We start from the raw sequence: 72,089 nt of genomic DNA on the forward strand, positions 1-72,089 counted from the left end.
ACCCATTCTATTGGTTTCTATGGTAACCTATTGTGTAAGCTCAAAAAGGGTGTTTAATGTTGTATCCTATAATTGTCATTTTATGTGTTTGTGCTTGACTATTACCCTATCGGTCTTGGTTCTCCAAGTTTAGTGGGTGGTCTCATAGAGGCCTAGGTTGGGAGGTGAGCTCTCCACATTTTTTAGTGTTTCTTTTTTTCTATAGGTTTCTAAATGGATTTGTGTTGAAGAAAAGCTTGGAAGATTTCATTTTCTATTAGAGATTTCAAGATGATTTATTATGGATATTTGTAAAAGTGTTGTATTGTAAATGATCATATGTATATCTTCATTTATATAATTTTAATTTTTTGTAAAGATCCAATTGTGATTGTAATATTTGAAGAGACATTTCAATGTTGTGAATACATTTAACTTTAAATATTTCATTGAATATGATTAAATGTAATTGAAATATGTAACAATAATTTGTTAATGATTTGATATGATTTTTAAAAATGATTAAAAAATTTTAAATTGAATAGCTTTTGTGTGTGTGTGTGTGAGAATCTTGTTCAAATTTTGGGAATGACATTTTTGTACCAAAGCCAGATTTTTTAAGACGTTAGGGTAAAAGAATAAAATAAAATAAAGGGTTTAGTAGAATGTAGGAATATATCAATTTTCTTAATTCAATATTTTTATTTCCATGTAAAAAAGATTTTTTTTAAAAAACAAAAACAAAAAAGAAATATTTTACATCTTTTCATTTTGAAATATTTGATTTTTGTATTTATGTTAGGAATAGATTAAAGATAGAAAAATAAACTTTCCTCACGTAGTTGCAAAACTCAAAAATCAGAGAATTAAAAAAGTTAGTATTTAGTTAGAAAGATGAACCATTTAAAAAGGACAATTGTTTTTTTTTTTTTTAAATCATGTTGATAAAAAAAAATTAATTCCCACACAAGAAATCTACCCACTATAGAGATCTTTATTAACTTCCTTTAAATTAAAATTCTATCTTAAATAATGTATAACTAGCTCAATTTGAAATATATATATATATATATATATATATATATATAGTTGAGGAATAATTGCAATTACATAACACAATTTTTCTATTTTCAATGTTGCATACACTTTATTCTGGCTAGTAATTGCATTGTTGTGTAAGAAGTTTTCAGTTTCTAAAATATTTAACGAACTACACACATTCTCCATCCTATATTCTTTTTTCCATTATTTTTTAGCAGACTACAATGTGTCTTCAAACTTATTGTACTTGTCGTAGGCTAGTACTATTGCATTCACTTTAATAGATTAGAGGATTAGTTTATGATGTATCATCCAATCAGTTTGAATTATTTCTTTGACTAATCAAATGTTTATAAAGTTTATATATTAATTTATCAATATAATTTCTTATTAAAACTATTTTTCTGCATGATGATTGGCTCATTTCATTTGGTCTTATAGGACCCTTTTTTTGGATGCCTCCTCCATATTGATTTATTTCGATAGTTATTATGTTTTATTAGTATTTAATATTTTATATTGTTGATGAAGTTATTTATATTTTTAGTTATAATTACTTTTATCTATTACTATTGAAATTTAATTGTTTATGTGATATTTTTTAATATATTTTACAATACTAAAATTATGATACATAATGAATAAATTAATATTATACATCTACTTTTTGATATTTTAAGTTTACCATATTAATTAATTATTATAAAAATTAATAACTATTTCTATTATAATAATTTTACGGCAAGTGCATGCCACTATGTGGCAGTTGTTTACTTTTGTTCATATGATATCCATCCCCACCAAATATTTTCCTTAGCATCCATGTGTTATCACCACCTTCATGTCTAGGCTTAAAAAAAGAAGATAAAGAGTCATCTTCTTTGTCTCACGTAAGCTTTAATTTTCCCTTACTAAATAATATTTTATTTTTCTCCTAATTAGGAAGATTCTAGATAAGAGGAATATATACCATTTATGAGATATGCATGATTTATAAGATTATAGTTTTGATTTTACCTTAGTATAATTAGCTATGATAATAAAACTCAAAATAAGTAATATTTAAATTAAGAATTATATTTATTTTATTAGATAAGTAAATAAAAATGGATTTAGAGTTTGACTATATTTAGACTATTTATATACTTTATTAACATTTTTCAAGGGATAATTAATATGATTAAAATAATACAATTATGTAGATTAATCATGTGAATTTAGTTAATTTCACTCTTTATATATGTATTATATGATGCTAAATATATTTGATCATGTCTCTTGGTCTATAGAATTTAGTAACTTAATTATTTTAAATTTTATGTTGGCCATAGGATGCCATGTACTTTATTTTTCTATCATAAATTTCTAGTTTTGTTGCAAAAATAATTTAAAATGTAAATGAGTTTAATATGAATATAAGTTGATCCCTATCTATGTATTTTATAATTTGCTTGAGTTGGAGTCTTGTGTTATATGTGAGATTATATAGATGATAAAGATGTTTATAAATTTCATTTTTAGTTGATAGTACATTAAACCCTCCCATTGATGATTATTCTTGTAAGGAGGTATGTGCTACATTGTCTTAATGTGAGATGATATTATGAATTGTAGAGGTTAAGTGCATTTTCTTAATATTGCATGGATGTTTAGTTTAGAGTGTATTTTACCTAACTATAGGGTGATATATGTAAATGTGTAGATCTTAGAGATTAATAAATAGTTAGGATTTTTGGGTTGGTTCCCAATATGTTATTCTAGTGAAATAAGGATGGAGGGGTGTGTGTTATAAACTTACATTGTGCATCATTGTCAATATTTTGTTGCATATTAGTTTATATTTATACATGAGTTGTATTAGGAAAATATATGTTATAGTAAGATCGTAAAAGACACTCGTCCTATAGCTAACCTTCTATTAGGAGACTACTATGGTATTACTAGTTAAACTAAACCTTAGCCTTGGAGGATGTGAACGAAGGTAGTTGTACTATTGGTATGTGGACTGAATGGTCATGAATCATTTTTTTAACCTTATAGGACTCCTCATTTATCTGGCCTTTTCTATGTAGATCAATCACATTATCATTCATATGGTCAGTATAATTGTAGTTAGGAGACTACTAAATTCTCCTTCCCCTTAGTGACCCAAGTATGGCCACATTGTGATTGGGATGTAAATAATGTAATCAGTGTGATTAAGTGTTTTTTTTCTTTTGTGTTGTAATTTTTATATTTTGTTTCTCATTATTTTGTGTCAACAATGTAAAATGTAATGTTGGGCTACTTAGCCAACTTTTCTTAATCATGGTCCTATCTTGCCTCTAGGACATGCCTTATTTTCATGATTAAAAGTTTTCTAGTATGGCCACTCTTGATTTTCTTTTCTTTTTCTATACTTCATAATTATTTATTTTATCTTCATTTTTATTTTTCATTATAAGGAACTTTCTTGCAAATTATGTTGGCAAAGTAACTTGTGAATGGCCAAACCATAAAAGGATTACCGATGAATTAGGTAGGAAGTAAATCATTAGGGTGTAAAGTTTAGTGGATCTATATATTATCACTCTCTACTATATTTTAGTAGGAATAGCTAGCTTCTTTTGACTATTGCAAGTTAGGGTCAGATCACCGCATAAGATTAGTGAAGGATTACAAGTTAACCTAGTGCATTATAGATAAAGGACTTTTGTTAAGTGATAATAGGTTTAGCATGATAGGTATACTTTTTTTTCAGATAATTCCCAAGAGGAAGTCATAGACAAAGAGGGGGAGGATATAGGACCCCTCTTCATCATTTTTTTTAAAAAAATAGAATGCTTTGGTAATTTTCTATATAAGCTAGTATGTGATGCTTTATGGTTAAGGAAACTTTGTATACATTGGGTCTATATATATACTATAATTGATGAAACTAGAACATCGGAATGAAAAAAGAACCTACTACACATGTGTTAATATTTATCAATTCAAGTGATAAATTGATTCTTATTATTTATTATTTATTTTTATTTAAATTTTAAAAATAATAATTTGGGTGCTAATTTTAATGTTAAAAATTGAATTAAGGTTAATTTGAGTTTAGTATGCAAATTTTTATATGAATCTTTAGCCAAAAAACATAATATTAATTGAAAACATAATGATTATTTAGACTACTACTCGAAAGAAACCTTGCCACCCTATATTCTTCTTTTCTGATTAAAAACATGACAAAGTATGACTACTCTCTCTATTATGCACCCAAAGATGATGAAATATTAGCCCAAACTCTGCCCTAAATTAGGAGAGCAAGAGTGAGATGGATTCTAGCCAAGAAGGCAATCTATAGAACCAAACTCATTAAGACATGAAGTATCAAGCAAACTGATCCACATATTCATGAGAGAATAATGTTCAATGAGATCATAGCACCCTTATCCTTTTGATGAACTCAATGAGGAGGTTCATGCCTAGGATGCTCTATGATTATTTATAGTCATGTACTTGGTTGGTTATTTTATTGAGGAGTATGAAATTATGTTTGAAAACTAAGGTTAGATGGGTTATATATTTGAAAATCATGAAATGTTGCAAATGGTCATATCATGTCCAGTTTGATTATGCTAGTATTATATATGTGTAATGGTTTAGAAATGGAAAAATGTTATTTGAAATTTGGTTTAGAAATGCTTTATGTTTTGATCTAGTTATGAATATATAATTGATTTAGGATTTATATATGCATATGATTTATTTATCTTGGACTACTGATATGCAATTGAGTGTGCAAGAAATAACCATGGTAAAATGGAGAACCAAGACTATACCTTTATATTAATTGAGAATGCAAAGGCTAGATCTAATGAAGAGATCCTAACCTCGTTGTTAAGTATTTTACTTTGTGAATGTAATGTGAATGAGTATTTTAGTTTTTATTCATTTTGTGAAAATTGATTTTCCACTAGTAATCTTAAATGTATATTTTATAGTGTCACTTGACACTTGTGTTGTTATGTGTTTAAATGGCAAGTTAGATTGAGATATTGGCAATAGACACCTGACCTTAATTTTAACCAATTAGAAATGTTTAAGTTATATCATGGTGCATAATATTGTCATTTGAAGGCCTTAATTAGATTAAATTTAGACTTCAAGTTTAGGGTGACTTTAGAGAGCTTTATTGGAGTCCTAGGGTGTTCTTTTAGTGAAATTAAGTTACCTACATGTTAGTACTATATGTTAGGGCTTTAATTTTGACTTTACTTTAGTTTGAATCACTTTTCTAACCCTTTTAAAATTCCATTCTTAAAGTATTGCGAAAATGGAAAAAATCTTACCCAACTTCTCACCTTATCTTTAGTGAGTTGGAGTTCCAATCAAATAGGGAAACTTAGGTGGAGTTAAAGTTATTTTTATCTTTCATGATGGAGAAAAAGGAGGATTTTATTTTAATATAAAAGGGGGGATTTGAAAATAGAGTTGGCATTCACCCACTCTATAGTTTTAGAGATTTTTCTATTTTAGATATTGTATTAAGGAAGGATAGAGGGATCATCTCAAATCATTCATTTTCTATAGCTCAGAGAAAGGTTGGATCTTTTGCCATGTTATATAAATTATGCATTGTATTGTTTTCCTATATGTAAATCTGTATAAATTTTATTAGAGATGCATATGTGTATTGTTTATTGTCCATATTGTATTTTTGGGTGTGTATAAATTTCTATTGTCCTTTTTTACTTTGATTTTGAGAGTATGTTATTTATGGTTGTGGAAGGAAATCACTCACCCTTGGGAGGGAAGTAGTGGACTTTGGGTGAAGGGATTAGTTGGGTCTTTCCCCTAAGTGCAAAGTCTCTTCCCTACAAGGAAGAGGGATAAGCATGTAGTATGGGCTACATGTGCCAATATTTTATTATGTACTTTGGAGGTGATAAGGGGAGAATCTTTGTGAGAGTTGGTATTTATTTTGTATGTCTTGTGAAGGCAAATTTGAGTTTTTGTATCTAGCTTCTCCTTAGGTTTATAAACACACCTTCACCCATTCTATTGGTTGCTATGGGAACCTATTGTGTAAGCTCAAAAAGGTGTTAAATAATGTATCCTCTAATTTTTATTTTATGTGTTTGTGCTTGACTATTACTCAGTTGGTTTTGGTTCTCCAAGCTCAATGGTTGGTCTCATAGAGGCCTAGTTTGGGAGGTGAGTTCTCCATAGTTTTTAGTGTTTCTTTTTTCTATACGTAATTAAATGGATTTTTTTTGAAGAAAAGCTTGGAAGATTTCATTTTCTATTGCAGATTTCAAGATGATTTATTGTGGATATTTATAAAAGTTTTGTATTGTAAAAGATTGCATGTAGATCTTCATTTATGATATTTTGATTTGTTGTAAAGATCCAATTGTGATTGTAATATTTGAAGAGACATTTCAATGTTGTGAATACATTTAACTTTAATTATTTCCTTGAATATGATTAAAACTAATAAAAAATTGTAGCAAAAATCTATTAATGATTTGATATGATTTTTTAAAATGTTTCAAAAAATTAAAATTGAATAGTATGTGCATCTGTGTCTTGTTCAAATTTTGGGCATGACATTTCTATCTTTCAATCATTTCAAATCATATTGTGCATTAAATGTGTATCTACCAAAAATTCAAAATGCTATCTTTGTTTACCAGTAACCTTGTTTTCATAACTTACTGTGACCATATCAAGACTTGTGCACTCAACAATATGTTTCTCTCTTTGTCTTCTACCTTCTATTGACTACACAATCTCTAACTCACTCTCTAACATTAGTTCTAACCAACTGATACTCTGACTCTACTAGAACTACTCAATTCAAGTAGGATGAGCCATAAACAATCTGTGACTTCAACCTTCCATCAGATGCATCAAAGTATTGTTCTTCCAATACTATATGTAAACTCTTTGGATTACAGGATTTCACAAATGCTTCCTTGAACTCATCAACATGTTCCTTAACTACTTCTTTCTGACAATTATCACTTCCATTCTTATTCCTTCTATTATCTTTTTTTTTGTTCCTTCTATGATTAGAATTATTATTAAGGTTCCTATTGTCCATTCTATAGAATTTTTTTATGTGTCCAAAGTTATTGCATAACTAACATACAGGTGACTCTACTAGAACTGCTCAATTCAAGTAGGATGACCCACAAACAATCTGTGACTTCAACTTTCCATTAAATGCATCAAAGTATTGTTCTTCCAATACTATATGTGAACTCTTTGGATTACAAGATTTCACAAATGCTTCCCTGAACTCATGAAAATTTTCCTTAACTACTTCTTTCTGACAATTAGCACTTCCATTCTCATTCCTTATGTTATCTTTGTTGTTGTTCCTTCTATGGTTAGGATTCCTATTAAGGTTCCTTCTGTCCATTCTATAGGTTTTTTTGTGTGTCCAAAGTTATTGCATAACTAACATATAGGTGCATTCCTCCTCTGATTGGTTCCATTCTAACTCTTAGGTGTTCTATAATTCCTTGCAATATGTCTAGGGTTGTTATACTTATCACACACAAACTAGTTATTTTCTCCATTAGATGTCTCTCGATTAATGGATCTATCGTCTGATATTCCTATTTCATTACTTGCAAGGTTAGTACTCCTAAACATTCTACTATTTGCATTATTACCATCAAACTTAGGTTTATTGCATTCTACTACCTTATGTCCACAACCATGACAATTATAACAATAGAAATTAGTAATGGGTTTAAAAAACTTACTTGTACAATCCCTCTTCATATTTCCAACTTCATTACAAATGAAACATCTACCTTTGAATTCATGTCTTACTTCCTTGGCTGGTTCATCTTGCTTAGGTTTATCAACTTGCTTTATTTTCTTAGGTTCATCAAGTTGAACTATGAAATCAATTAACTCAAGTTCCTTTTATACTTTAGTAGTTATGCTTGATTCTGCCTTACTTAGGGGATTTAATAATTAGATCTGGATCTCTCTTGACTTCAACTTTCTTGGCTGATTTCTCTCCAATAAGATATCCAAGTCATGTCTTGTCATAAGAAGGTCTGTGATGAAATATCTATTGATCTATCTTCTCACTACTGGAATAAAGTTTCTCTAACTATTTTTTAGCTTGTGTCAATTCTTCTTTCACAATAATTTTGTATTTGTCTAATTTAACATGTTCAATCTTGATATTATCTAATTCACATGTAACTTGACTTACCTAGGATCTAAGATCTACATTCTCATTTTTCAATCCTAGTTCACTAATGCCACCATTTTTCTTAAGACTTAACTTAAGCTCAACTATTTTTATTTCATGTTTCAAGATCTCATTTTCCTTCTAAAGATCTCCTACTTTGTTACTAGTTTATATAATTGATTCCTTGCCAAATTTCAGATCATTAATCTCATCTTTTAGTTTTCCAATGTACACTTTTGCATCTTTGTATCTATATTTCAAGGTGTCTCTTTCTTATGTAAGAAGGTCAGTCTACTCAAGAGATTCTTCAAGATTATTCATCAAATTTTCCATATTCACAGTGATCTTACTTAAGCTTTTAAGCCTCTTCAAACTAACTATGCTCCAATACCAATTGTTAGAAATAGATAATACTAAGAGCGGAGGTGAATCAGTATTCTACAAAAAAAATCCCACAACTGTATATTGTTAATTACTTTATAACTCACATATGAAAGTAAACCAAAAATGTTGAATAGTAAATATAATCATACACATAGATAACTCATCACATCATTATTGGTTAACTAGGGAAACTTTGGCCAAGGGAAAACCTCAGTGGGGATGATACCCACTAGATGATTCACTAAACAATAGGATCATGTTAAGGATATTGACCCTGTTAGGAGTCTATGAAATACATATAGTGTCCTAAGTCCTTTTTAGGAGACTAGGCATTGTTATAAGCCTCAACCCTATTAGGAGTTGGTAGAACAAATATAATATATGCAAGAAGAGCTCACTTCCCTAACATGCAATAATACAATTTAGTTCTTCACAAGATAGGTATACATACAATACTTGATTTATTGTTGTAACTTGCACTTTCTCTGATCAAAAATCAGATTTTGCATCACATAAGGCTTGTATAATAGTTTGCATCACAATTACAATATCTCACAACTTCCCACAACTTCACACTAATTGCACAATATAAGATCTTTACGTATACCTTGCACATTCACAAAAATCTACACAGTTGGCCTTCATGTGTTCACATACTTGACATGATATAAAATAACTTATGGATTAATATCCACATAGTCATCTCATCATAACTTAGTAATTATTTCATGACCAAAATAATTCCACAAGCCATACATCTTTGTTTGTTGATATGCTCTATTTTGCTCTGTTCAATACCTGCACTGGTATTTTAATCATAACTTGTGTCATGCTATCTATACACATCTATGCACTTAACCACATCATCATGATAGTGTCAAAAAGTTTTCCTTAACTATGCATAAGATAACTCTCAATTATTCACGTATACTCTTAAGATAAGTTCTCTATATTGCTACAAACTATCTAACACTTGGTCAATTTTCTAACACTAAATGCATAAATGAAATACTAAATACATGTTACCATAAATTATAACCATAAAGACTTCTATCTGACCATATTTCAAATAGTGTAGATAATCAAGGTGAACATGAACCTACTATAGAATATCCAATAGAATGCATATAGGTTGGTTACAGTGGTTGACCAAGATTTGGGGTTGATGGATGAGGTGGCTACATGGACCAACAACTTAGAAACATTAAAGACCATCAAGGGTCAAAGATACTAGATGTTTTTAGATGTATACATGATAGAAGAACTTGATAGAATAGATGATTGGATAGAGAAGATCGCAGTTAGTGACAGGGTTGTGATCAAATTAAATGAAGATAGTTAGGATATCAAAAAGAGGACTCTACATCAATTTTTTGAGGCATACAAGTATTACAACACTATCAACTTAGAGATTTTAGGAGATGACTCTAGGTCACAATTGTGTTTAGTTGAAATAGTTGTAAAATAGTCTTGAGAATTATTTGAAGTAGTGTCCTCTGAAGATGACATCAGGTGCATCTTGAAGACTAAGTAAGCACTGAAAGAGTTAGACTCCAAGATGGAAGATTTTACAAAAATTAGGAAAAATGTCACTAAATACCACTAGAAAGTAAGGACTAAATATGAGGATCTATATTTACCTGATACTTGGGATATTATTGTCATTATGCAAAGGTTCAAAGTGGCACACACAAACATCATTTTGGTAGAAGGGATAGAAAACTAGAAGGGCCAGACATCATTTTATAAGGTCCATAAGTGTACTAACATTTTTGAACCAATTGCAGTGGCACTAACAGTTAACTACTAGTTCCATTTTTTGAGTGTTTCATCTACCAAAAATGCATTTTGGTGTTGCTTTAGCTAATAGAGACCTATAGTGAAGCTCAAGCTTACATCTAAAGAAGTAGTAGAGATTCCCAGATCATCCAAAGTCTTTTCTCTTCTTATCTTCTTCTTCTTTGGGATTTTTTAAGTCATGTAATGCACCATGCATTGTGTATTTAATAAAATAAAGAGTGCAAGCCTACTTAGCACCTAGTTAGGAGTCTATTTGTACATAATTTGCTTAAAATTAGTTATTTTAGCATACTTTTTAGAAGATAAAAACCTAGATCTGAAAATTTTATTTAGGATGGCATTTTCCTATAAATAGAGAGATGTAATATGTATTCATGGCTGACATTTTGATGCAATAAGGTATTCTATTGGTGTTTTCATTCTGTATGTAGTGTTTCTTGCTCAAATGTGCATTTCCTTTATGAATTTTATATTTACAAATAGTGATGGAGCCATTAGTTTTATTGTATGTTAAGGCTCATGTGATCAATTCATTTTGATGTTTTTCATTTATTAGAACATTCATCTATTGTGATGAATTAGAGAAAGGATCATCTTTGAGTTCTTGCATAATGATTTATCTCACATGTGTGCATTTTCTATGGCTAGATGATTTGATGAAACATGAAACATCATATGATTTTCATTATTTCCTTTAACAAATAAATTCGTGCAATTAAGGAAGCATTTCTCTTAGTTTCATTGGTTTCCTTATTGATCCCTTTTGAAAATTCAATTCACATATGCATTGTTTCTATGACTTATATCCATTAGGAATTTCATGTTCAACAACATTCTTTTAAATTCTTGTTACCATAACTCTGTTATTCTCTTTTGAAAATGTGGTTAGAATAGAAACTCATATAATTGTATTATTATAACTTTCATTCATCATAAAAATGAGAATATACAAAAAAAAATTGGTTTGTGGTCAAATTTCTTTAGAGTTTTGCAGGATTTACAAATACTAGCAAAGGCCTCCTTGTGAACATTCATATTTATCTTCAATTGAGATACCTAGTATATTGAAAAAAAACCATTTGGAACCCTGGAGTTATTCAATTTGATTATCTTTTAATCAAGAGAGAAATTCATAAGAATTTCTATCACTTTTTCCTTGTAATATGACTTCTCAACATATCCCAAGAATCTCTTATATTTGCTTCACATATCTTATCTTCCCTATGAAGATCTCTTCCTTTAGTTGGGATAGTAGAAGTCTGATGAATAATTGTTTTTCTCTAATCATGGACACTTATCTTATAATCTCCTCCAAAGATGATATCATCCACAAAGATCTCTGCCATTAGCAAACTTGTTTCTATTTCTTGCTTCATGCAGAGATTGTAGTTATTGTTGGTTCTTATAAACCCAATATTTATCAAGTATGATTATAGTCTCTTGTACCATTCTCTTGGTGCCTACTTCAATCTATAGATTAATTTTCTTAGTCTACATAATTTCTTCCTTCTTCATTCTCAAACCCCTCAAGTTGCCCAATATACAGTTCCTCTTCCAACACTCTATTCAATAATTTAGAATTGATGTCCATCTAATACACTTTAAAGTTCCTGTAGGTTACAAATGATAGGATTATTTTGACTCCAAGTCTTGCCACTAGTGCAAATTTTCTCCATAGTCTATACCTTCCTCTTGTGCATAGCCTTTGTAAACAAGTTTGGCTTTGTATCTTACTACCTCTTCATCCTTATGTTGCCCCACTTTTTACCATAGTCCAAGTTTGCAAAGTGGATGATTTAACTTGTATTGTGTATAAATCGATCGAGTCAGTTGTTTCTTCTTTTCTCCAAGTGTTAAGTTTCTCCATCAGGTTTCATCTTTTGTCTTTTCCCGCATTATATAGCCGAGTGGGTATTCCTTATCGTCATGAGTCATATGGGTAGTCTAGATCCTTACTCAATGGATATTCTTGGGTAATTCTACATCAAATGAATTTTCTTGCAAGTCATTTTGTTCTAAACTTATAGAAAGTTGGACTCGCAGAAAATCCAGTTCCATCTTCTCCTTGGCGATTTTTGCACCCCGAAGCTGAAAGTCTGCAAAGATTCCTAAATGCGATTCTTGAGCTTAAATGAAGAGAAGAAAATTATGTTATGGATAAATCACTCAATTTTTGCCATGTTTTCGCTATGAAAACCTTTCACAACTCACTAAGATTATTAAAAAGGGGAATAGCGGAAAACTCAGAAATGGTTTCTCCTCTACGGGTTTCGAACCAAGAAGTAAGTTTTCCGAAAAGGTGTATCTAAAAGAATAAAGTGAACCAGTGAGTCCCACCTCTCACTTTTGAAGTTAGTTTTATATTTTTAGAAGGCTTAAATTAAAGTGAATGGGACAGAGAAGTAAAACAATGGGCATTGGCAAAAAATCAAGTTTTTTCTCCTCCGTAGCAGGTTTTCTCACCTAAAAGGTGAAACTCTGCAAGGATGCATAAATGCTATTTGTAGGCTAAAACAAGGAAAGGTAAGCCATATTATGGATGAATCATTCAAATATTATCATTTTTTCATAGTGGAAATTACTTAGAACTCATCAGGATGATCAGGATAAGCATTGGCGAAAAATGCAAAAATAGCTTCTCTTTTGGTGGGACTCGAACCAAGAAGTAAGTTTTCCGTAAAGGCCTAAATAGAAGGGTAAAGTTACTAGTGGGCCCCATTTTTCACTTGTGAAGCCTCTTTTATGTTTTTCAAGGGCTTGTAGTAAAGTACTTAGAATAGAAAAGGTAAAGTGAAAGCTTAAGTGGAAAAATGGAAATTGCCTTCTCCCTTGCGAGCTTTCTACCCTCAAAACCAATATTTCGCATCTGATGAAAAATCACTACTGCAAGCATGGTAAGTGTTTGAATTGAGCACAAGATTTGTTGGGACAAAAATAGAAGCAAATTAGTTAAATTTGCAAGGATGTTTTGAGCAGAATCTAGTCAAGCAAATTTTTCCCCAAGGACTATTCCATTCTTATTTTTCCATAGCTTGGTGGAAAATAGGCATGTAAGCTGTAATAAAGGAAAATAACTATTGGACCAATGAAAATAGTGAAAATACAAGAAAGAATCCATTGCAACCTCCACATTTACTAATCTAATGGATTTATCATTTAAGTCATTTGTGTGGTGTAGATTTTAAAGATTAACGGGTGGATTGGAGTTTCTATATAGAGATGAACATAATGAATTTTTAAACTACTGCTTACTCATTTGAACTGTTATGCTATTAAATTGATTATTGAAATCCCCACAGTTACAAACTTCTTCTCTCTATCTTATTTTGAGTTTTAAGATATCTAATTATCTCTATCTCTATCTAAATGGCAACAAGGTTTGCTGGATTTGGTGGATTGGGTGAAATCAAGTCCACATGGCAAAATATCATAGACACTTCACTTCATTTCTTTGATATGCAAGATTTCCAAAGAAGGTTGAGGGTAGAACCAATTCATCCCATAACTAATAAACTCTAAAGAAGTGGGTTGGTAGAAGCAGCAAGATTTCCTATAGCAATGCAAGCCCCAAAGTTGATTATTGAATGTATTAGTCACTATAACCCAGATACAAACCAAATCTTGCTACCTGATCAAATAGTGTTAATCTCAATTAATAGGCAAGCCCTAGTCAATTGCCTACAAATTCTAGAAAGCGAGGAGTTCTCTGAATTAACAATCAGTGTAGCTATGTCTGAATTCTCCCTTAACAAGATGGTGTGGCGGAAGGAGATCATGGGTTCCTAGTTCCAAAAGCCCAGAGGGGAAAAGAGTAAGGTCCCTAAAACTCTATTTTAAATAGATATTAAGCCACAAATTGTGGATATTTTGGTCCTCTTGCATCGACTAAAAGGTGAGGTAGATGCATTCAATTTTATAGAACAATACTTCTTTATGGTGCAAATTATCTGCTTGGACACACAGTATGTTAATTGGGCATATGAAGTTAGTGAACATCTTTCTAGGGCTCTCAGTGTAGCTAAGTTTTATAATTCATTTTATATGTCATATTTTTTTATATATATGTTGGCTTCCCTACAACTATGGCCAGGACTCCCCAAAATAGAGAATTTTCCCAAAAATGTAAAAAGTTATGAGCTTTATCCATGCTTGAAGTTACAGAATAGTTATGCAGAGTATATCCAAGTTAATGATGCATTTACTATGAGAATCTATAGGGGACTTCAAGGGTGTCCATAGTAGAGGTTTAGCCCAAAAGTGATGGCGATCATCAGCCAATTTGGCTGTTATTTTATTCAATTCTCATCCTTTTCTTATTTGCGTCTTGCAGCATTTGACGGATTTCCCCTAAAGCTGCCCAGATATCTGGATGATATGATCATGCTCATCAAGGTCATCAGGCAAGCAATTCAAGTAAATGTGTTGAGCACCAGTTTGAAGAAAAAGGGATATGAATTTCCCATAAAAGTTGGAGCATATAGTTGTGAGTCTCGATCAGATGTGAAGAACATGCTCAAAACATTCAAGAGCAAATACAGACTAACAGAGTATGAAGTGATAAGGCCCATGTTTGATCCAAATGGGTATGCTAGAGATGTGCTTCAAATTGGAAGCGTCATCAAACATGTAACTACTATAGTAGATTATTGGGCTGATTGCAAAGATGAGCTAGAGAGCTGAGACCGTACCTTTGCTAGACTCACAATAGAACAAATAAAGACATATGGCATTAACTTAGAGGTAGAAGGCATAGAGGATGATGGGAAAAAAAATTATAGTAATACATACTTGACCAAATTGAGAAATACTCCAATCAGTTCTGAGCCATATGTCAATTTGGAAGAAAACCTTGATGCTATGATGGCTCAGATTATCAAAAGAATTGGGAAATGGGTCAAGTGGACAACAAAAAAGGGGAAGAGTAGGAGCAAGACTACTCAAGCTTCACTGGCCACTGCTACTCCCACTTCTTCTCAAAGTGCCACACCTAGTGCTACAACTTTAGCTGCTCCAAGACCTACTCAATCTGCAGGAGGAGGTGATCAACCCCCGAAGAAGAATATTTCGATAGCTCCAACTTATGAAGGAGGTTCCCTACCAGTGATTAGAGCCCAGGTTGTTACTGAAGAAAAAGGGAAAGAAGATTCGAAGGATGGAACAACCATTCCAGCTTCACCTCCTCATGTGGCTGCTACTCCATCTCCTCATCATAGTCCTGCTCCATCTACAAGCGCTCTCCTTTTGAAGCCGACTGGTTCCCCCATTCTGATAGTAGAGATTAGGGATGAATAGAGCAGTAATAGTGAATCCACTAAATCTAATGAAGCCACAAGGAAAACTCAAGAGCAAGAGAAAGTCTCAAGTTCTTCTAGGCTTCTATTTCAAGATCCTAAGAATCCATTTTTTGCTACTTCAGTGCCAGTGACTTCGGTGAGGAAGAAGATGTTTAGCATAGAATCACTTGGGGCTGCTTCTAAAGTAATCAGCACAGAATCCTAGCTACAAGATACTCTAGAAATGAAAAGAACGAGGAAAGAGGAGAGTATCCCTGCAAAGGATACTATGTCTCAAGTAGTTCACCTTGGATCTATAATAGTGAAAGCTAAGAAGCGTAAGACTTTATCAATACTTGGGCAAGATCTAGAAACAGGACACTTAATAATGGAGGTAGCAAAGACAAATAAAGCAGGAAGGATTGAGGACATGACACCTGAAGATTTCACTCTACATTTGATTGATCTCAGATAAGCCAGGCATGATACAAAGGTGGACTTATGGAGATCAAGTAACGAGGTGATAGAAGAACAATTGGAGAACCTCAAATTGTCAAAAATTAGAATGAAAGTTGAGATTGAAGAACTCAAAAGATTTATCAGGCAACTAGTTGTTCCATTGGCAACCATTACTAGTGTGCCTGCTACCGAGAACCCTACTACAGAAGAAGTGCAATCCTTCATCTCATAGCTTCAAAAGGATCGGCATTTTGGCCAGATCAGAAAATAATGGATTAAGAAACTCAATGTAGATGGAGCTATTTTTATTGATCAAATTGGGAATGTTATCCTTCAGTTAGAAATTGAGAAGGATAATATTACTTCTAATCACAATACTTCGGCCGCAGAAAAGGCAAGGTGTGATGAATGTATTTCTCTCCTGAATATGGTCATCCAAATGAAGGAAAAAGAGGCAATTGAAGTGAATATTCTAAAGAAGGAGACTGAGCCTCTATTTGAATGGCTTCAAAACATGCAATTCAAGTAGGAGATGATTCAAGAGGCTGAAGAAGGACTCATAGAAACAAAGGAAAAGATGAAGAAGATCCAAGATAGAGCGTTTGAACTCATGCAAGGATTACACACTAACCCAAAAAATACTGGGCAAGGAAAAGCTCTCATTAGGATAGTAGTAATGAAAAATAACTTCTCCACATACTTGAGTAATCTATCTGGAATGACTTCAAGCGATCAAAACATAGTGGTAGAGTTGCAGATGCTAGGTGGATACGTACATGTGGCGGCTGGAGAATTGACAAGTCATCTAAATGCAGTAAAGAAGTTGGCTCGGGAACATTCAAAGTGGCTCTTAAGATTCACTAATGTACATGTGCCTAGTCACGAAGAAATGATACCAAATATAGTCACTGCAAAAACATATAGGGAAAAAATTGAAAAGGGGAAGAAGTCTAAGTAATACATTTGACTCTCCCTTTTTGTTCTCTGATGTAAATTTTGCAAATTTTTTAAAATAGCAAACTGGCATCTTGCCATTTGTCATCCTCAGAAGATGAACCAATTAAAATTCCTATTGTAATGATCATCTCTCAACTCTATATGTATGAAGTTGAATGATTAATGAAAGGTCAAAAAAAAATTGGTGTGAAGTACTATTTGTTGCAGAGACAATAGAATGGTATTTTGTTTCAATCATTTTTCCATTCCAATAGGTATTGTGATTAGTTAGTATTTCCTTTCTGTATTACAGAGAACTAAGGAAGAACTGAGTTTCATTTCCCCTATTTTCCAGAATACAAATGAATGTAATAAGTATTGTTATTCATTTGACGAAAGGATTTTGTTAGTTTTTCCCAATTTATTAGTCATAGTTTAGATTTGAATTTCAACTTATTTTGGTCTTATGTGAATAGATTTATGGATTCATAGGAGGTGTGGATACGTGAATCTATGTCAGTATTTAGAAGTATTTTCTTGCCTAAATTAAGTTCTAGTTAGGCTTAATTTGGTTTGCCTCTTCTGCTCTCGGGTTAAGAGCATACTCCACATTAGTTTTAGGAATAAAACATAATTCCTTAAACATCATTCATATAGGGAGTTTTACCTACCAATTCAGAGAGAAGCTAGTAATCAAAGAATGGCTTTTCAACTATTGTAAATAGATATTGTTCATCATTCAGATGTTAAGAGTCATATCTTCACAAGAAACAAGAGAGGACAAATCTATATCCCAACACTTTTTTCATCTTGTTTCAAAATATCCATTTTGTATCAATGGCATTCTTGTCTTTGGTCGAGCAACCAAGGTCCACATACTATTCTTCACTATTTGATCAATTACCTCATCCATAGCCCTTCTCAATTCTTCATCTTTCAGATCTTCCCTTGTATTTTTTGGCTCCATGTGTGAGATTAGAGATACTATCTCTCTTTCCTTTCTCCTTTTAATCACTCCAAAATCCTTGTTTCCATTGATTTGAACTCAACTAAATAGTTCCTTCTCACATACTTTGAAAATACTAGTTCCCCTTCAGGTGGTTCTCTTTATTCTTCATGTTGATCTTCTTCTACTTGAGCCAATGTAATTTCTTGTACATGTTTCTCCTATCGGTAGTCGACCAATGTCCCTTGCAAGATTCAAAACATGTATTAACTACTTCTTGTGGTTCTATAAGTCTATTGGTTATATTGGCCATTGATAGGTTGATATTTTGGTGCAACAACGACACTGGCCTTTCTAAAAATTGGTATCAGAGTTTGGTCACATGCTCAAATCCTACAAGCCATATTGAGTGACGTTGGGAGGAGGATTATTGGCCATAGGCCAGCATCCCTCACAATATTTCCAACATGGCTTAAGCACTTCATGTGGTTCTATAATACTATTTTTTGTATCAGGCATTGGTAGGTTGATATTTTGGTGCAATGCCAACTCTAGCCTTTTTAACACCTCCTCTATCAATATTCTCTCCATTATGTTACTTAGTGGGATGTAATCAAATAAATTATAATTATTTGTTTCTTTATTTTTGTATTACCTCATTTTTATCTAAGAATTCATCTACCTTTACATTGGTATATTCCACAATCTTATTTTTCCAAAGGTTTAGACACTAGTATACTTTGCTTCTAGTAAAGTATCCTCGAAAGACACCCTCATTATTTTTAGGCTAAAACTTTCCTTGGTATATATCTCTCTTGATGTAAAATTTTCTTCCAAATACCTTGAAATAATTGATAGATGGTGTGTAACCAAACCATAGTTTATAGGGAGTCTTCTTTGTCCCCTTCTTCACTTGTACCCTATTCAAGGTGTACAAAGCTATACTTATAATATTTTTTTAGTAGATCTATGTGACATAATTTTGGATCATCAATGTGCTAGCACAATATATGATGGTTTTTTCTCTTCTTTCTACAATAACATTTTGTTGAGGTCTCCTAAGAGATAACATTTGTCAAATGAATCTATGCTTCTCATAGTAACTTTCAAATTCATGTGAGGTGTACTCAACTCCAACATCTAATCTCAAGAACTTTAATTCCTTGCTGATCTCTCTTCCCACTTTTTCCTTATAGACTTTAAACATGTGGAAGGCTTCTAACTTTTCTTTCAAGTAGTCAGTCTACACCATTCTAGAAAAATCTTCAACAAAAAGCATAAGGTGTATATCACTAGACACACTCTTTTTCCTCATTGGACCACACAAGTTAGTATGAACTAGATCTAATACATGTTTAAAAGTGACCAATTAGAAAAACTAGAGCTTGCCAACTTTCCTAGTTGATAGTGTTTGTAACACATAACATTATCATGTTTAGTAATAAGGGTTAAACCCCTCCCACAATTCCTACTTCCTTCTTTGACAATGCTTTCAAAATCCACATGACATAGCCATATATTCCATAACCAACTATTTATAATTTTTAGTCACAATACAAGTATTATCATAAATATTGAGGTAGATTAAAAGATTACATTTTATTTGTTCTCTTGTAGCTAAGATTTGGTCTATCTTGTCAAATATTCCATAAGACCCTTTACTAAACTCAAAATTATAGCCTTTGTCCATTGGTTGGGCCACACTCAATAGGTTATATTTCAATCCTTCTACTAAGTGTACATCTTTACAAGTAGTGGATTCATTTAGGGAAGCAATACCCATCCCTATCACTATGCATGGTGAGTTGTGTTGATCTCTAAGCCTATGTTGTCTATTAGTGTTCAAACACTTAGTCATTTACTAGGCAAGGATGAATGGTCATCACTGTGGCCAACTCCTTTAGTAAATATTAAGCATCATGAAAGACTTGTTTATTTTGCATTACATGTTAAACAAGTGAGCAATTGTTGAGCACCCCAATTGAGACCACACATATATGTAAGCCAAGTTATTTTAGTGGAGACCAAAAAAATAAAAAAGATACCTTTTCCAGTCAAACAAAGAAGCTAATGTATATAGAAGTCGAGTGCTAGTATGAATTTAAATGATGACCGAGTGTTAGCACATTTAGATGCCGAGAAGTTCAAATTTTTCATATGAGTTTGTAATTGCACAAACAACTATGTAAATCATTTTGGTCAAATTCTATATGAGATTCAATATTTGTAGAGACACTTAAGATGAAGATTAGAGGTCATTATAGAAGGTAATGATCCCAAGGAATGCAAATCAACCAATCACAAAATCTAACAGAAATGAAAAAAGAAGTTGAATTGTAAATCGTCTATTGATATCAAGAACTTTAATAGAACATCTATATAAGGAAGGATTCTAAACCTAGAATCAACATGAATGAGTGAGTGTGTTTATGTCTGATAAGAAGAATGCAAATAGACAAAGATGATATGCATGTGTAAATTAATGTGTAAGTGAAGAAGTGAACAAGGAAAAAATAGAAAAAAGAAGGCCAAGTTTGGAATTAGTTTAGACAAGGGCGATCAAAGTAGTGAAGGACTAAAAGGAGATATCAAATTGAGAGATTAGATTAGATCTTGTATAGAGGAGATTCAAAATCGTCTTGTAGAGAAAATTGAGGGTCAAATACAATTTTAAATCCTGGAAAATCGGTTAACTGAGTGATTCTAATAGGTCTATGTAAACCTCGTAACAGAGTCCTTACCTAATTATAATTGTGAAATCCTTCAACAAGGTAGGACTTAATAGTCTTGAAGCTTTTAACTATTAGAATATATAGCCTACAGATATCACTAAGAGGGGGGGGGGGGAGGGGTGAATTAGTTATCCAACTATTATCACAACTATCAGCCTTATTGAATCTTAACCATATGAGCAATATAATCAAAAACCACAAAAAGATACTCATGGATAATAAAACCATATATGTTAACTAGGAAAACCCTTGATCAGAGGGAAAACCCTGGTGGGGATAGTACCCACAAGATGATGTACTAATATAAATATTCCTTATTATAGGATGGACCCTGTCAGGAGTCTATGAAAAAATTTAGTAAAAATCAGTCCATGTTAGTAGACATTGAATCCCTATTAGGAGATTCCAACCCTGTTAGGAGTTGTAGAAGGAAGATGGACCCACTATCCAAATAGCTTCAAGGGCAAGACCGATGAACTCACCATCCAACTGATCTTTGTATTATTCCTTGCCGAATAATATAAATGAATTTTACTTCTCCTTCCTCTCTTTTTTTGCTATCAACCAAACTTCTTCTCCTTTTGATATTGACACAAATTCACAAAGTTTGCATCCAATAATCCTTTGGATTACTTACTCACATTTACCAAACACTCTGCACTTGTTCACATTTCCTTGAACACTTCACATCTGCATCACTTTACAATAAAGGAAACTACTTTCCTTTATACCAATTCCTCATAATAATTCCTTGAGTTTGCCTTGAGGCTTTCCCAATTAATTATAATAGGACCATAATAAGAGAATTATTATCTCACAATCACATAGCATTATCAGCTCATAGTTTTAATAATATTTCATATATGCAACTTCAAGACTTGCATACTCCCTAACATCATCATCAGACTATCCTCTATCACTATATAATTTCATGTACCTTGATTATATCTCTAATAAGAGATAAAATATAATAATTAGAAACTATTTCTCAAGTACTCTATAATGCCATGCCTAGAGATCCTTGGAAAAAAGGATAAATATAAGCCAAGATAAAAATATAAAAAATTTAAATATGTATGAATTAACATCACATATAACATATGAGGATCAAAAAGATCACAATGGAAGACCAACCAAACATCTCGGCACCAACAGATCTCCAAACACCACTACTAACCAAAATGACTAAGAATAGAAGATGCAAAAATGAGTTCAAATCAAAACATTCAAAATGTGAAACCAAAGGATTGAATAGAAACTAAGAGGGTAGCCAAAACAAATACCATGTGATACTTTAAATCAGCACTGGGTGATACCTTCCAAAATCGTATGACCTTTCTTAAGAGGAGGTACAACACTTTCAGGGTTTGGGTGACACTCCTAATGAGGGCATTTGATACTTTATTAGTATCGTATGACACTTATTCAAAGGGGGTGCAATACCTTCTAGTATTATATTAAATTTCACTAAGAGATAAGCAATACAATTAGGGATTGCACAATAGATCTCTATTGGGTGCACAATACTATATTGTATCACCCCATGCTGACACATGGTCACCTAGGAATGCAAGAAAAAAACTCTAAGGATGAACTAAAGAGAACACCAGAGTTTAGAACCTCCACACGGGGGAGTACCTAATCCACAATTGAAGGTGTAAACACTGAAACATAATACTGAAAGACAAAAACACAATCTAACCATCTAACAATCAATAAAGGGAAAGTATAGAAGGAAACATTGCAGTGTACTAAAACAACATCGTAATGAATGGAACAACCAAACTATGTATGTGGCTCCACCCAACCATAATAGCACCATATGACCATCATGGGCCCTAGCCATCAACTGTGTGTAACATCCCTAGCTACTAATTAGATCATTTGTACTATCATATAAGAACGTCATTACTAAAATGTGCTACAACATAAGCATAAGGAAATCTAACATGTTATAAGTAAAGCATAAGATAATTCTACAAGACTAGATAATGTCCTTTATCATATGATAATCAACATAATAAGGAAATGCATCCATAACCAACATCATCTAAACATGATAGAAAAACATTCCAATGAAAGCATAAATCACAAGAAATCATGCTCTAGAGTCTGAAGTACCAAGTGAAAATGTCCAGCAACAGTCGCATTAGGATAAAATACCATCTCTGTTTAACGATCCCCAATAGTTGTATAGGTAGCTATGTCTCCCAACCATGTGAAACCTGTAGGCCCACTCCCATTGTGTTAATGGAGATAAAGATACAACCATAAACATACATAAAGCACAACATCCATGGCCAACACTAATGCCAGACAATATGATGACCGAAACCAAGAACATAGACAATGCATAAACTATAGGCCCTAGTCAAACACTGGGCTACTAAGTAGGGTTTGAAATCATGGAGAGTTGCTTTGCATCGACAAGCCCAAGCTCAAATTGTTTGTTTCAACTCCTCAAAGAGGGCCCCGCACACACATTTTATTATCTTTAGTTTTACTAGTTATCACTTAATTAAAACTTCCTCTACTAACCCTATGGGACAAGGTCAGTAGGCTAAAATATAGAAGCCCCCTCCATATGCTGCCCTACCTTACCCATTCCCATCCAATGATGAGTGCCCATATGCATGAAAATTCCTAACCCAACCCCAATTATCATAACTTTTTGAAGTACCACAAAAGATTGGGACTCACAAGTCACCTAACAAATTTACATGTGCATACTCATGTGTGGTGCACCACCATCTTGAAGATCATAAGACAAGGATTGGATGAAAAAACAAAGTAGAAAGTTACTCAACCAAAAACATAATTGGGAGGACAGATGTGACATGCATCCCAACAAAACATAAAAGTGCAACAAAGGTCTGACTGACATCCAAATGGATATTCTAGTCCCATGACCAAACTCATGCCAAGAAAACCCAAGAAACAAGGAAAAATATTCATACCCAACCAGCTGGATAGAACCAACAAGCAGAAATGGAGGGGAACACTAGTTCTCAACCTCCTAACAAACTACTACCAAAAATAGAACTTGAAATGGAACTGAAACAACAAAACAAGAAAACCCTACCTGACAACAAAAGGGAATGAAAGTAAAAATAACACAATAAAATAAATTGCCTACTAAAACTATCAAAAATCACAACAAAGAAAAGTCTACCCAAGCTGGATCCAACAAGATTGACCTTCTGAAGATACCATGCTCATAGCTCCCACAACAAGCAGAAACGTGATCCTTCAGAAGATGATTCTCAAAAAAGCTCTCAAATTTGTATTTTCACAAAGTGAGAAGTGAGAAAATAAATCCCTTTTTCAATACTTATTCACTTTTCAAGTGAATAGTTGATTAGGGAAAATAGCTTGTTAGACTACTAGACTCTAATTTGACCCCAAAAAAAATGGTTATTCCTTGTAATGGGAATTCACCTAAGGAAAAGCTGCCATAAATTAAATTCAACAAGATTTAAAGCCTGAAAACCCAAAATTACGTAAAATCACTTAACAACTTTTGCGACAATGTAAACCTCTAAATGCATAGATATGCTTACTGGTCTAATCACATAATGTAGATGAGTTCAGATTTAATAATCACTGAAAGCTTTAATTAAACAATTAAAATAAGGATACATTGACCAAACAAGGATGACATTAGTAAAATGAATAGTTGAATCACTATCTCCATAAATCACTACTAGGGATATAAATCATACACACTAAAACACACGATCAAGTGCAATTGCATATAATATCATAGTCAAAGAAATAATGCATTAAATACCTATTAATCCATTTACATCACTCACATTTGCATAAAGAATAAAGGGATGAGAATGAAGTAAATCACCATAGCATAAAATCCAGCAAAAAACATAATCAAAAAAATGTCCAAATACTAAATAATCAGATATCATCATAGATCTATTGTCATCTCAAAATGACATCAACATGTAAATATGACACTCTGAATAACATAGCAATAAGGCATCTATGATAGTGAATCAAAGTATAAGATTCGACCCTCAGGTTATCTCAAGGTACAAATAATAAGAGTATCAAGCATCTCTCAAATAAAGAATAGACAAGTTACAAACTACAAACATGAGAGGCACTACATCCTCCCCTACTAGTATAGGCTTACTCCTTGAAGCCGACAAAAAGATAGGGGTACAATCCCCTCAATCATGTAACATCCTCCCAATTTTTAGAGATCTCATTGCTTGGGTCCCACTAGATCCTTACCTGCTCGATGTCCCAACCTTGCAAGGTCAGCCTCCAGTGCTATAGGATATGAATGGGCTCCAAAGAAAGTTGCTCGTCTGCTACCTAAAAATCATTCCAATCAAGAACATGAGTCATATCTGGAATATACTACCTCAAAATAGAAACATGAAAAAAATTGTGGATGCATGATATGCTAGGTGGCAATGCTAATCAATAAGAAATAGGACAAATCCTCTCAAGGATCTCAAATGGTCTAAAAAAATGTGGTGTCAACTTAGAGCCTTTCTCATAGTGGATGGGGCTCTTCCTCAGACACACTCACAAAAATACCTTGTTGCAAATAGAAGAGTGATGATCCAACCTATGGACATCTACATACTTCTTTTGCCTATCCTAAGCAATAACTAGATGCTCTCTAATGTAAATAACCTACTACTCCATATCTTGAAGCATCTCTAGACCCAAAAGAACTTGGTCCTCTAAATGATCTCAACTCAAAGGGGTACAACATGGTCTACCATACAAGGCCTGAAAAGGTGATACACTAAAAGAACTATGATGCCCATTGTTGTATGAAAGCTCAATAAGGTACAAATAGTCCTCCCACTTCACCTACTTGTCCATAAAATACATGCGAAACATATCCTCTAGAGCCTGATTCACTCTCCCAGTCTGACCATCAGTCTTTGGGTGATAAGCTGAACTAAAATTGAGTTATGCACCCAAACCATCCTAGATAGATGTCCATAGTGCAGAAGTAAACACTAGATCTCTATCTGAAATAATTCGACAAGGAATCCCATGCAAACTAATAATATCCTCAAAGAAAACATGCACTACAAAAGAAGTTGTGTAGGATGCTCTCATGGGTAAAAAGTGTGCTACCTTGGACAAGTTTTCCACAATCACCATGATGCAATCATATCTCCATGATGACATAGAAAACCCTATGATAAAATTAATGGATATCGTATCTCACTTCCACTCTAGAATGGTATGTAGTTGCAAAAGGCCCACCGAATGTTGATGCTCTACCTTTTCTCTCTGGCACTCAAGACATCTAGCAACAAAATTAGAAACATCACATCTCATCTTTTCCCAATAGTACAACTATTTGAGATCAACATGCATCTTCTTAACACTAAGATGTGCAAAATATAGTGCATGATATAATTCTAAACAAACCAAGGTACAATGATCACCCAACATGGCTACGTAGATATGCCCTAAGTGTCACAGTAGTCCATAAGACTCAAGCATATATCTTGAAAACCTCCCCTCAAGGGTATGCCTAGACTCAATCTCTGACCTCATCTCTTGATACCAAGTGTCACTAGGAAAAGCCTCCAAGATACGGCCTCGTAAATTCACTCCCAGTGACATCATTGATACCTCATGTCACCTCCTACTCAAGGAATCCATGATGACATTCTCCTTCCCTTTATTGTAATGAGCATCAAAGTCATATTTGCACAATAACTCCATCCAATGACGTTGTACATTCAGGTTTAGCTGAGTAAAAATATACTAAAAGCTCCTATGATCACTATGCAACTCAAACCTGTGTCCTAAAAGAAAATGCCTCCAATGGATAAGGGCATCCATGATGGCTAATAATTCCAAATCATGAGTGGAGTAGTTAAGTTATTCGCCCTTGAGTTTTATAGACTCATATGCAATCACTCGACCATCTTGCATCAACACTGCACCCACACCTTCCAACAAAGTATTTGTGCAGACCATGAAATCACCTATAGAATTAGGCAGTGTAAGGACTAGTGCACTAGTCAAATACTCCTTAAGAGCATTAAATTCTACCTCACACTGGTCTGACCAAACATGCTTCTTCCCTTTCCACTGAAGAGAAGTGATGGAATGAGCTATTGGTGATAAATCCTTCACAAAGTGATGATAGTAACACACCAATCCCATGAAACTATGAACTTCTAAGACATTAGTGGGTACTGGCCAATCCATGATAGAAAAATCTTCTTTAGATCCACTGCAATTCCATCACTAGTGATGATGTGTCCCAAATACTTCACCTTTGACTGGAAAAATCCACATTTACTCAAGTTGTCATACAACTAATTGTCCCTTAAGCACTATAATACATGATGTAAATGGACTTCATGCTCCTCCATAGTCTTCAAATAAATCAATATGTCATCCAAAAATACAATGACACACTAATCAAGGTAAGTGCAAAATACACCATTCGTCAAAGTCATAAACACTGATGGTGCATTGGTTAACCCAAAGGGTACAACTGTGAACTCATAATGCCCATACCATGTATGAAAAGTTGTTTGATGAATATTAGCCTTCTGGATAGTATCCTAACTTAAGATCAATATTCAAGAACAATCATGCTTCCTTCATTTAATTGAACAAGTCATCTATCCTCGGTAAAGGAGAATGGTTCTTCACTGTTACCTTATTCAACTGTCGGTAGTCGATGCAAAAACACAAAGAACCATCCTTCTTCTTCATAAAGATGATTAGTGCACCCCATAGGGATACATTAGGATGGATATAACCCTTGGCCAACAATTCGTCCAACTACTCAACTCCTGAGTAGTCATGCGGTAAGGAGCTCATGAAATTGGCTCCACTCTTGGTACATGATTAATCCAAAAATCAATGTCATGCAATAATGGCATATCTAGAATCTAATCAAGAAACACATCGGCATACTCATGAAGGAGTGGGTGATCATCAAGTGTCATTGTATAGTTCTTAGCTTCCTCAAGATTATTTACAAATACCAAAAACAACTCACAACCCTTCCATACACTCTATTTCAACTAATTAGCTGAGATCATCTAAAGTGAGACTGGTCTCAAGACTCTCAAAAGTTTCACTTACCCACCTATGTTATCAACATACTATACCAACTTGTGATGGCAATCGATATTTTCCTAATGGGTGGATAACTAATCCAAGCCCAACACAATGTCATACAATTTCAAAGATAGAATGTGTAGATCCATTGTGGTGTTGAAGGTACCCAAATTTAGAAAAAAATCTTTAAGCAATGAGTCCACAGCCACCTTGGAACTTGTGGCTGACTCAACTTGTCACCTATCAACCTAGAACACTACCACTAGCCTGTATTGCTAAACAAGAGATGATGAAGTGAAAGAATTAGAAGCACCTAAGTTAAATAAATCTCAAGATGAACTACCATGTAATGTCCTTGTAGCCTTGACTACTATACGCTGATGATCTGCTTGATGGTTTTCAACCACCATAAAGACTATGTGATTCCTACCAGCATCTCCTATGATAGGCTCAAACCTTGCTACACCCTTATGAAGTCTTGAAGATGGTTTAATGGAGGACTCAAAAGATTTATGGCCAAGCTAGCCACAAGAATAATGATTTCCTTCAAAGTTGGAACCTATTCCACTGAGCACTCTGAGGAGGAGGATCTTACTAAGATTTATATCCTTGGTTCTAGTTATATCCTTTCTTTCCCAAGGTATTCAAATTCTATCCACCCTTGGGCCAAAACCAGTTCTATCGATTAGGACAAGAACCACCCTGAGAGGGTGTTGACTGGTTCTAGCCCTTCCCTTACGACTAAGAATAATATTCATCCTACCCTGAATTCTAGGAACTTTAGTTATGAGAACTAGATCTACTACTAAAACCTCTAGCTAGATTTTCCTCTACGATATGTGCCTTCTCAATAGCAAGAACAAGAGTCCTAGGTTGATGCATATAGACTTCTCCAATAAAGGCATCCTTAAGGCCTTAGATAAAATGATAATCCAAGTAAATAATCATGATTGTAGAAAGAATACTACAAAAGATCAAAGAATCAGATTTCATACTGATCCACTATCATGTTCCCTTGTCAAATTGCATGGAGCTCATCAGGACGGGCCTCCCTGAATTAAGGAGATAAGAATCTCTCTCAAAACCTCTCCTCAAAGATCTTCTAGGTGAGATCTACAATGCTGATCTGGAGCTTCTAGCTCTCAATATTCCACCATATAAATGCATGGTCCCTCAACTACATAATCACACAACATGCTCTCAAATTGGTTTCATACGGATATATGGTAAAGCAGTGCTCCATGTCCAATAACCAAGTTTCTACTTTGAGGCCACCTTCCTTACCATTGTACAATTGAAATTTGGATTGATGAAGAGACTTCATGATATCCAACCTGATGGAATCCTCATTGTTGTAGTCCATGCCACCCCAACAGTGCCCTCTACACCTGGTGGAATATGAGAACATTCACATTCACATTCCTCCTCTCTATGCTTTGAGTGATGGGAATCCCCATGATGGGATCCCTCTTCCCGATCATGAATCTCCTAAAGCACTGGCATCAATGCCCCCACACCATTTTGTTCATTATTACCATGTTCTCCCTCTCCTTCTTGACATCCATATTCATGGTGTTCTTCTCCATAGTTACCACTATGCATACCACCTCGACCATAGGTCTACGTACAGGAGGCATCCCTATGGGAACAACAAGACAATGTCAAAACAAATGGGTCATGAGCACAAGAGTCAAAAACCATGAAATAACAAGATATCAAAATAGCAACCATAATATAATAATACACAATGGAAAAAAAAATCATAATGGAAGCATAATATAGAGATCCCATTGTTGCAACATGGGCTCTCATACCAGATCTAATGCCCCACTCAGAGATCCTTGGAAACAAGGAAAAATATAAGCAAAGATATTAATTTTTTTTAAGTATGAATACACACAATATACCACATACAAGGATCACAAAGATTGCAATGAAAGACTAACCAAACATCATGGAACCAATGAGTCTCCAAATGCACTACTAACCAAAATGACTAACAATGGGAGATGCAAAACTAAGTTCAAATCAAAACATTATGAATTCAAAATGAGACACCAAAGGATTGAAGAGAAACTAAGACAGTGACCACAAAGCTTCTTGAAAAATTTGGGTCAAATTGAAAAGTGATCATTGTCCACCCAGACAGGTTTTTTGCCAATGTCAAGTGATGCTTTAAATTAGCATTGGGTGTTACTTTCTAGTATTGTATGACCTTTCTTAAGAAGAGGTGTAAAAATTTTAGGGTTTGGGTGACATTCCTCATGATTGTGTGCAATACTTTAGTAGTATTGTATGAAACTTCTTCAAAGGTGGTGTGATACTTTCCAATACAGCATGACATTTCACTAAGAGAAAAGTGATATAATTAGGGATTGCATGAGAGATCTCTATTGGGCATGCAACACTATATTGTATCACTGCATGCTAACACATGGTTTCCCAGGAATACAAGAAATAAAGTCTAAGGATGAATTAAAGATAAAACTAGAGTTCAGAACCTCCATACTAAGGAGTACTGGATCTAAAATTTGAGGTGTAAACACTCGAACACAATACTAAAAGATAGAAACACAATCTAGCCATCTAACAATCAATGAAGGGAAAGTACAGAAGGAAACATCATAGTGTACTAAAACAACATCACAATGAATAGAACAACCAAACTAAGTATATAGTTCCTCCCAACCATAATAGCATCATAAGACCATCATGGGCCCTAGCCATCCCCACATGCAACATCCCAAGCTACCAATCAAATCATCAGTACTATCATATAAGGATGTCCCTACTAAAATGTGATACAACATAAGCATAAGGAAATCTAACATGCTATAAGTAAAGCATAAGATAATCTGACAAAACTAGATAACATCCTCTATCATATGCTAATTAACATAATAAGGAAATGCATCCATAACTAACATTATCAAAACATAATAGATAAGCATTCAAATGAAAGCATAAATCATAAGAAAGCATACTAAGGAGTCCAAAGTACCAAGTGAAAACATCCAGCAACAGTCACACTAGGACAAAATACTATCTTTATACATCAGCCTCTAGCAATGGTTTAGGTAGCTATGCCTCCCAAACATGTGGAACCCATAGGCTCACTCCCTTCATGCTGATGGAAATAATGATCCAACCACAAACACACATAAAGAAAAATTTCCATTGCTAACACTCATGTCAGATAGTATGACAACTGAAACCAACAATATAGACAATGCATAAACTATAGGTCCTAGTTAGACACTCAATGGGCTACTAAGTAGGGGTTGACATCATGGACAGTCCCTTGGAATTGACAAGCCCAAGCTCAAATATTGTGTCTCAACTCCTCAATGGAGGGCCCCAGACACACATTCTATTATCTTAAGTTTTATTACCACCTAGTGTTTTCTTCAATTATCACTTGATTAAAACTTTCTCTGCCAACCCTATGGGACAAGGTCACTAGGCTGCAAGATAGAAGCCCTCTCCATATACTACCCTACCCTACCCATGGTCATCTAACAACAAGTGCCTTTAGGCATGCAAATTTCCAACCTAACCCTAATGATTATAACTTTTGGAAGTACCATGGAAGATTGGGCCTTGCGAGTAACCTAACAAAGTTACATACACGTACTTGTGTGTGGCCCACCGCTATCACAAAGATCATAACACAAGGACTAGATGAGAACACAAAGGAAAAAGTCACTCAACCAAAAATAGAATTGGGAGGATAGATGCAACACACATCATAATATAACATAAAAGTGCAACAAAGGTCAAACCAAAATTCAAATTAATAATCTAGGTCCACAACCAAACTCATGCCAAGAAAACTTGAGAAAATATGGCAGCACGCAAAATGAGGTAAAAAGTCCAAAATCTAGAAATTTTAAAAATTAAAACCCATCTGGCCTTTTATTACAAAAACCCAAAAAAATCTAATAATATTTGGGTTTGGACACTGTATGCAAAAATGGCCAGTATAACAATGTGAAACCCCAAACCATCATCCTAAAAATGAGGAAAAATGTTCATACCTAACCAATTAGGCATAACAAATAAACAAAAATAGAGAGGACCACTAGTTCTCAGCCTCCTAACAAATTGCTAACAAAAAGAGAACCTAAAATAGAACTAAAACAAGAAAATGAAAAAGCCCTACCTGATAGCAAAAGGGGTTGAAACTAAAAATGACACAATAAAATAAATTTCTCACTGAAAGTACCAAAAATTATGACAAAGCAAGGTCCACCTAAGCTGGATCCAATGAGACTGACGTCATGAAGATCCCATGCTCACTACTCCCACAATGAGCAGAAATGCAATCCTCCAAAAGAGGATTCTCAAAAAAGCTCTCAAATTTATATTTTCAAATAGTGAGAAGTGATAAATCAAATCCCTTTTTCAATACTTATTCACTTTTCGAGTGAATAGTCAACTAGGGAAAATAGTCAATTAGACTAGCTAGACTCTGAATCAACCCAAATGAAAATAGGTTTTTCCTCTTAACACAAATTCACCTAAGGAAAGGTTGCCAAAAATTAAATTCAATAAGATTTAAATTCTGAAAAATCAAAATTACAGAAAATCACTTAACACTTTTTGTGACAATGCAAACCTGTAAATGCATAGACATGCTTATTGGTAGAATCACATAATACATATGAGTTCAGATTTAATAATCACCAAAAGGTTTAATTAAACTATTAAAATAAGGATGCGTCGACCATACATGGATGGTATTGGTAAAATGAATAGCTTAATCACTAACTCAATAGGCCACTACCAGTTATATAAATCTTGCACACTAAAACACAGAATCAATTGCATTTGCATATAATATCATAGCCAAAGCAATAATGCATTAGATACCTAACTAATCCATTTACATCTTCTACTCTCTTAATATGGTTATATATAGGGTTATGAATAGTCAACGTGTGGCTATCTTAATCCTTAGTTAAGTCATGTTATCATTATTATATTATTATTTAGGTAGGTAAGTTAGCCTAGGTGTTATGAAGGGTTGTGTCTATTCAACCTAAGCATAATTAGTTATATATAGGAGGTTGTGAGTCTTATTTCATCATCATAGGGTGAAGTGTGTTCTTATTGGAGATATTTGGAGGTTGCCCCCTTGAAGTGGCCTATTACTTTCAGCTATCGTCAAGTTTTAATATAATATTTCATATTATTTCTTCTATTGTGAAAGTTATTTTATTACAAGTGGTATCAGAGCATAATCTTGGCACCATAGAGGCAAGATTTTTTCTCAACATTCGGGCGATTTTGGGAAGAGCATAACTTTCAAATTTTAGTGATTTTTTCAAATATTTTTAAAGGGTTTTTGAAGACCATATTAAAGAAGATATAGTCCAAAATTTAGAATAATTGGAGCAAATTTGAGAAAGTTATTTCAAAATGACTATTTCTACACAATTTTTTGAGATCTTCGTATCTCTCACATCCTGCCGAATTGGAGTATAACTTGTATTGGGTTTTTCAATACATAGTAGAGGAGCCTAAATTCAAAGCTTGGAGAAATTGAAAAATAAAAATAAGAAAGATATTGTAAAATTAGGAGAATTCTATCTCAAGGCAGCAAATTTGCTGAAAAAAATTGGGATTTTTTCTAAGTAAATATTTCTTGGCCCTAAAAAATCATTAAATTAGAGAATTAAAATTTCATTTTTGTTATTTATTTCAAAAACATTGGTTTCCATCATTACAGAGCCTCCAACAAGAGGCAAAAAGAATTCTACCACACTAGGGAAATCCTCTGGTCAAGATTGGGAAGCAACAGAGGATAGTAATCCCAATGAGGAACTTAGTAAGTTCAAGGAAGAGGTTAAGAAGGATATGTGTGACCTATAAGGAGATATATTAGATACATGAAGCATGTTAAGTACCTATATGAATGAAACAAGGAGCTCTCAAGCAATCATGCTGAAACCTTCTAGTTGACTAATAATGACACAAATTTTATTCATCCTATGGGATCCAAGATTTTTTTTTCCAAAGGTGGATATGTGCAAATTTGATGGCAATGATCCTCTAACATGGATAAATGAAATGGAGAAGTTTTTTGAAGTACATCAAATCCCATATGGACAACAGGTTATGATGGCTTCCTTATATCTAGAACTAGATCAATTCATTTGGTATCATTGGCTTTGAGGAAAAAGGGTCTCACTATATCATGGTCAATTTTTATAGAACTCCAAGCACAATATAGCAACAATGTGACAGAAAACTTCTTTAGCCAACTTAGTAAGCTTCAACAAACAAGATCAGTTAAGGATTATATTCAAAAATTCCAAAATCTATCCTTAAGAGTGGATATAATTATAGAGGAGAACTTGAATGATTTATTCTTGCATGGTCTCAAGGATCACATTCAACATGAGGTATGCATGTTTTGTCCTAGTTCAGTAAATGAGTCTTTTATATTGGCATGTAGGGTTGAGGAGAAGTTCTTGATTCCTATAAAGCAAGGGGCTAATGTGACAAGAGAAAAAGGATATTCAACACCTTATCTCCCTCAACCTACTAGGTTGACTCCACAACAAATTGAGGAGAAAAGATAAAAAGGGTTGTGTTTCAATTGTGATAGAAAATATAGTTGAGGACATAAATATAGTGAAAAGAAATTGTTCTATATTGAAGGTCCAAGTGAGCAAGAAGAGGATGAGCCCGTATCAAAGGAGGATAGGGAGTCAAGTGAGGAATCACATGATTCTCAACACATCATTTCTTGTTATGCACTTTCAAGTTTTAGTGCACCACAAACTCTCAAGGTAGTGGGTTTCTTAAAGAAGCAGAAAGTAATAGTGTTGATCGACTTAGGTAGTACTCATAATTTCATCAAAAAAAAGTTGGAAACTCTTCTAAATTGTTTTATATATCCAACCCCAGAGTTTTAGGTTTTGATTGTAGATGGAGGCACAGTTAGCTATTCAGGGAAGTGTCATAGCACCAAATTATCCATGGGAGATTATCAACTTGTTACCCCAATGTATGTGATATCCATGGGTGCAGTGCATATTGTTTTGGGGGTATAATGACTTACTATATTGGTAAAAATTGAGATGAACTTCCAAGAACTATTCATGTGATATCAATCACAAGGAAAGGTAGTGGAGCTAAGGGGATTAAAGGAAAAATCCCCATAGAGGGTAAGCTCTCATCAAATGCAAAAGTTTCTTAAGAAAGGTGTGGATGGATTTGTGGCCTAGCTATTTTCATTAGAAGTCTCTCAATCTAATGCTCTTACTCACCCAAATTTAGAAACAATAATTGATCGTCACTTAGTGTTTCTTAGAGATATGCCTAAAGGACTTCCTCCTAAGAGGGATCATGACCATGCCATAAAACTAGTTCTAGGGAGTCAGCCACCAAAAATTAAGCCTTATAGGTACCCACACATACAAAAAAGTGAGATAGAAAAAATTGTTGAGGAAATGCTAGAGGCAAGAATTATTATACATAGCCAAAGTGCTTACTCCTCACTTGTTGAGATGGTGCGTAAGAAGGTTGAAACTTGGAACATGTGTCCAAATTATAGAGTACTCAAAAAGTACACCATTAAAGATAAGTTTCCTATTCTAGCCATTGATGATCTTCTAGATGAATTAAATGGAGCTATGTATTTTACCAAGTTAGATCTTAGATTAGGTTATCACCAAATTTAGATTAAGTAGGAAGATATTTGTAAGAAAACATTTCAAACTCATGAAGGTTCTTATGAATTTTTGGTGATGCCATTCAGTCTTACCAATGCACCATCTACATTACAAAGTTTGATGAATTCCATTTTGAAGAAGTTCTTGAGAAAGTTTGTGTTAGTGTTTTTTGATAATATATTAATTTATAGCAAGACTTGGGAAGAAAATTTGTAGCATGTAGATCAAGCATTACAATTACTCGAAGATCATCAACTCTATGCTAAGCCATCCAAGTGTGATTTTGGTCTTAAGGAGGTGGAGTATTTGGGACACATAGTTTCACATGAAGGAGCAAATCTGGACCCTAAAAAAATTAAGGCTATCATGGAATGACCTATACCAAAAACTATTAAGAAGTTGAGGGGTTTCTTGGGATTGATAGGATACTATAGAAGATTTGTGAAGAATTATGGTCACATAGCAGCACCCCTTACAACTCTACTGAAGAAGGATTCTCTTCATTCGAATGAATCTGCTAATGTATCATTTGAACAATTGAAGAAGGCTATGTGTACAACTCCAGTACTTTTCATTCGAGATTTCACCAAGGAATTTATTTTGGAATGTGATGCTTCTGGAAATGGGATAGGAGCAGTTCTCATGCAAGAAGGTTGACCAATTTCTTTTGAGAGTCATAAAATAAAAGGTAAAAATCAACTCAAACCTATTTAAGAGAAGGAAATGTTAGAAATCCTTCATGCAGTTAAAAAATGGAGGTCTTATTTAATGGGTCAACACTTCAAGGTTAAGACAAATCATGATAGCCTAAAATATTTTTGGAAAAAAGATTATCATTAGAAGAGCAACAAAAATGATTCACTATCATTAGAAGAGCAACAAAGACTTTAAAATGGGCCACTGTCATTAGAAGAGCAACAAATACTATCATTAGAAGAGCAACAAAAATGGGTCACTATCATTAGAAGAGCAACAAAGAGATTAGAAGAGCAACAGAGACTTTAAAATTGTATACAAGAAAGGGAAGGAAAATATTGTGGCTGATGCACTTTCTAGGAAGGATTAAAGAGATGAAGTCTTATTGTGTGCCCTTTAAATATTACAAGAAAATTGGGTGGTAGAAGATAAAGAAGAGTGGAAAAATGATATTGCAACAATTAATCTCATCCAGCAAATACAAAGTGACCCTAGTAGTTCAAATAAGTTTTTTTTTTAAGGGGGATATTCTTTGGTATAAAGAGTGCTTGTATCTCTGCAAGAATTCCATTCCTAAACACAAGAATCTCAAAAAACTACATCAGTCCCCAATTGGTGGTCATTTGGGATTTTTGAAGACATATCATCGGGTCAAGCAAGATTTTTTTAGGAAGGGCTAAAAGGTGATGTTCAAAAATTTGTGGCTAAATGTTTGGTTTGTCAAAGAAATAAGGGGGAAACAATTAAGACAGCAGGTCTCTTGCATCCTTCATCTATTCCTAGACAACATTGGGAAGAGGTATCCATGGACTTACAAGGCTCCCCAAATGTAAAGATCATAATATCATCATGGTAGTAGTTGATTGCCTCACTAGATATGTACATTTTATTGCATTATCACATCCTTTTACAACAAGTATAGTGGAAAAAGCTTTCTTGGAGAATATCCAAAAGCTACATGGTACACCTAAGGTTATTGTTAGTGATCGTGATCCTATCTTTACTAGTCACTTTTGGAAAGATTTATTCTCATGTTTGGGTACTCAATTATCTCATAGTTCTTCATACCATCCACAATCAAATGGGAAAACTCAGGTGGTTAATAAATGTTTGGAAGGATATCTATGTTGTTTCACTTTAGAAAAAAAATCTGAATGGGTAGATAGGCTACCTCTTGTAGAATGGTGGTACAATACTTCTTTTCATAGCTCATCAAAAATTTCTCTAATGCAAGTGATAGGGTAAAGATAGTGTAAGTTGGGAGAGACCAACCCACAAACAAACCTTAAAAAGGTTTGAGAGCCAAAAGAGACCCTAGAACCCAACACTTGTACGTTTGCATAGAATGACTCAGTACATGAAACTTACTCAAAACATGTAATCATGAAACAAGGCTTAGGGGATGTTTTTTTTACATCAATATGGTCATATTTATTGATTTTGAGGAGCCCAAAACAAAGAAATTGCATAGTTCCTTCAATACACCCTTGGATTGCTAGTAGCCCAAGAAAATAAATTTTGTCTTGCAACTTAAAGACTTTGGATTGGAACCAAGAAAATAATAATCTAAATAGTTACTACTTCTAATGTACTACTAGACTCCCAAGCGTTGAGATCCAATGAACTAAGATGATGTCAAAACCTATGCAACAACAATTAGGCTTAAAGGGCTAATTAGGGCACTTTGACAAAGGAAGTGCCAATTAAAAATGTGATGAAAAAATTAGACCAATTAGGTTGGATAGAAAACATCCTAAATAGACTAAATCCAAATTTTGAGGTTGTAGAATTAAGTTTTGGAGTCTCAAACATCTACTATCACAAAATAATGAAATGGTGCATACATGAGATATACACATAGGGCATCATTTTCACCCTTGTCCCTACATCTTAGCAATTGAAACAAAAATAATCTTAAAGATAACTAATTGTATAAGTATTCCATAGAGGCCATTAATTTCCCATGGGGGAATCTAGAATTCTCAGTCGATTTCTCGAGAAGCCCTAGAAACCCTCAAAACTCAGATTGTCTACACTAAAATAGTGATAACTTGAGTTGTATTGTGTTTCAGGACCTTAAACCAAATTCATGTGAAAGATAACTCAATTTTGAATCCAAAAATATTAGGCTCAAACCCCTATGCATCCATACAAGTGTATAACATACAAAAAAATCATCCAAAATATAGGAAAAAGGGTTATTGTTTATTGATTTCAAGGTAAAAGTATACATCTTACCATCCAACCACTTTAAAGGGTAGTATGAAGGCCTTCCCCAAGTGATCCAACCAATTTTCAAAGTTTGTGACCATTGGGGGACTAATTAGAATCATTTTTCCTAATTATGCAAAAGGTTGCAAAGTTGCATAGCAACTTTTGCAACATTTGTTGGAAGTTTACATTATAAAGCCTCAAGGGAATTTTAACCATCCAAATGAGTCCTAAGTGACTCAATGAAAGTAATAGGCTCCATATTTCAAGTAAATGCATTCAATTCACATGAATTGTGCCCTTGTGACCTCATTAAGCAATGGGCTTATAAAAATGCCCGAATTGCTAATGGGCCACACAAAAGGGTTAAGAGTAAACCTAGGAGTCTAGAATCATTGCCTTATTTAAAACATAAAAATTAAACTAAAACAAAGTCATAGATGACCCAAACAACTTTATTTCATGGTTTCATGAGAAAGTGCTCCTACACCATGCTACCTAGGTGAAAAGAAACTTAAGTTCCTACTTGAGGTGAGTTGATAAAGAGTGTAGCCATATTGTTGAATTTGATCTTTAGTCATCCAAGTGGCATCAATGCCAGGTAACCTCTTCCAGTTGAAAAATTATTGATAGTATGTTTGATTCCTTGTCTACTTGATGATTTTTGTTTCCAAGATTGCTTCCAACTCTAAGGTTTGAGAAGGTGGTAGATCCTTCAAACAATCTTCATGTGAATCTATTGTATATGTACCTAAAACATCAGAAGTATCCTTGAAAATATTGAGGTCAGCCACATTGAAAATTGGTGAGATAGCAATAGTAGGTGGTAATGAAATTTCATAAGCATTAGGGCCAAACTTATGAAGGATTGTGCAAGGTCCTATATTCTTCATTTTGATTTTGGTATGATGACCTTTAGGTAGTCTCTCCTTTCTCAAATATGCCCATACTTTGTCACCTATTTGGAATTGAACATCTTTCCTTTTCTTATCTACCTGTGCTTTGTATTTTTGTGAAGTGTGTTCCAATGTATTTTTCACATTTTCTTGTACTTGCTTGATAATGTCAGCCAATTCTTCTCCTTATGCTCTAACCTTTATGTCATTAGGTAACTCCCTAAGTTATAGAGGTCCCTTTTGTTAGATTGTGGTGACTAATCAGGGAAGTATTGTACATATTCCATAATTCCTCGATGAGGCCCTATTTTATCAAGATTTTGAGCTGACATGTGATTATTAATTATAACCCTAAAGTGGTAAAAATATTTGTATAACAAGAGCTTAGGGTTAGGGATTGTTTCATTATGGTGATGCAAAAATTGGTTCTTGTAGTGGTATTGAACTAGAATGGATTATGGATTGTAATCACATTGTAAGCACTGGATCATAATAATATCAGACTTCTTGTTTGGTGGACGTATCCTAGGGATTGAGTGAACCATGTTAAATCCTGGTGTCTCGTGTTCTTTTTTGTGTGATCTATTATTTTCTAATATTGTTTATATTTGCATATAATTGTTATTTCTATCCATGGTTTAATCCTAACAAGTGGTATCAGAGAGAAGTTTTTTTTTTAGATATCCTCTACAGGAAAGTCTCACGGTTGAGTGGGAGTGATGGTAGACAAGGGTAAGCTAAGGGTTGATAAGTTTAATGGGTAGAACTTTTAGTTATGGAAGATATAAATGGAAGACTATCTTTATCTGAAGGATTTATGGAAGTCATTGGAAGGAAAAACCAAGAATCAGGGATCTATGTCAAATGAAAATTGGGATCTTTTGGACAAAAAGGTACGTGGAAGCATTTGATTATGCTTGGCACTATCAGTAGCATTTAATATTACAAAAGTGAAGACAACAGAAGATTTGATGCAAACCCTAGTGAAACTGTATGAAAAGCCCTCCGCTTTAAACAAGGTATTTCTCATGAAGTATTTATTTAATATGGAAATGCCAGAAGGTGGATCTATTGCAGATAATTTAAATGAGTTTAATACTATTTTTTGTTAGTTATCTTCTATGGGTATCAATTTTTATGAGGAAATTATGACTCTCTTAATTTTTTGTTCTTTGCCTAAAAGCTAGGATGGCTTGGTAATGGCTTTAAGTAATTTTGTTCCTAGATCTAGTACCCTAAAATATGATGATGTGATCAGTGTTATTTTGAGTGAGGAAACTTGTAGGAAATCTTTAGGAAAATCTACATCTGGAAGTGCTTTGAACGCACAAAGTTGAGGCAAAATGACTGACAGAGGAAGTATTTCTAGAAATCATGGGAAATCAAGAGGAAAGTCAAAGGGGAGGAGGTCTCAATTAAGAGGACTGAATGACTGCTAGTACTGTGGGAAACCAGAGCATAAAAAGAAAGATTGTATGAAAAATGAAGGAGATTAACCAGATGGAGGCAGAAAGTGGTAATGATTCATGGGTTTTAGATTATGGTGCTTCATTTCATACTACACCTCATAGAGGTTATTTCATTGATTATGTCCAAGGAGATTTTGGACTTGTTTATTTGGGGGATAATGAACCTTGTCAAATTTTTGGAAAGGGAAAAGCTAACATTAAGTTTTAGAATGGGAATCATTGGCTACTGCATGAGGTAAGACATGTTCCAAGGTTGGGCAAGAATTTAATTTTAGTAGGACAACTCGGTGATGAGGGTTGTGTAGTTACTTTTAATGATAAAAATTAGAAGGTTTCAAAAGGTTCCCTTGTAGTAGCAAAAGGTGTGAAAGTAGGCATCTTATATCTTTGTACAAGTCATATTGTTCCTTCTACTTTAATTGTTTTAGAGAAAAATGAATGTTCAGGAATAGTTGTTGCAGTTGAGCAGGGAGAACAAATAGTTGTTGTAAATTTTGGTACATCATTGTGGCACAATAGACTTGGGCACATGAGTGAGAAAGGTATGAAATTACTTCACTCAAAGAAAGTTCTGCTAGGTCTAAAATGTGTTAATATGGATTTTTGTGAAAGTTGTGTGTATGAAAAAAAAAATTGAGTTTTGTAAAGACTGGGAAAGAAAACAAAAAGGAGACATTGGAGCTTGTGCATACTAATGTATGGGGACCGGCTCAGGTATCTTCCCTTGGAGGCTCTCATTATTATGTTACACTTATTGATGATGCAGCTAGAAAGGTATGGATTTATTTCCTTAAATAGAAATCTTATGTATTTCAAACTTTTAAGAAATGGAAATGCTTGGTTAAAAATGAGACTAGTAAGAAATTAAAATTTCTCAAATTTGATAATGGTGGTGAGTATTGCAGTCATGAATTTGAAGATTATTGCTCCACTAATGGTATTCATAGATAGAAAACTATTCCAAGGACTCCACAGGAAAATGGAGTGGATGAATGCATGAATAGGACTATAATGGAGTTTGCAAGGAGCATGAGGTTGCATGTTGGGTTGCCCTTACACATGTGGGTGAAGGTTGTTAATACTATTGTATATTTGATTAATAGAGGTCCCTCTACTACTTTGGGTTCTTTTATTTTAGAGAAAGCATGGACTGGTAAGAAGGTGAGTTATTCTTTTCTCAAAACCTTTAGTTGGGAAGCATTTTCTCACATAAATTCTGAAAAATAGAACCAAGCTAGAAGCTAAGCCAAAGAAATGTGTATTTGTTGGATATGGCCTTAATAAATTTGGTTATAGGCTTTGGAATTTTAAAAATCATAAAATTGTAAGAAGCAAGGATGCCATATTCAATGATAAAGTATTGCACAAAGATCTATTGCAACAACATGAGAAGAAAGAAGATGATTATACAATGTTGGATGATACTCCAAAAGATGATGTTCTAGCCATTACTAATGATGTGCAACAACTGCAAAAAAAAATACCACACACACCAGTGAATGTCAGATGGTTAACAAGGAAAATTAGACCTCTAGAAAAAATTTCTCCCTCTTTGTATTCTATTTTATTAACAGATGCTGGTGAACCTGAATGTTATGATGAATTTGTGTAGGTGGATACTAAGATTTAGTTGGAGTCTATAATGAAAGATTAAATGGATTCTTTTCTTAAGAATAAGACATGGGATCTATGCAAGCTGTCTATAGGTAAAAGAGCTTTATAGAATAAGTGGGTTTATAGGTTAAAAGAAGAGGATGGAGGTAAGAAATGATTTAAAGCTAGGTTAGTTGTAAAAGGATTTGCATAGAAAAAGGGCACTGATTTTGATGAGATATTTTCTCCTATTGTTAAGATGACTTCTATCCGTAATATTTTAAGGATTGTGACTATTGAAGATTTTCATTTAGAGTAGCTCGATGTTAAAACAAGCTTTCTTCATGGTGATTTGGATAAAGAGATATATATGACTCAACCACAAGGATTTGTGGTCAAAGGTAAGGAGAACTTAGTGTGCAAATTGAAGAAATTTTATATGGCTTGAAGCAAGCACCTCGGCAATGGTATCTAAAATTTGATAGTTTTATGCATGAGCATGGATATACTAGGTTTCATTCAGATCATTTTTTTTTATGACAACTACATTATTTTATGTTTATATGTTGATGATATACTTGTCACTGGGTCTAACATGGATCATATTAAGGGGCTGAAATGCCAGTTAGTAAATGCATTTACTATGAAGGATTTGGGGGTAGAAAAACAAATCCTTGGTATGAATATTTATAGAGATAGGAAGAACATAAAATTGATGCTATCCCATATTGATTATGTTGAGAAGGTGTTGCAACATTTCTCTATGGAGAATGCTAAAGTTGTTAGCACACCTTTACCTGGTCATTTGAAGTTGACTAAAGAGATGTGTCCCAAGACATAAGAAGAGTAGGATAAGATGTCTAAGGTACCCTATGCCTCAGTTGTAGGAAGCCTAATGTATGCTATGGTATGTACTAGGCCAAATATTGCACATGCAGTCAGAGTCTTTAGCAAGTATATTAGTCATCCACGAATTGAGCATTGGAATGCAGTCAAATGGATTCTCAGATATTTGAGAGGAACATCTAGTAACTATTTATGCTTTGGGGGCTTTACTACTGATTTACATGGCTATGTTGACTCAAATTTGGTAGGGGGAATTAATAACAGGTAGAGTACTATAGGTTATGTCTTTATTGTTGGTGGGGCAGCCATGCGCTAGGTTTCTAGGTTACAAAAGGTTAATTATTTATCCACTATAAAGGTAGAGTATGTTGCTGCTATAGAGGTAGCTAAGGAGATGATATGGCTTTAGTTCTTCTTGGAAGAATTGGGACACCCTCAGAAGGATAATTATTTTTTTACAGATAGTCAGAGTGTCATTCATCTTGCAAAGAATTAAGCTATGCATTCAAAGAAAAAACACATGCAATTGAGGTACCATTTCATTTGGTTAGTTTTGGAGGATGGATAGTTAAAGCTAGACAAAATACATATAGATGATAATCTAACAGATATGTTTATGAAGGTAAAAACAAAAGATAAGTTGAACTCCTCTTTAGCTTTAGTTGGTCTTCTAGACTAAACATGAATAAAAGAGCAACACAGTCCAAGGTGGTTTGATCTAGTCAAAGCCTCATGGAGTGGCAACATAGCTACAAGATCAATCTCCAAGTGGGATATTGTTGTTTACTATGGAGCCTTCTCAGTCCCCAAGTGGGAGATTGTTAGATTGTGGTGACTGATCAGGTAAGTACTATACATACTTCATAATTCCTCATTGGGGCCCTATTTTGTCAATATTTTGGGCCAACATTTAATTATTAATTATAACCCTAAAGTGGTAAAATACTTGTATAACAAGAGCTTATGATTAGGGATTGTTTCATTGTAGTGACATGAAAATTGGTTCTTGTGGTAGTATTGAGTTGTAAGGGATTACAAATTGTAATGAGGTTGTAATCACTAGATCATAATAATATCAGACTTACTATTTGTAGGGCATAGCCCAGTGATTGGGTAAACCATGTTAAATCTTGGTGTCTTGTGTTCTTTTCTATGTGATCTATTATTTTTTGATATTTTTTATATTTGCATGTAATTGTAAGTTATGTCTATGGTTTAATCCTAACACCTTTGGGTGATAGCCATAGACTATTTGGAATGGCATCTTTCCTATAGACCTAGCGAATGAATCATTGAAAGAAAACTCAACTTGTGGAAGAGTGAGATCCCAATTTTGTGCATATTTCTTAGTGAGGCACCTAAGGAGGTTTCCAAGAGATCTATTTATGACTTCAATTTGACCATCCATTTGGGGATGGTAGGCAGAACTAAATTGAATATTAGTGCCGAATTTCTTGTGAAAGGTTCTCCAAAGGTGTCCTTGGAATTTGGTATCTCTATCTGAAACAATAGATTTAGGCAAACCATGAATTCTTACAATCTCTCTAAAGAAGAGATGGGCAATATGAGTGGCATCATGAGTGCTTTTAAAAGGGATAAAGTGAGCCATCTTGCTGAAATATTCTACAACCACAAATATATTATCATATCCGAGTTTTGTCCTCAGTGATCCCATTACAAAGCCCATAGATATCGCTTACCAAGGTCTAGAAGGGACTGGTAGAGGTTGGTATAACCCTTGGTTAGTTGTAGTACCCTTTTCTTGTTGATATATAACACATGACTCTACATATTTCTTAACATCATGTTGAATTTTTGGCCAATGATAATGTCTCTTGATAGCATCTAATGTTTTTTCAATACCAAAGTGACCACTCATTCCCTCACACTATTTTTCCCTTACTATATTGTCTCTCATAGAGAATTTTGGGATACAAAGTTCATGACCCTTAAAAAGCAGTCCATATTGAATAAGAAACTCAAAAAAATTTGCATGATACCTATCCATAAGAGTAGTGCAAACTTGATATATTTTTGCAAAATCTGCATCATCTTTGTAGAGGTCCTTCAATGCTTTGATGCCTATTCTTTGAAATTGGATTTCTTGCAGCAAAATGATCCTCCTACTTAGAGCATCAGCAACTTTATTTTCTTGGCCTTTCTTATGCTTTATGGTGAATGAATAGTCTTGTAATTATTCCATCTAGTTCATATGTTTTACACTCAACTTTTCTTGAGAATTTACGTAACTTAGAGCATGGTTATCTGTAAAAACCACAAATTCATTAGGTAATAAATAATGCCTACAATTCTTGAGGGCTTAAACCATAGCATAAAGTTCTAATTCATAATTTGAGTACTTCTTATTAGCATCATTTAGTTTTTTAGAGAAGAAAGCCATAAGTTTATTGTCTTGGCTAAGGACTGCCCCAATTGCTAGGTTGCTTGCATTTGTCTCAACTGTAAAAACCTTATTAAAATCAGGAAGAGTGAGTATTGGATATTGTGCCACCCTTGATTTCAAATATTCAAATGCATTATTTTTTGCTTTGGTCCAAGCAAACTTTATTTTTTTACCTCCTTTTATTGTATCCAACATAGGTGCACATACATGGCTGAAGTTCTTAATGAACTTTCTATAAAATGTTGCTAAACCATGAAAACTTCTTACATCACCTAGATTCTTTGGAGGAGGCCAATTAATGATTGCATCTACCTTTTTTAGATCCATTTTTAATGTCCTTTGTGAGATCACAAATCCCAAGAAGATGGGTTCTTTCTGCAAAAATGAGCACTTCTCAAGGTTGATCACTAGTTGATGCTCTTTTAGCCTTTTGAGAACCAATTCAATATGTTAAAGGTGTTCCTCCAAGCTACAACTAAAAATTAGTATGTCATCAAGATAAACAACCAAAAACTTTCCATTGTAATCATAAAATATTTCATTCATTAGCCTCATGAAGGTAGAGGGGGCATTGCTTAAACCAAATGGCATTACTAACCATTCATAGAGACCTTATTTTGTTTTGAAAGTAGTCTTATATTCATCACCTGGCTTTATTCTTATTTGGTGATAACTAGATTTTTAATCACTCTTTGAGAAGTATGATGCATTACCCAATTGGTCTAGGAGGTCTTCAATCCTTGGGATAGGAAATTTGTATTTGATAGTGATTTTGTTAATGGCTCTACTATCAGTGCATAGTCTCCATTTACCATCCTTTTTGGGAGCCAAAATTGAAGGAACAACACATGGGCTAAGAATTTTTGAGTAAGTTCTTTATCCAATAATTCTACAACTTGTTTGAATATGTCAGCTTTTTGAGTAGGAGTAAGTTTGTATGGGGCTTTGTTGGGTAAGGATGCTCCAGGGATTAAACCTATTTGTTGGCTTATGTCTCTAATGGGTGGGAGGGATGAGGGTAAATCTTTTGCAACCACTTCCTTGTATTCTTCAAGAAGCTTTTGAACTTCTTTTGGGACTAATTTATCCTTGCTAGGTAATGTTTCATCCCTTGGTTTTAAAATTAATGCATGTCCTTCTTTTTCTTCTTTCATTACTTTTAACATTTCTTTTTCTCCCACTATGACAAACAAAGGTTCTCTTACCTATTTAGGTTTAGGTAGAGGCTTGAGGTTATAAGTTTTTCCATCCCTCACTATGGTGTATGTATTTTTCCAACAATTATACATGGCATCGATATCATATTGCCATGGCCTTCCTAAAAGAAAGTGGCAAGCATCCATTTCTACAATATCATATAAAACTTTATCTTTGAAATCACCTAAAGAGAACTCTACCATGGCTTCTTTAGTTACAAGGGTTTTCTACCCTTTTTTTAGCCAAGAAACATTATAAAGATACGGATGAGGAATTCTTTCTAGTTCTTATTTTTGAACCATTTCTTTAGAAACTAGATTTTCTGTTGATCCTGAATCAATTAATAAATTACATACCATTTCTTTGCATTTGATCCTTGTCCTCAATATGCTCTTCCTTTGCGATGGTTCTTGAGCATGAGTTACTTGTAGGAATGACTGTCTCATAATCAGTGCCACACTTTCTTCAGCCTCTAAGTTTTTTTTTTCTTGCACCAATTGGGTCCTTCTTTCTCCTTGATTGTTGTTGTTTGGTCTTTTAGGACACTTGTTTGGGTAGTATCCTATTTGATTGCATCTGAAAGACTTAGGAGGTCCATCAAATCTCCCTCTTCCTCTATAGAAGGATCTTCCTCCTCTAGAGCTTCCTCTCCAACTAGATTCACCATGATCTTTTTTTGTTTGCTCCATGGATTTTCCTTCATTAGATGATTGACCCCTTTACTAGAATTTTTTTCTGCCCCTATCATTTCTACCTCTTCCTCTATTGGATTTTTCATTTCTCCTTTTGAACTTCTCTCCCACCTTTGGTGCAAGTTGCACACCTTGTTGCATGGTGGTTATTGTCATTTCTTCTTTTTGCAAATGAAAAGCTATCCTTAACTTGTTGGGGTCATAACTTTTGACCTAGAGCTTAGAATTCAAAACCATTTACACTATTGGAAAGTAGAAATAAAAATCTAATTTTAGTCCCTAAAATAGTGAGCCTTTGGCCACCTAGTTTTAGGGACCGATGAAAGTTTCAATTTGAAAATTTGAGTAGAAGACCACCAAAAAAAGCTAGTTAAAAGGACCTAGAAAATCTTGTTAAAAAATATGAAAAAGTTTCAAATATTTGATCATTTTGGATAATTTGGATCACCTAGTCTCTAATCCAAAAGGATCGAGCAATCATAGAGAAGAAAAAATTGAGAAATTTGCTCTAAAGATCAAAGATACAGAGGTTGGACACATAAACCAAAATAGTTTCCTCATCTTATGCAACTATTAATGACAAGATTCAACATGGGTGCCTTGGGATTTCAAATAGAAGAAGTAGGAGTTCAAATCTATGAAAATTTTTGGCTATAAAGAAGGTATAAATCATCAAAAAGGGGAAAAATAAGTATGTTACAGTGCTCCCAAACCTTGTCTGAGAAAAAACCCACAAACTATTTTCAAAACTAAGAACTTTGGATTTTTGGAAAATTGAGCACCTTACAAGCTTCTAAGGTGTGCAAGCTTCCAAGGTGTGCTAGGTGCATTAGGTGTACCTCTTCCAAGGTGAACTTCTTCCAAGGTGCACCAGAAGTTTTTTTGAAGAAGTCAGAAGTTCGACAGTTAACTACCTATTCCAAATTTAGAGCTTTCCATACATTGAAAAGGCTCCTACATCATCTAGTAGTTTCTTTCTTCTTATTTTCTCATGCTTTCTTTGTTTTAAGACATGTAAAGGCTCATGCGTCAATGAAATGATATAAATAATGATGGAGTTCTACTTAGCACTAGTTAAGGAGTCAATTTGTACATAAATAGATTTGTTTTATTAGTTTAGAAGCATATGTTTCCATAAAGAGATCTCTCACTCTCAACACAAATTGAGGAGAAGATTTCTTATAAATTTAGGAATATAACATGTACTCTAGGCCATTATTTTGATGCAATAGTATATGTTATTGGTTCTCTCATTCATAGTGTAGTTATTCTTGACTGAGTGTGTTATTTTTGTGGATTCTTGTTCATGATAATAATGGAGCCAATGGTTTTCTTGTGTTGATTTGATTGTGTGATATTTTAGTTCTGGTGTTTGCTCCATGTTTTCAGATTTCACTAACATGCTTAGTTCAAGAAAAGATCACCCTATTGTTCCTACATAGCCTTTTGTCTCACATGAGTGCACTTTTTGTGGCCTTGTGATCTGATGAAAAGTAAAACATCTTACGATTACTGAATTCTCATCAACAATTGCATGAAATGTTGCTCCTATTTTCATTAGGTACCTATTAATATTTTCAAAGGCTTAACTCGCAGACATGTTGTTTCTATACTTTGTGTCCATTAGGAATTTATTTTTCAAGTCATTTGCTTAAACTTATTGCTACCCTATCTTCATTATTTTCTTTTACAAGAACTTGGTTAATTTAGGAATTCATATAGTTGCATTCTTAGATTGCATTCATTTAAAAATAGAAAATACCAAAAATATATCTCTTTCTATGCTTATTTTTGAAATAGCAAGTAGATTGATCATCTTATCTTAAATTGGTTCAAACTAGTAAAGACCTCCCCATGAACACTCACATTTATCTTCTACTGAGCAGATTTCAGTAGGTCACAAGATTGCCCGAAACCTTAGAGTTGATCCTAGATCATCTTTTCAAGAGAGGAGTTCAAAAAGATTCCTACCATTAAGCATCATGCAAAATGATAGCTCAAAATTTAGAAAGGGCTTCCATTCATAGTACTTCTCTTTCTCCAGATATGGGATTCCTTACCTTGCAGCAAGTAACGGACCTCATGGCCACAAGAATACCTTAAGGATTCTTATCCAGTAATTTCCTCATAATCCTAATCTCATGAGTAATCTCACTAGATGAAGACAAGAACTATGTCTACAAAGGTTTTTTGTCCTTGATAGCCTTGAGTTTATAGAGGATTGGAAGTGTTGGGTTTGCTTGTCCCTACTTGGGCTATTCCTCTTGATCTCTCAAGAGAAGGCCTGTTGAAAGATTCTAGACCAAACAAAATGGATCTGCTTTTCGAGTTCAAGATTTCTAATTCACCTCAAGGGTGAAGAGCATACTCTCCTATTCTAATTGCTTCCCCCAAAACCAAGCAATGTTCATGTAACTCTAAATCTACCTTGGAATATCAAATGAGTCAAGATTTTTGATTCACCCAAAGGTGAAGAGCATACTCTCCGACCAAGTGAAAAACTTTAGTAAACTAAGTAATTATGTGCCTAGAAATTAAAACTAACTAATCTATGCCACACATAAAAATAACTAAAGCAAAAAAAAGCTTTTTGGTTCATTTGTTTATTTTCTTTGGGCAGCCCTCCAAATGAGTATTAGAAGCCCTTTTTGCAATTTTTATCTTTGACAAGCATTCTTTTTAGAAATGAAATGAGAAACTCTCTACAAAAAAACAAAGGTTAGGGCATAATAACCAAGTAAGACTTGCAACACAAAGTGATTAGTTACCTCAAAAATTTAATTTGTCTTTTAACCAAGTGTATGCAAAGAAACTGCAAGCTAATTAGAAATGTTCTCATTTTTACTCTTTTATTTTGACCTAGTCAACAAGATTGGACTTGTTTGCTATGATTTTGGATTCAATTAAAAAAAGAGACCCCTACTAAAAGTCAGAGAGCTTTCAAAAAATGCAATAAATTTAGCAATATCTCTTAATTTGTGCCCTAGGGACTCATTTTGTCAAAATAGACTAGTTCTTTTTTTTTTATAAAATCACATTATTGAGCTCTAATGTGACTTCCAAATTCAATATACAAAGAATAATTTACCTATAGAATTGAAAAACCTTTCTAAAAATGTAAAATTTTACAAAAACTTTGTTGATTTGAGACCAAAAATGATTTTTTTATGGAAAAAAAAAAAAAAAACATCATAACTGATGAACATCAACTCAAAAAATTCTAAAAATTGATCTCAGCCTCAATGTTCTCTAGAGACTCAGCCTTTATGTTCAAGTTGCACAACTTGAAGGTTGTTTCCATGTTATACAAGGTCACCTAAGAAGTAGTTCTTCAGGAAAGGGTGCTAACTTTTGTGTCAACAAACTTCTTGAGCTAAAGGTTTAACATTTGAATGCACAACGTGAGTAATATCAAGCAAGAGGTTAACACCTTGATCACTATTACGAATAACTTTCTTAAGAGCCTATATAGCTTAAAGAGAATCTTAATTATGGTTTTCTTGCATAAGCCAATTACCCACTTTATCAAGTTTAGTTGAAAGTTTTTGGACTTGTTCAGGAAGAACCCTTAAAGCCTCATCCTCATCATGAGATTAGTGAGAAGATTTTTGCTCCATAATAGAATTGAAATCATTATTAATCAAATTATAATCCATAATCCTAAGAAAAGGAGAGGAAGATTCAAGATCAATGGAACCCATAAGTCTATGAGTTCATCTAACTAAAATACCAAATGTAGGACTAGAAGTACTAAAACTCATAAACCAATGCAATGCAAATGAACTAAACTAAGAAAATACAAAGCATAAATATTTTTTTATTTTGAAAGAGATCTTGTAATGTTTTTGTATTTTTGAAATATAGATGCAAGAAATCAAATTGGCATGTAAGAATTAACATAAAAGAATAAATATATCACCAACAAGATAATACAAAAGGAAATCTAACACCAGAAAATGCAATAGGGCATCTAATTCCACAAAAGAAAATAGGGTAAGTCTCTTAGGTTCACCAAAATGAATAAGATAAAAAGAGGGGTGCTTTTACTAAAAGGAATTGGAAGGATCCAAATGGATTAGTCATAAAGAACTGATCAATGCACCAATGAATCAAATGATAGAGAATATGAAGAAAAGAGGAAAGCCTATAATCTATCATAGAAAATATGTACTTGAAGTCTTGAATGAATAGAAGACAAATATTAACCTCAAAGTAGAGTAAATCTAGAAAATGATGATTTTTGATGTCTATATATAGTTTCAAAAAAATTTGCAACCTACTCTAGAATAAAAATTTCAAGACAGAGAAAACAAAGAAAAATTTTGTCTTTCTGAGAGTAGGTTGACCTTGACCTAGATAGTGGGGCACAATCTTACCCCAAAGACTTTACCTTGAATGTACTAATCTGACAAAAATTATATTTGCAGATCTCAGAAGTTCACCAAAAGGGTTGTCCAAATATGTACTTCAATTCATTGTTGTGTACCTGTACCTACAAGAAAATTGTTTTTTTTTTTTAGATGAGGGGTTTCCCTTGGTCAAACCCCAATTTTGAATCAACCTTGAAATGTAATTGAAATTGCAATATGTATAAACAATGTAAATGGAAATATTCACCTTGCTTATGTTGAAATCCTTATGGAGAATTTGAATCCTTGAATCCACAAGTATCGATGCTCCAAATGAATTTAGAATTGAATGTAGGATGTCTCAAATCAATAGCATTAGATCTTCAACACCAATCTTGAATGGATCTTAGCATAGGAAGAGGCTTGGATGAATATGTATGGAGAAATTTGCAACAAGAGGGTTCCATGGACATTATTCCTTCAATGGCCAATAATGGATCTCCTTGATGAATTGGATCTTGAATACTTGAATGCTTGAATTCTTAAATGATTTATGTATAGTAGATATTAACTTCATAGAAAAATAGATGTCCAAATGAGGGAAGAAGGCTTCCTTATATAGTGATCTAGGGTACAAAATTTTAGAGAGGCTGACATTGGAGAATTAAATCCCAATTAACTTAACCCCTAGAAATAGACCTAGATTAAATGCAATTTAAGAGTGTACCATTCTAATTCCTAAAACAATTGACCCAGAGGTGTGAAAATGTAACTTTTTGAAGCCCAATATCCTAAAACCTCTGGAACTTGACATTTGGACATGGGGTCAAGGTTGAGGTCAACTCTTTCCTACGTCAAGGTCTGAACTAGGTCAGGCTTGAGGTCGACCTTGACCCTTCAGGTTGTCATTGACCCAGAAAGTCAAAGTCTTTAGTTTCTTAGAGAAAGTTGTCAAGAAAAGGTTGGAAAGAAGAGGAGAAAAGAAGAACATGGGGGAAACAACCAAATCCATGAAAAGACTTATTCAAGGTGCTTGACATGACCCCAGACCACTTACTTGGAGGGCTAAATGCTCTTATCAAAGAAATCCAAATAATCTCAAGGTTTATCCTTAATTATTATTTGAGGACATCCTTTTACCATCATCAAAGGTGTAGGATACATCATTTTAGGTTTATTAATGATGCATATAGTAGGACAACCACCCTATAGTAAAAGTCAGTTTGAGAGGTTGTGGAGGAGAATAAAATAGGAAAAGGATCAATGAAGATCTTATCTAGACCATTTTCATCCTCACTACCATGTACCTCGCTAGGAAATTTACCCTTTTTTGCAATAAAAGACTCATCAAAGTATTCAAAAAAAGAATCATACATATTGAAATAATAAAAGCATGAAAATTTAAAAAAAATTGTATTTTTTAAAGAATTTTTTTAATTTTTTTGTATTTTTGAAATATAAATAAAAGAAATTTATTCTTATAAGAATGCAAGATGTAAATCTAACACCAAAAAGAAAGAGTTTTCATAAATAGCTTCACCAAAATGAATAGGATGAAAAGGGGAAGCTTTAATAATGCATCTAACATTCCACGCTATTTATTTGTACTTTTTAATTAAAATTGAATAAGTAATGTATATCTGGAAATGCTTGAAATTAAACAAGATAAGATGCATACCTCATGATGAAATTAATCTTGAAATGCCTATTTTCTAATGTCCGTGCATAGTTTCAGGGAATTGTACAACTTGCTCTGGACTGGAAATGTTGTGACAGAGAGACCCATAAATTTTTTTTCTTTCTAAAAGAAGTTCGACCTTGACCCTAATAGTGTATGCACCCTAAAATGGTTTCCTAGACTATGGGCCCCCTATTCTTCAATTTATCAATTTCCATTATTCAATTTTTCAATTTCTCAAATCAATGCATTGTAATATTTTATTAAATCAATTCACATCATTTTCCTTGATTAAATTATAATTAATTTAATAATTTCAATATTTCCTAAGGTTTGATCATCTTATTCTAAGTCTTATTTAGTTAAAAGAAAATTTCTCTTTTAAATAAATAAAATAAATCCCCTTTTAATTAAAAGAAAATCCCTCTTTAATTAAATAAATAAATCCCCACTTAAATATATCTCTGTGATGAAAAAAGGAAATAAATTAAATAAAAATAAAGAAATCATTTTTTCTCTACACTTAAATGCACATATCTCTAAGTAGGATTCCTTAATTTCCTCTTTCCACTTTCCACTCAAACACTCCACTTTTCTTATTGGTGAAATTTTGTCTCACATAGATCAAGCTCTATTAACCCTATTAGTTGTGAGAAGCCTCCCACCTCCACATTTTCCTTTATAAGGAGCCCTCTCCTTCTCATTTTCGTATAGAGAGAGATATAGAGAAAAATATAGAGAGAGATATATATAGAAATATAGATAAATATATAGAGATATAGAGAAAGATATAGAAAGAGATATAGAGAAATATATATATATATATATATATATATATAGAGAGAGAGAGAGAGAGAGAGAGATTTTATTGTTATAGAGAGCAATTTTGGAGGAGTTTGAACATTAGGGTTTGAACCTTAGGGTTTGGATATTGGAGCTTCATTGCCACTTTTCTCTTCTTGTATTATTCTCTCTTCCATCCATGCCTTCCATCATCCAGTTTTGTCCTTGCATTTTCATATTATCTTAGAGTTATATTTGTTTTCATAGATTAATATTGCATTGTTATTTCCTTTTATAGATTAGATTTCCTTTCTTGCATTGCTTTGCATTGTTATCATTTAAATCAGCTTTCATCTTTAGTTTCATTCATATTTTGATCCTTGAATCTCTCATTTTATGGTATACTTTTTTGGGCACAAACAAGGTCAAACTGAGTCCTTCCCTTACAAATCCTTGCACTCCATGAATAGAGAGCTATGAGTCACCATTTGAGACCTCATTCTTGAGCAATCTAGATATAATGATTCATAGAAGTGTGTCAACATGTTAGCACATAGATAGCAAGGCATAGTCTTACCCTGGGGCACAATTGTGCCCCTTACTAAAGGTTGTCCCTAACCCCAAAAATTTGTCCTTGACCTACGCTGCTCCAACAAAAATTTTATTTGTGGATCTTAGAGGTTCACCGAAAAGGGTATTCAAATTTGTATTTCAATTCTTGAAACATTGGCTATACACACACACACACACACACACACACACACATATACACATATATATATACACACACATATATATGTGTGTGTGTGTGTGTGTGTGTGTGTGTGTATGTATATATATATATATATGTGTGTGTGTGTGTGTGTGTATAATGGTGTTTTGGGGTGGCTATATAGAGTTTTTCTATAGTCAAACCCCCATTTTGGTGATCTCCACCTCCACAAATAGCCAAATGTAATAGAATATGTCTATGTATTGAAAGTGTAATGCCAAGATCAAATTCTCTAAATTGAAACCCTAGCATGAGTATGTATGAGAAATAAATGCATAGATTTGAATAAGATAAGAAAGCATACCAAGCCCCAAGGCTAAATTACCCCAACCAAACTCATAATCTATAATTGCTACCCCATGATTGTATCTTTGAATGCTTGACTATTGATAATGGTGGATGAAGGAAGATAGGATCTCTCTTGCTCCAAATATATGTTCACAAAAATGCTTGATATCAATAGTGGCTTGATCTTCTATATCATCCTCTTGCAATTTTGTATCTCGATTTCACCATCACTTGCGTGCTTCTGACAACTTCTTAATTTTAAATGCATGAAAATGAAAGTTTTTATATAAAGGTTTCAAGACCTAAGGCTCCTAGAGTAATATGAGGAACCATGATTAAAATTTCACCTTTAATTATGGTCTAATCACAATAACCAACTAAGGAGGGAAAATAAATAAATGAATCTCTAATTAAAATCCTTTCACATTCAGATCTAAAAGCCCAACATTGATTTAAAGGACCTTCAGGACCAAAATTTGAAAAGGACGATTAAATCCTAAAGGAGATCAAGGATGACCTTAACCCTAACCTAGGTCAAGGTCGACCTCAACCTTCACCTAGGTTAGGGTCAGCCTTGACCTATGGGTCTATATCTAGCCAAAATAGAAAATAGGTCCTAGGATCCCCAGAGACCTAGAAATGATATTATAACAGGGCAAAGTGCTAGAAATAGGCACAAAATCCTATTTTTTGAAGGCTAGGAGGATGTATGCCTAATTACTACCTATAAAATAGAGATATAGGGAAGGGAAATTAAGGAGAATCCTTGAGATCCTAACCCTAATCTCACCTAGAATGAAAGAATCAAATGAAGAATGCATCCTAAATTCAAGTCTATCATGATAAATGCACTAAAAGAGGGTGATAAACCTATCAAGATGGAAGTGCTTCCATTTTAGGATGATAGAAAAATTTGAGATGACATCCTAGATGTTAACCCACATATGGAAATAGATAATTCTAAGATTTAGAAAAGTATCAAGAAGCAAGGTTGATAGAATGAAGTAACTTGGTATAAAAAGAAGAACCTTTTTGTTTAGTTAAGTGTGGAATTGTACTATAATGATATAATGTTTTAATTAGCACTCTTTGTGAGAAGTATAGATGCAAATTTGATGCTTGTACATAGAAGAACTTTTGTATTATCAGTTTAGAAGAAGGAACCAAATGGACATATCATATATTAAAGATATCAATATTGTAAAAGGTTTTTGTATCTATCTCTAATAATAGCATTGTAAATTTGTATATTCATGTTTGAGAAGTGAGCTCTATTACACACTTTTGTATTGTAATACGAACTCCTGATAGGTTTGAGGCTTCAAACAAGGCCTAGTCCTCTAAAAAGGATAGATACACTATATAGATGTAATAGACTCCTAATAGGCTCAATATCTTTCACAAGATACTTTTGATTAGTGAATCATTTTGTAGGTACCATCCCCATTAAAGTTTTCCCTTGTCCAAGGCTTCCCTAGCTAACAAATAACGGTGTTATGAGGTGCATTATGATATGGTTATGTTTAATTTTCATCCTGATCTTATATCCAAGTTTAAATATTGTTAGTAATATCCATAGTTGGACAAAAGTTTTTGTAACATTGATTCAACCTTCCACCCCCCTCTCAATATTCCCTATTTCTAACAATTAGTATCAGAGCACAAATACTGAAAGGAGGCCTAGTAGCTTGAGTAAGATCTCTATTGATATGGATCACTTACAAATTAATCTTGAGGAAGCTCTTGAGGAACTTGATATAGTTACAGAGGAAATAAATAAATTGAAGATCAAACTTAAAGATGCACAAGACTTTATTCAAAAATTGAAAGAATAGATTGAATCATCTAGATCATAAAAGAAAGAGTCGCCTAATCAAATCAAGGACTATGAACTAGTTTCAAGGCTTAAGAAGGAGATTGAGATTCTAAAGCATGAGCTAGGATTTACAAATTTGAATATAAGTATGATGGAAGATGAAAAGAAAATTCAATTAGACTTAAGATCTAAGAATGCAAATCTGAAATCCAAACTTATCACAATGACATCTAAACTTGAGACTGCAAAAGTACCATTGGCTTTTGATTTGATAGAATTTTAACCTCTTACAAGATCATAATACCTAGGAAGTAGCTAGAGACCATAATGGACATTCTGAGAAAAAAATAAAAGGACCAACTGACAAGACTATGATGTCTTCTCCACTTTAAACTCTACAAAATTTAGATGGGTATACCTAGGAATTCAATCTTTGTTTTTTTTAAACTCAAACTCTCAACATGAATTCTAGTATAAGAGATGATTTATCCCTAATTATTCTAATTCTAGGACTGCAAAAAAAGATGACAAATGGCTATTTTATCAAACCGTAGAACTCCATGAATCAAGTACAGGCTAACATTTCATATCTTCAACAACATAATAGTAAAATGATTTATTTATATGAATTATTGCACCACATAAAATTATTCAAACTAGATCAACCTCAAAGGATGACCAATGCCTTATCTATTGGGCTATAAAGTCATAGGGATTAGATATTTACTTCTAGCTCTATCTTAACACTTTGTGAGAAGATTATCAATAGTCATTTCAAAATCTCATACTTATCAAAATATTCAATGAAAACTATAAAGTTCTTCCAATTTACATTAAGAATTTTCATAACCCATTAGATTATTGGCAAAAGTAAATTGAAATATAGCTCAAAATGAATTACAACTAAAATTTAATAAACTTTTCCATTAAATCTTAGAAAACAAAATGGAGATAAAAGAAGAGACAAGATCTAGGATGAACAACCAACTTTCTACATTTTGTATAACTTATTTGAAATTTATACTATTCAATGACAATTACTATCAAAAAACAACTCAATTAGACCAGCAACTATTAACTTTGTTCATTCAAACTTTGGAACAAAATTACATAGTATGCATTGTCCAACATAGAAATGATAAAAAAAACTCTATTTAGATTAGATTTTTTTCATAACCTCACTCTACATCTTGAAAATCATTTTATAGAACAAGGATTGCAACAAGCTTCATATGGGAGGACACATGTTCAAAATACAAGATACAACAACTTTTTCACTTAAGACAAAATAGTTACAAAAAGAAAGTTGGAGATATCCAAAATTTGAAAAACTATCAATTTGGATGTTTAGGATCAACTATGTAATTTATAATGAGAGCACACCTACAGAAGGTGAACCACAAAGATAAGGTGTCTCTATCAAGTATTTTTCCTACCTCTTCATGTTTTTTGACTTTTCTCTGCATGCTCAGTCACTATCTCCAGATGTAATTTCCTTTATATTAGCTATCACCTCCCAAAAAGTAATATTTGATTCTTCATCTGGCCAGGTCACTTCTCTAACTATATTCATCTTAGTTAGGCACTTATTCCATTTTGCTTTTGTCAAGGCTCTAACCTCTACAACTATCTTGTTTATGTCTTCCTCCAACCTACACAATATATTAAAAATTTCAAAAATTGTTACAATGTCAGTTTCCCCATTACTCTAAGTGACAAACCTTTCATGTTTCAAAATGTTACCAAAAGATTCGAACTACTCTTGCCATTCCATAATCTTTTTCTCATCATCAACAATTTTTGGTATAAAACCAAGTGTCCCATTGGCAATGATCTTCATTTTATTATTTATTGATTGCAACTTAGCAAAAAAGAATGCATTTAATTCTTTTACCCTATTTACCATTTTTCTTGTGGACTTAGGCAACTCCTTTTTCTGCGGCAAAATTGGGACCAATATATCCAAAAATTAAATATAAGGACCCCACTTAGTTAACAAGGGAGAGAGAATGGATAATGCCCTTGTACATTGGTATTATGCTCCCTACAATACAATATAACTATTTTAGATACTCTAAGAAGCCTATTTGAAAACACTTATTTTGTGTGCTCGAGCATGCTCTCCATTGTTCTTTTTTTTGTATCTTTTCCAGCTTCTATTTCGTCTACCTCCGTTGGCTAATCCATAACCATATTTTATGCATTAGCATCTATTTGGGTTTCCTAATCTTTGACCTCTATGATAGGTCTAATTGCACTCCTAAAATTCCTTACCTCATTCATGAGGGTAGCCATTCCCTACTCTAGTACATATTTTTTCTTTAGTTCTTCCTCATATTTTTTCTGGTTTCAATAGATATGCTCTAAGATTAATACAATTTCTCTTCAAGCATATCCATTTTACTCTTCCCCATTAGTGAAGCAGTGTTCATCAGGTTGTGAATCTAGTCATTTGATGTTGTTGTGACATTCTAGAGTAGCACATTGCCTTTGGGGGAATCTCTAACTTCCATCAGAGTTGGCTTGTCAAATTTTGGGGCCATGCTATAGATTTCCATTATTTTGGATCCAACATTGAATCTAGAACCTTGCAACTCTCCTACAATATTTGTCTCCTCAAATGAGATAGATCTTCTTTTCCTTCTTATTTGGTCTAACATAAAGGATGAGTTGAGCTCCCATCCATCCCATATTTCTTCACAAGCTCTTTGGCCTCATTGACAGTGAGAGTCTCACTATTTGGTTCATACTTTTGTAGTTTCTACACCAGTTCAGCTATTTTCTCTGGTGAGTTTCTTGGTTGTAGTTGAAGAGTAAGTTCATTAGGTTTAATCTTAAACAAGAATGATTTTAATTCCTCACAATTTATGAAGTTTTCATCCTTCATAAATTATTGAGCTTGCACTATTCTTTCTTCTAGCATTCTAGTTTGAAGCTCAAGCTTATTAGTGATTCTTCCATTCTAGTCTACCTACCTTATTAGGAAATTATGCCCTATTTCATCAAAATATTTTGTCCCTCTTGGTAGGATTTCTAATTCCTTTTCCCTTTCCTTTTCTATGATCTCTATCTTTTTTGTTTCTTTTTACCACCTTAGGCCTATTGATGTTTTGAAATGCCATGGTTTCAAATTACCCTGATGAGAACAAAATACATCTAGGGGTAGCTACTTTCCATTTACAACATATCCTTTCAGACATTGGGACAACTATAAGGCTAGAACCTTCTTCTACTTCAGGCTCTACAAAACCTAGGCAGGTGGACCTATTAGATTCTTCATATGGTACCAATGTTCCAAAAAGCATAAAAATGAATCTAAAACAAAGTAGATATAACCCTTATATCTTTTGACACTTATGCAAAGATCCCAGACATGAAATAGCTAATAACATGACCTAAGAAATTGATAAGCTAAGCGAGGAAAACACTTTTGAGTTCCTTCAACATAAAAGGGAATAGATATTTAATTAATGATGTTCATTTTCAGCACAACCATGATATGAGAAACATAACACTTTGATCCTATAGTTGATTAGTTCCTCATCTATTGGGCAATCCCATAAACCCCTAACACACATCCTTGAAATTCATTGGCATATCCCATACATCAAGGCTTTCCAATCTATCCATTCACCTTGTGAATCAAACATCTACATCTTTCTAAATCTCATACTTGACCTATCCCTGCATGAGATATGTAATCCTATGATGATAAATCAAGCACTTACATGACTCCTTGAGTCATAAGAAAAATAAAGCAACATATACAACCTAGAATAGATTACAAATGAGTTTTATACTCTTTGTTTACAAAACATAAAAGATCACAAACATCATTAATGGGAGACAAGATATCAAAATAAAGATTAACTTGTTTCTACATTTTTATTCATTTATTTGAAACAAATACAATAAGATGCATGAAATTGAAACATAGAAAAAGTCTAACATATAAAAACTATACATATTCTAATTACTTTTTGTTTGTACAAGATAAATTCTAAAGAGAAATGATATCAAAACCATGAGAAACATTTTCTAGAACTAGAACCCTTACAATTGATGAGAAAGAGAAATATATGGGAAACGAATATGATGTAGGAGCATCTTAAGTTTTCTTAGTGACTACTTTGGATTTTATGGGAGGAGGCTCAATAGTTTCTTTGGAGGGTGCTTGGATTGGTGCTTCACATGTGTTGAAACTCGGCAATACTCTGGGAGCTCGGCATGGTTTTGGAGCTTGGCATGGTCTTTTGTGCTCATCATGTGTTCGAACTTGACAATGCTAGTGGGAGCTTGGCGATGCTTGGGAGTTTGCTATCACTTCGTAGTCTATTGATGTTGACTAGAGTTATTAGTGCATTTAATGCATGTAGCATGTGATCATGTTGTGGATCAATCTGGGAGTTTGTGTGGACTAATGTGTGGTCTTGGTTATCTCTTCTATATGCATTAAATCTATGTTGTAAACTTGGAGCTTGTCCTAAGTATTTTTGTGTGGTTATCGCGTGTTAACTATGGGACCATGGGTTAACATGAGAGTTAAAGTTTTCTATTTAATTTTTGTTGTGAGCCAACTTGTGGCTTAGTTGGTGATAAGTAGGGGGTCTTGTGGAGTTTTTTAGTCATCCATTGATGGAGTGATTAATTCATTTAGAGGCAGTGGACCCTAAGTTCAATGTAGAGTAGTTCAAGGGTGAGTTTTCTTGAGTCTGTGGATTGAGCACCAAATGTGAGGCGATTTACAGAAAGATTGTGGTAGTGTTGCAAGTTTGGAGAAGAGCTAGAGGCTATGATTAAGAAATAAGGAGGTTTATTTATGTCTTGCAAGCACAAGTTGAGATCTTGGAAGTTGTTGTCACTTAGGTTTGCACCCTTGTCCAGAGCCTATGCATGAGGACAACCTAGTGAAACATGGAAACAACCCCCAAGCTATGGGACTTGAACTGTGAGGTTGAGTCTCCGGAGAAGGCTGGCTTCCTCTTACTATCAGGATGCACCTAACTACTCTTGGAGGGGAAAAGGGAGAAGGAGAGAATGAAACAAATCTACCTAGCCTAATCTAAATAGGCAATGCACCAAAATAGAGTGTTCAGACCAATCTATGCCCATATATGCACTATTGAACCAAAATTAAACTAAGGATAAACACATTCAGACTTGCTTTAATCAAATAACCACATGCAGATCAAGATGATCAAGATCAATGTCACAAGGAAAGAGAGATTCACTTATATACCATTCACAAGCCAGCAAAGATATAGTCATGTAGATTATAGACTTTCACAAAACAATGGCGAAGGCAAAGAGTTCTTGCACTTTCATACCAATGGTTGAAGGACATAAAATAGAGAATCATTCAGTTCAGAGGCATAGGGGAATTTACACTAGAACTGCAGAGCAATAGCAGAGAAAAGCCAGAGAAAGGTCTGACCTCAACAAAATCTACAAAAGTTTCCTTTATAGTTCAAGCATAACTGAGATCTCTTCCAACTGAAGTGACTTCGCAGCTACCTGCCATTAAGTTCTACAGAGAACAATCAAGGGGAAATCTGATCTAGATGTGAATCCAGACACAATGATTTGGAACAGGGCCCTGAGAAGATAGAAATGGCACCATAACTGTTCTCTGACCCGGTAGATGGATCAAAAGATGGGTGGTGGAGTGTTCTTCTGATTTTGCATTCATTTCATGGCAGTTGGAATCAATCATGAAGATCAGATCGTGCAACAAAACCGATTACCTTCATTTTTTGGGTTTTGAATCAGCAGAGTCAGCGAGTCAACCTATTTCTGTAAGCAGGATGGACCATGTGGACCAATAGCCTCTTTTTATTTTGCCACCTCGCAAAAGTCCTACATAGTTGACCATCTCTTCATCACTGACTGCACCAACTCCTCAACTCCAGCTGCGACGGTTACATTAACTTCCAGTCGTTAACTGTCAACCTTGGCCGAGCCCGCGAGACACGTGTCACCAAGGTGCTATGTTGCTATGGTTAAAATTCTCACAGTTCCCCATAGTGAGATAGTGCCCATCGTTGATCTTTCTTAATCTAATGATCATGGAGACTCGTCGTGTTCTGCACTTTGCTTTTCAACTTCTGGGCCTGCGAAACACTATCAGCACACTTGGTATCTACCTAGTACAACCTAGCATCATCCTTGAGGTTCACGAGATAACACGGGCCCATATGACATGTGTCACTAAGGTTCTATGTCGCTATGGTATATAGTGTGCAACTTTCAATTGCGTGATAATGCCATCCATCGATCTTCTTGAAATCTGACGATCGTGAAGACTTATCATAATACTATGCTTGTTCTTACCCAAGCCCATCATACCTGGTGCCATCTCAGTAACTATACCACACTCAAATGACACCTGGAAATCCTTGGCACACATACCTTGGAGAGACCTGGCCCCCTGATCCACGTGGTGAAAGGGCGCTATGTCGCTATGGTTAAAATTCTCGCAGTTCTCCATAGCGAGATAGTGCTTGCCTTAGATCTACGGCAGTCCACAAAATTGTACAACTACATCTCAAGCTGGCTAAATGGACCAATAAAAAAATGCCATTGTATTCTGACCCGTCTGACAACTACCACTGAGGATGAGATGTACTGTCTCTTTGAAGAAGGGCGGGCCCATTACATCATCTATGCCACGCATCACTGAGGCATTATGTCGCTATGGGTATCGATCGTGCAACTCTCAATAGCGACATGATGCCAACTGTGGATCAAATTCACATCTACGGTGCTCAAACTCTTTGCAGGACTGCATACCTGGTTAATTGGATGGGACAATAAGATCCACTACGTACTCTGACCTGTCTGACAGCTGCCACAAAAGACAATACACATGTTCATCTTGCAGCCCACAAGACAAAAATGGACCCACATGCCACGCGTCACTAAGGCATTATGTCGCTATGGTTAAAATTCTCACAGTTCTCCATAGCACGATAGCACCCATCATTGATCTGAACTGATCTAACAGTGAGCAAGATAGATCTGACTTCTCAGTGCATAGCCAATAGGAACTGGCCACGTGCCAACTATGTGACAAATCCTCACCGATATCTAACAAGGCACACCTGGGACCAACCGAACACATGGTAGAAGGGCACTATGTCACTAATGTATCCACCATGCAACTTCCCATGGCAAGATAGCGCCAACCATAGATATTCTTTAGATCTGACGATGTAAGACTTGCGGGTCGTAGAACATATTATAAGGTTTGATCGAGTATTTAAAATAATATTAACTCTGCACACTAGCTGTTGGCGGGTAAAACGTTTAAAATTTGAATCTTGGCAGGGCGTAAAAAATGATAACAGAAGTTTCTACTAGATTGTTGTTATGTTATAGATCTGGGCTAACTAGGATAGGATTTGAGTTGGATCTTTAGGGATCTTGTAGAATTGTTATTTTAATTATTGTTGTAGTTGGTCCTAACTTGGAAGGCCTTATAGCTGGGCATATTGCATGTAAACAGTTATTATATGAATAAAGAGTTGTGATTTGGTATCAAATCTTGCATTATCGTTATCTTGTGTTGTGTTTCTACGGTGTGGTTATTGCTGAGGGATAGGACATCTCCTTTGGGGATTCTCCTACTTTGCACTACATCAAGTTGTATCAAAGTGAAGGTTGTCCCTAAGCATGAAGATAGATCACTGAAGTTGAGGTAGTTTGCACCAAGACTTGGGTGAAAGAAGTTGATCCATGAAGATCTTGATCTGGTGATGGATTTTTCTTTTTGGATTCCTAGATCTCTTGGTTGTAAGGTAGAAGATTGTGATTTGTGCTTGCAATTGTAGTGGGATTGTAGATGGATCAATGGATGCAAATATGAAAGGTTTATCTTATTGAGGCATGATCATAGAGAGTTTGTGTATTACAGATCCATGTTCTTTGAATTGTGATGTGGTTCGTGATTGTTCATGCAAGGTAGCAGGTTGCAATCTGACTTGCAAACAATTTGGGATTATCATAAGGAGTGTGGGAAGGGTTTGTTGCAAAGAGTTTGTGAAGATCTTAGGATATGGATCCAAGAGGATTGGACCCTGGGATGATTGTGAATCTCTGTGATGTGGTGGAGAGGAGGTTTTCTAAGATTTCTACTCAGTTTGAAGCTAGTTTGGCTAATCAAGTTAAGGATGGGGTGAGGAAATAATTTTGTATATTTTTGTGAAGTTGGAATCTACTGATCTAGAAGAGAGTTTTATGGCTGATTAGAAGACTTGCTTGAGAGACAAGATGGCATGGCAAGGTCAAGGTGGAAGAATTTGGTTTTATTCATCAATTTGTGGAGTCTAATATAGAAATTGTAGAGCAACTTGAGGATGTTGCTAAGGATATTCCAAATCTTGTTGATGCTAGGATTGAGATTGGTTTTCATAATCGGTTAGTTGGGTCTTACATGGAGATTGTAGATCACTTGACCATGGATGATCTTGTTTTTGTTGGTGATGAGTTATATGTTGCAGAGCATCTTGTTGTGAGCAATGAGATTTCTAGTGATGTGAGTTTCGCATGTGTTGATGAAGATCTGTCATATTGCTATTGATGTGGAGTTTTTTGTTGTTGATGTGGATTCACTTGTTGTTGATGTGGATGAAGTTTTTTTGATGAAGCTTTATGTTCAATTTTTTCTTGGGATTCAACATGTTTATTAGGTGGTTGATATTTTGGTGTTTGACAGAATGATGTAGATATGGATGATTTTCATGTTGGTTTTCTTGTCCCTATTGGAGTGGAAGTCTTTGGTGAAGATGAAGATGGTTATTGATCTTTCTTTGGGCATCAAAGTATGGGACACATTTTTCTATTTATCTAGGGAGTCTGATGCAGGAGCATCTTGGGTTTTCTCAGTGACTACTTTAGATTTCATGGGAGGAGGCTCAGTAGTTACTGTGGAGGGTGCTTGGACTAGTGCTCGACATGTTTTGGAACTTGGAAATGATCTAGGAGCTCAACATACTGTGGGAGCTTGGCATGGTCTAGGATCTCGACATGGTCTAGGAGCTCAACATGGTCTCGGATCTCAACATGGTCTTTTATGCTCACCATGTGTTGGAACTCAGCAATGCTTGTGAGAGCTCGACAATGCTTGGGAGTTTCTTGTCACTCGATAGTCTGTTGGTACTAACTAGAGTTCTTATTGCATTTAATTCATGTAGCATGTGATCATTTCATGGATTGATCTAGGAGTTTGTGTGGACCTATGTGTGGTCTTGGTTATCTCTTCTATATGCATTAAATCTATGTTTTGAACTTGGAACTTGTCCTAAGTATTTTTTTTTGGTTATCACATGTTAACTGTGGGTTAATGCGAGGGTTAACATTTTGTATTTAATGTTTTTTGTGAGCCGACTTGTGTCTTAAATATGAATTTAATGCAAGGGGTTTATTTAATTTGTAATTACTAGGCCAACTTGTGGCTTAGTTGGGTATAAGTAGGAGGTCTTGTAGAGTCTATTCATCATCCATTGATGGAGTGATTAATTCACTCACAAGGAGTGGATCCTGAGTTCAGTGTGGAGTAGTTGAAGGACAAGTTTTCCTAATTTTTTGGACAAAGCACTAAATGTGAGGTACTTTACAACATGATTGTGGTAGTGTTATGAGTTTGGAGAAGAGCTAGTGGCTACGGTTTAGAAACAAGCAGGTTGCTTTGTGTCTTGCAAGCACAAGTTGAGATCTTGGAGGTTTCTACCAGATTGTTATTATGTTATAGATCGAGCTAGCTAGGATAGGATTTGAGTTGGATCTTGAGGAATCTTGCAAAACTATTATTGTAATTTTTGTTGTAGTTGGCCCTAACCAAAAGGCCTTACACCCGAGCATATTGCATGTAAATAGTTATTATATGAATAAAGAGTTGTGATTTGGTATCAGATCTTGCATTGTTGTTATCTTGTGTTGTGTTTCCACTATGTGGTTATTGTTGGGGGCTAGGACATCTCCTTTGGGTATTCTCTTGCCTTGCACTACATTAGAATGTAATCCTAGATATGATATGGAAGTGACATATGTCCACTTGAATCTATGTCCCCTCTTTTTTCAATGCATCTCTCCTCTTTCTACAACTGAAATCTAATTTGATTCTCATCATTATTTGTAACAAACTGGGAAATATCTCTTCTAAATGATGAAAACCCTTGTTTTGCCAAAATATCTAAAATTTTGATAATATCTTCATCAAACTGACATGGAAGTGAGAAAAAAGCTACCTCTAATTGCATTCTTATTGCCTCTGGCACACATCTAGTCAATCATCTTGCTAGAAATCCAATCTGAACTTCAATACCCCAATGTGGTTGAAAACTAAGTACCTAAGACAAAACCTTATATAACTTGAAAAAATAGCTTCTTGTGTAAAAAAAAAACTCCAAAAACAAAAAAATTGTTCTCTCCTGGATCCAGTGATATATAATAGTGCTATATTGGCACATCAAAGATGTACAGAATCTCAAAATGAATTTTAGGTCCCTAACATGGCTCTGAGACTCCATTTTTAGAAAATATTTAAAATTACCCTAAAGTCAAAACTTTAGGTTAAAACCAAACTTTATTTAAAACATGCCTCTATGTGATTTGGAGGAAAATAATAAAAAAATTTGAAATTTTGGACTTTTCTTTTTTCCCTCATTTTCCATCTGGTCAAATTGGGTTTGACTTTCTATGACACATGTCACATTTTTATTTGTCCATGTGGCACCATCAGATTGATCCTCATTCTACTACATCTACCTGGGTCCTTTTCTATGTAGTAGCTCTAATTGGTTTTCCATATCACTATCCCCATCAGCATGGTCACCACGTCATCGCGATATAGCAATGTCATGACAAATGGAACCTCCATCCATGTCAGTACGTTGGGAACTATGCCATGTCATCTTCTCCACCTCACTAGCCTTTTCCATATGGAAGCTAGTCACTATGTCACTATGTCATCTCAGGTCCACCATGTCACTAATGACATAGTGGCATCCTACCATGTATCGCTCCTTGTGGATGTCACTGGGTCATGAATCATGCCAGGCTTAGAAGTCTCTATCACATGTCATCTCACCATTTTCCCATGTGCTACTACTTGTCACCTTATGATTTATCATCGGGTCCACATCATCATCTCTATTTGCATGGTTGTTCAAAACTACCTCTAGTTGTCCATAGGCCCATGTGAACATATTTGCATTTCCTTTGAAAAGGCTTGTGTCTTAAAGACACTTAGCATTAGAGTGTTAGGGTACTTGAAAAACAAACTGTCACCCTATAGAAGTAATGTCAGACTAAATAATTAAACCAATTTCTCTTTTAAAAAAGTAGACCTCCTCTTGTGGCTACCATCATCGCTGGTGAAGGACATCTCCTATAATATTTTATTGTCCTACACTTGCTCCTAGTTCATAATCATTTGTATCCTCTGCTATCAAAATGCATGGAAATCACTGGACTCATTAGAGATGTTGCAATCTATAGCCACTATGTCCTTTAGAGTGCTATGAACATGAGGCTCCACCCCTGGTTCAAATGCCTTCTAATTACTTGATCCGCACATTCAAGAAAAATACCTAGCTACTGCCTAGTAATTTTCATTGAGCAAGCTATGAAGGCATCAAAATAGGTCTTACAATCATTGCTTCATTTTATGGAGAGTTGTTGCTATAAATGTGCAAAGGGGTGTCCCCTTTTCAACGCATATCTCCAACCTTGAATTTGCAAGCCATTTCATATTCTCCAATCTAAAAAATGACAGCCATAGGTTGTCTCTCTTGTAGCTTAGAACACATCGCAAACAAGTAGCAGCCATTTTCAAAATAAGTGTGAAGAAGTCAGTGCTCAAGTAGCAAAGTCTGATCATGAATCCAATGCATTAAGGCAAGGAAGAAAGCAACGTATTTGGGCTACCCAGTAGTGGATTTTGATAACTGTATTCAAGCAACAGGTGAATGCGAACAAGTGATCCATTCCCACCTAGATGAAAATTGTACTCCCACGTAGATTTTAGAAAAAAATGAGATTACTTGTAGTTGGGACCATCACATGCACACAACTTTGTTGTTTGACATGGTAGTGAGAGTGCCTTTGTCTCAATTTTGAAAGGCCATGAAGGATGTGAAGAAAATAAGATATTTGGATCCCCAAAGAATGTATGGTCTGAGTATAATAGGTATGTGGTCTATTAAGAAGTCAAATGTGTACCTTGGACCGGTTGAGGATGTGGTGACACTTGAGCTTATAATTCTCTTCAAATAACCCTCTTCATCCATTTAATAAAGAAAGGGATGATATATGTGTATTATAACAATTTACTAATTGATATCATTATAACACCTTTTTGGAAACACCATCCTCATACTTTGATGGTCAAAATGAAAATAATTTTCCCAATGTAGATTCTATAACATCTTAAATTCCAATAGTTAAAACATTTCCTGAATTCAGTTGGGCCCCAAGACAGGTCCGGCTAAAAGAAATTTTGTTTTTGGACAACTAACATCTCAAACTAATCTATGGAACACCTCACTCTCACTGAAATAAATTTACATCATTGGTTCAAATTTTAAAACTCATTTTCACCTCTTTCTACAAATTGTCAACTTCATGCCAAGGGGTCCTTTAATTGGCCTTAAAAATTGAATGAAACACCTGATTGAGCCCTAAAATCAACCAAACCAATTCTTTGTTCTGCATACTCTTACCCTGTTAGGTTTCATCTCATGAACACATCTAGGTCAAAAGATATTGATCGTCAAAGTTTCCTTCTTAGAATTGGCTGCAAGAAAACATGTTTGAAAACCATAAATCTCATTCAATTTTGGCTTTGAAAATATGTCAAATTAACACTTGGGGGCACAAAAAATGGGGCATTAGTTTATGGTCATTAGGAGAGTATAAATGTGAGATTTGAGCTCATGATGAATAACTGGACACATTTGGTGAATGTTCAAAGTGGGCTACTTAGATTTCCAAAACTAGGAGCAATGGCAAAATAATGATTTTTTTGCAAATGGAACGGACTTGGGGAAATGTGCAGACAGATTCGTCAAAGCTTGCAAACTGGAAAACTTAAAGAATGTTCATAGTAGACTTCAATGGTATAATCAATTTGATCTTACCTATCATAGATTTTGATTTATGACATCTCGAATAGGGGTACCAATCAATCTACATTTCTTGACACCAGTAAAACTTTACAAATTTAATTTGGAATCATATTCAAAAACTGATCAAACGGATTCGTCATAAGCTCAAAATTGAAGCATAATAAGTATCTAACCTCTAGAATGTAATTCAAAAGGAATTGTTTCATTTTTTTCAACTAGGTCAAAGCTATAACAAGTCAAATAGGGCCTTCCAGAATTCTAAACAATTTTTATCAGCATGACAACAGTAAACAACCGACTTTGGCGGATTCAAAACCTAGTCAAAACATATAAAAATGATTTGAAACCTAAAACATAGGTTGTTTGATATGTGTATTAAACATTCCCAAAGTGGAAAGTCATGAAATATAATTGGGTGTGAGATATTTGATTGCAAACTAAGCTACCTGACACTATTTGACACTTAAGCAAAAATGCAAAACTAAAAATTGCTCAAAATGAAACTTTATGGAATGACTTAGAATGGAAATTTATCTTCATGGGATGCATGGATATACTAAATGAAAGGTATTAGAAACATTAAACACCTTTTAGGCCTCAAAAGGATAGCCAGGTACACATGCATTAAATGCACTTTAAGGGCTCAAAAGTTTGGAATGGTACTCAAATCGAGAGGGTGATTTTGAGTCCCATTAGGGCTGATGATGAACTCTCTCGCTAATCATCTTCAACATAAATCTCTATAATGTTTCCATGCTCAGGAGATTGGGGTACTTCTCTATCTCTTATTTCAAGAGGGACTTCAGACATTAAGGTATCAAAATTGCCTAGGCATTTATTATACCTGTTGGCTCCTAGTTTAAAAAATTTAAAAATAACCAAGAAACTAGACTAATACATCTAAGGCTAGAAACCCTTATGTCTTCTGATATTTATGCAATAACATAGGCATGAAATAGCTACAAATCATAACCTATGAACCCATAAGCTAAGTGAGGGTTAATTCCTTTCAACCCACTACAAAACATGGAAAATTAAACTAATTTGATTAAAATTATTTGTTCAAATGACCTTCATCTTAGCTTGCATCTGATTTAGTGATCAGTGCCCTATCCATTGGAACATAGAGTCACTACCAACAAGATGACTTAATTTGATTGCCTTACAATTAATTTTATCAACTGAAATCCCCAAACCCCATTCTTAATAGCATCCCCTCCATACACCTAGAAACCCTATCAAATCATTGAAGCATTTACTTAACTTCCTTGAATTAAAAGCAACAACAAATCTAACACACAACTCATCCAAGTTGACTTAAATTAAATGAATCTTATTCATTCAATCACAAACTTAACAACATATGAAGAATTTAGAGATAAAATAAGAGAACACAGATAATTCATTGTAAATCCCTATTTGTATTCATCCTTGGAAAGACCGAATACATTAACTAGTAACACTAAATGAAACTCATAATATATTACATGATCTATCATCAATTTTCATTATCTCAGAGAAGCAATACATGAAATGAACCCAGAAATCTAAACAAGAATGGATGTGTGGCCTTCATAACTAGAGCTCTACTCAATAGAGAAGAAGTAAAATCAACCAACAACCAACTCAAAGAAAGAAGAAAAGAAAGTTATAGACAAGGAATGAATTCCCAGATCTACTCTACAATTGCCATGTGTCCACTTAGAAAACTTCTGTAAGAAGTTTTAAAAATCTCTCTAATCTCTCCCAACAATTGGCAAATTAAATCCTCCCT

This window comes from Cupressus sempervirens, chromosome 11 (genome assembly GCF_028749045.1).
Source record: "Cupressus sempervirens isolate cs-2001-9-10 chromosome 11, ASM2874904v1, whole genome shotgun sequence".
NCBI classification, from domain to species: domain Eukaryota; kingdom Viridiplantae; phylum Streptophyta; class Pinopsida; order Cupressales; family Cupressaceae; genus Cupressus; species Cupressus sempervirens.